Genomic DNA, 62,008 nt, shown 5'->3' with positions numbered 1-62,008 from the left:
AGGTCATCACAGTGCTACAACAGTGCCACAGGGAATGCTTTTCCCTGTGGGAAACCCTGTGAGGATCACAGCACCCACAGCTGCTTTTCCTCCCAGCCCCATCCTGGTAAAATATGTTGCTTTACTATTGATTTACAGGTTAATCCAGTGTCTCCATATGATTTCTTAAATAGGTTACAAGCACTGCCAGGAGAGAGGCAGGGAGGTGGAGGAAGCCATACAGTAGTTCAGCATTGTGGATAAGTGAGCACAAACACCAAGTGTTATAACACTGTCTTGTCCTGCGGGAAAACTGGGGGACAGAGACAGATTCACCCTAGACTGAGCAGACTGTGCAGCACTGGGGTCTCTGAGAACCAGCCACAAGGTCCAGGGTGCCAGTGGGACTCCACCACGAGGGTCTGGCTTGGTGCTCAGGAGTTTCTGCCATTCTGGCTCTCCCAGAGCACCCTGTTGTAAATCAAAGACAACTCTGATGGAGGAGAGAGAGAAGATGCATCTGACTCCTTCATCAGAAGGCTAATGAATTACTAATTAATCACTTTATTATACTATACTCTGAACATTGTATCTAAACTGAATCTGCCATGCACTCGCTCTTGCTCACGACTGCACAGAACTGCACCCAGCTCTGATTCTCTCCTGACTGTCCCAACACACACACACACACACACCCCCTCATTGGCCATGAAAGGCCAAGGGAACAAAACCTCCTCACTTTGGGTGAACAATCTCCATTTTGCATTCTGCTTTAGCACAACACAGGCACAGCAAGCGAGATAAGAATTGTGTTTTCCTTCTTCTCTGCTTGTCTCACAGCTTCTCTCTGTTCAGAGGGTGTGTGAGTACCACAGTGCCCAAGCCTGGGCAGGTTGGGAGGTGCTGGTCAGAGCCCAGCTCACGTTCTGTGCTCAGGGTCACTTACACTGCAGCCATGTGAACAGAGCCACGAGCCTGTGTGTGCCACTTCCGAGTCAAACAAATGATTCCCAGCAAATTTTCTTCATCCACAACATCACAAGGTGTAAAATAAATTTCAAAAACGATTAATTAAAGAATCTATTCTGTTTCTTTACTCCTCCCTACCACCCCAGTAAAGCAGGTGAGAGTCATCAGCCCCTGCACCAACTCCTGGGCATTCCCTGACTTCCCAGCCCTCCCCTTTCCTCCAGAGAGCAATTGGGTGAAAAGGGGGATATTTTGCAGTCATTAAAATTTCATTTTATTTTTAGCCAGACACGCTGCCATTTGAAAAGCTCCCTGGTGAGCAGGGGATTGGCAGTCTGGGGAAGAGAGAGCAGAGGCAGCAGGGGCTGGGGAGGAAGCAGGAGGTGTCGAATGCAGAGGCTGCAGGAGCAGCAGAGATGATGCTGCTCAGGGAAGGCTTGGCTTCTTGCCAGCCTGCTCTGTGCTCTGAGAAATAGCAAAGCTAATAACCTCAATTACAGCCCAGCCTCTCTGGGGGCTGCTGCTGATGCCTTTGTTTATCTGAGTCCCAACGTGAAAGCAAAGATTGTTTTTTGTCTGCAGGGGCACGTGGCGTAGAGACACTGGAGAAGTAAACAGCCCACGTCAGGGAAAGAAAGGTCAGAGAATCACAGGCTGGTTGGGGTTGGGAAGGATCTTTAAGAACCATCTAGCTCCAACCCCCCTGACATGGGCAAGGACAACTTCCACTGGGAGAGTTTGCTCAAAGTGCCATCCTATCTAGCATTGAGCCAGTATTGATCAGCTACACTTCCTTCCAAAATCCACTTTAAACACTGACAGCTTTAATGCTTTAAATTCTGACTATTTTGTGCTTGCAGATATTTTAATTTGGCACCCAGAATGCAAAAAATCACCTGTAAGGTCCCTATCAATATCTCAATCTCAGCTGAAACAGGGATGGGCTTTCACCCCTACCTGCTGTGGCTGTAGCACTGTCCACATTTCCACTGCAACACTCATAACACATTTCCACTCGTAACACTCATAAAAATGGGTCTGCTGGCTTTTTAAAGAATTTTGGAGCTATTCTGTAACAGCAGTTGGGAGCTGATTACCAAAATATTGATTTTATGAGTGTATTAGTTAGAGAGGGATGCCAAGAAGCACCAGGCAAAAAGAAAACCATCCAATGTCTGTTGGATACAATGATGCAAAATTGCTGGACTTTTTGTAATTTTTCTTGCTTGATTCTACTCTATATTCAGGAAATCTGGAAGGATGGGCTAAAAAAACCCTTCATCATGAGATGAGGGAGCTGAAAATGGAGCATGGCAACATCTATGCTGGGTCAAGAGAAATCCAGCCTATGGTAGAGACAAGCTCTGCCTTCCTCACCAGGCAGGATTAACTACAAAAGATTTCACAGAAATGATTGTCACTGCGAAATCCTCCTTGTGTTTGGGGGCTGTTCCTGCTGATGAAATGAGCAGTGCTTTTGTTCATGCATGGCTGCCCTCAGTGTGTCACAGGACCCTGAGCCTGCAGGCTCAGCCACTCTCGGCTCTGCCAGATGGTCCAGATGGATGGGCCCCCACTGCAGCTGCAATGCAGTTTTTGCTGCACTGCAACTTCATTTTCTGTGTAAGAAAAGCCACATCAAGGCTTGTTGGGACCAGCAAAATCTGCTGTTGTCAAGGTCCAGGTTTTCCCTCAGAAGTCCCTCACAGCAATACACCTCCAGGTTGTGTCTGTATAAATTCCAATGAGGGTGAATTTATGCAATGGGAGTTCAATTTTCTCAGTTCCCTGATGAAGCAGAGGCAATCAGCCAGCACTCATAGCCATGCCACGAGTCAACTCTGTGCCCTGTGCACTAACACAAGAAACACAAGACCTCTTCATCTGTGGCAGCATAAATCTGAAAATACATCTAAAAATCCCCAGTCCCCACTCACCAGATACTGGATGCAGAGAAACAAAACATTTCTTCCTGGCAGGAGCCAGTAAAAGTGCAATGCCAGCCTGCAGCTGGATGAGTTGTGGGTAACAGGTTACCAGGGTGTGCTAGACCAGGTTTACACAGGCTGATTAAAGCCAGCACCCCTCACAGGCAGCAGGGCTGGTGGGGCTGTGCTGTTGATATGTTTTGGCTATGAAAAAGCAGGATCTAACAAGCAATGTAACAGCTCAGGGTAGATAACCCTGCCTCAGGCTAGGAGTCAAATCTCTCCTTTGCTAAGAGAGCCTGACAATTTAACCTTTGCCTGATCTCACACATGGCTGGCTCTTAAAAAATTACAGTAGAAGGATTGTGAAAGGGGGAGGGGGAGTTATTTTATCTTTGACCTTGTTTGCTCACATTAAATAACCAAACATGGGAGGGAGGGTGTGACACGGCCGGGCTGAACCTCTCCATGGACGTACACCGGCTTTTCCATCAGCCACAAAGAGCTGTTGGGAAATGCACAGGAACCAGTCATACCAGAGCCACAGAACAAGGCAGGAGTCATTGCCTTGTCCTCACCACCCAAGCCATGCTGGAGCAGTGCTGCACCAGCAGTGACTGGAGCCTTTCCACCCTGCAACCACAGCTGCACCTTCCTCTCCAGACCCCTTTTCCTCCTTTAAGGACAGTAAAGATCACCCAGAACTTAGAGCTGGAGGTTTGCCTTGCTCACATTATGTGATTTTTCAGTAAAATCACAGAAACACCAAGCACATGTTTAAGTTCTTCAGCCAAACCCTCCTTAGATGCCTCCTGAGTGCTCTCCTGCCTTCACACTGCTGCAGGAACACTTTTGCTGCTCCTGCCATGCTTTGGTGCACTGATGACAACTGGGATATTAATGTCACAGGCAATGACAGCCAGAGCAGCAGAAGAAATAGGAGTGGTGAGAGAAATATGTAAAGAAAAAATGAATTTTGTTTATGTGCATTTTTTTTAATGAAATAATCCAAGAAATACCAAGGTCAGAGAACTGGTCAGCTCCAAGATACCTGTGTGGGTGACAGACCAAATCCCAGCTTGGCCTGTCCTCCTGCAGAGGATGCAGATCTCACTAGAGCATCTTTCCTCTTGTCCTTTGCTGAGGAGCAGTTTGTCACACGAGCCCCTTGGCACCTGCTGTGGTGCTGGCTGGGTTCTGTGGGTCAGCAAAGAACACTTGGCACTATCAGAGAGAGGCACCCAGAGGTGACACCAACCAGCCTGGAGCTCCAAGAAAACAAGATTTGCAGCAGATCCCCAAAAATAAAGGGGCTGGAAGCAGGGCTGCAGCACACAGCACCAGTACAAACACTGCCAGAGAGAGACCTGAACTTAGCGTTAAAATCTAAGTGGGCAACATAAAACTCCAAATTCAAATTGCTCTGTTCTTCAAAATAGGGTTCAACTAAATGTAGATGCAGCAGCTCAATAAGCATAATTAATTGTGCTCCAATTTTTAAGCTTAGGAGATTGCAGACAGCAAAGGATGTTCCCCCCTCCAGCAAGATGAGAAGGAAATAAAGAAGAGGGAGCAGTGTAGATGCTGTTGATGTTTCAGGGAGATCTGTGTGCTCGAGGTTGATTAGCAGTTGTCAGTGTCCTTTCTGTGCCAGGAGCAGATAAGCCAGGAGCAGAACACTGCAGGCAGCTGATAGCAGCAATTCCCAGATTGAGGCTTGTGGGGGCTGAGGAGGCAGAGCAGGAAAGATTTCCTGCAGAAAACAACTTGTGATGCTGAATGGTTCTGAAGTTTGTGAAAAGTGCCTTGAGCTTACTAAATACAAACATGTCACTGAAATCTTCTTCTCATCCTAGAGAACAGTTTTGTTTTAAACAGAAAGCAGTACCTCCCAAGTTCAAGCCCAAATTCATTTCAACTGTAATTAAGTTTTCCAAATACAAATCTTCAGCCATTGCTTACAGCATCAACTACTTACAAACATGCAAGTTCATTCTGGAAAACATCACAAATCTTGTGCTGTCACTCCATATATCACCCTCATCAATAAAGGACATCAACTTCATTAAAATAAACAAGAAAAATCCCCAGCTTTAAAGCAAAGCAGTCCCTCATCAGCTCTCTGAGGTTTACATGGGAATGTAGGTGACTGGAAGGACCTATCCATATTTAATTTCTTAAGCCTCTTTAACAACCCCAAAACTAGTTATGCAAAGAACTCCAAACCCTGAGTTGCCAAGGAAAATAGAAAGACAGAATTTCCAAGCCCCAAGCAGAACGAGTGCCCCCAGACAGCTGGGCTGTGGAGGGGCTCTGTCTTTCAGGCAGAGCATCAAACCCATTTCTGGGTAATAGCCCTATAATTTAGATATCAAACCCAGGCCAATGAGGGCCCAGCAGCCACAATCACCATGTTTTTAGCCATCCAACCCAGCACAGAAACCCTCCAGTAGTCCCCTTTCCTAGCACATTATCTTTAATCACAGGCATAATAGGGATTCAATTTGAGCCTTCTGCTGCATTTTCTTCCTTGTTATTCACAGTGCTGTATTTTCCTCAGCAATAAGCAATTTTCCTCCATTTCATTTTGCATTGATCTGCCTCAAAGAGAGTCTTTTAAGGTTTTAATAGCCCTATGTGGAAGCCCCTGGCCAGTAATGAAGACAGAAACTCGGGGTTTTTACCCAGGAAACAGAATTGCACAAAACAACTGCCAAGAGAGCACCCACTTCTGTTTTCTCTTGCAGAAAACATCCCTGGAAGTCTGACAGGTATTTCCAACCATTTGCCAACATTCAAGAGCCCAAATCCCACCATCAAGAGTTGCTCCAGCTCAAGCAGGGGCTGTTCAATCTGATGCTCTCTCAGGGCGCAGTGACCACCCAAATGTTTTGTTACCAGAGGTTTGGGCATCATCTCCTTGCTCTGGAACCTCCTCCAGCCCTTCCTCAACAAGCAACCTCTCTGAGCAGCATCAGTAGTCTCAAATGTTTAAAAAGAAAGTTGCCAAAATCTGAAATGAATCCAGGCTGTGTAAATACACAGCTTCCCCCTAATTGACTCTTTAAAAGCACCTGTGTCAATGCAGGCACCCAGCAATGTGTCAGGGCTGAAAGGTCTGTTCCCCCCCAGAGGCAGCTGGGCTAACATTTCATAAATTACAATCATGTTTTCCTTTTCTGTTAATATTTTCATTCCAAAGGTCATTTACCACACACAAGCACGCTCTCACAAAGCTGGGGAAGGTGAAGGAAGCTGCTCAACTCCCAGGCACAGGAGTCAGTCACTGCATTAATGAAGCAAACCCACATTCTTACTACAAAGATATTTCTATCTGCACCTGGCTGGGAAAGGCTTCATGCTGTGGATCAGCTTGTGTCCAACACCCAGGCTCGGGGAGCAAGTGCAAGACACCTCTCTGCACAATCCTTGGGCTGCTGAGGGTGTCACATCATCCTCAGGGCTTGGAGCAACCTGCTCCAGGGGAAGGTGTCCCTGCCCATGGCAGGGCTTGGGTGGAGATGAACCTTTAGGGTTCCTTCCAACCCAAACCATTCTGGGATCTCTTCTGAAGCTCAGGGCTAAATCTGGGCACCCTCATCCCACACTGAGGCAGCAGGAGCTGCAGCAGCCAGCCTTGCTCAGCAAGGATCAGGATACACAGCAGCCATGGGGCAGCACCAGAGGAGGGACCCCAAAGGTGATGGGAGTGCTGAGCCAGCCTGAGCTGGGGTCCCTCACCAGGGATGCTTGGTCCCAGGAAACCTGGCAGTGTTTGGGTGCAGAAAACAAGGTTTGTACACACAGACCTGAGAGCCTCCCATGGTTAATGCCCTTCCTGAAATTTCTAAGGGACATAATATTTTCTCTGACTATTATCATATTAGCCTGAGAAGGCTTGTGTGCCCTGTGCTAGAGGGTGTCAGGAGCTTAATATTAATTAAATAGCAGATTTAAGGTTATTTCTCATAATCACAGCTGTGATTTGAATTATTGCTTGATGATATTCTACTTTGGCCCGCTTACTGCTTTTGATGAATTATTTGCATTTGCTGCTTTATAACATCCATGCATTGCTTCAGACAGAGGCATCTTTTTTGATTCTAACTGCATTATATTCTCTGGTCAGATGATGGATTGGAGTTCCCAGCATACCATAAAGAGCAGCCTGTCCATGATATGCATCTATATCCCATATTCACTCCTCAGCATATCCTGTATTCAATCATCCTTATATTCATTTCTCCTGATATTATTATTATTATTATTATTGGCCTTAGGGAACTTGTTTTATAGGCTATTTAGTTTGAATTAAGCAAGTATGCCAGTCACTTCTTGTTTCCAGTAGAACACAGATGATAAATGGTAGGATTTATGCCTGGACTCTGCTTTGGACCAGTTCCCATCTTTACTTATATTTAAGTATTATTACTATTAGGAAAACAATTGTCAGGACCTTCCATGCACACATTTCACAAGCTTGTTAGTGGGTTCATGAGGCACAATTGGAAAATGCATTTTCCTTCTATCAACTTTCTGATTTAACCAAGTATGCTCTCAAGACAAGGAGGACTTTTGCCATTTTCCCTCCATTCTGCTACTTCCCAAAACTAAATTCTTTGATTGATCAAGATATTGATTATATTCCAGCATGTTTCATCTTCATATTACATTGTCCACAAATTGAGACTTATTGAAATTTTAATTATTTTTTAAATTAAACACAGTTGGTTATTTAGGAACAATTGAATGTCTAGACTCAGTTGGGATGAGTGTTTGACCATCCTTTCTCTCAGCTCTAAGGAGACCAAGTCAGATAAGCACACACAGCCAAAGGGCCCCGTGTGCAAGTGAAGATGGAATATTCAGCCACGTAATCCAATGTTCCCCCACACTCCGTGCAGCTCCATTAGATTTTAGTGCTTTATCCCCTTCCCACAAGCAGAGCACACTTCAGAAAACACAATGCTCAAATTGTTCCCCCATTATCCCTCCACTTTCTCATCCCACAGGTGACTCACAGAATTGTCCCTGGGGATGTCGGGGTTGGCTGGCATCCCTCGTGACAGGGGAGCATCCCCTGCCTGCAGTGAGTCACCAGCCCCTGCCTTTGGCCCTGCTGCAGTGGGCCAGGCTGCAGAGGGACAGCAGGGGGATGCCACTGCCCTGCTCTGCCCCGGTGACTGCACAGCCACAGGGACTCCTGTGAGTCACAGCTCAGGGCTCTCTCCAGCGTCTGTGTGATGGTTTTGCTTTGTGTTTCCAACTGATGCTAAAAAATCCCTGCACTTACCCCCTTTCTGGAGGCTTTTGCTGCACTGTGACAGCCTCTGGCACAGCAGTGTCACACACCATCAGCCAGAGCTGTACATTAGTCAGCCCTGCTCTCCCAAAATAGAAGGGAGCAGCCTGATGCACGCAAGCGGATTATGAAACTATTTTGTCACATCTGCACTGGGAGATTAAAAGCTGACAAATGATTATCATCATGGAAATGGGTTCTCCAGCAAGGTGAAGATTGGAAACAGCTGGGACGTCACCACCAGAGCTGAAGACAGTCGAGACTGGCAGATTATCTCCTGTCTCCATCACTTTTACATACAATTCCAGCTACCTGATCAGAGATTAGGGCAGGGAAGCCTAAAATAAAGTATGACTCTATTTTTCAGACAGAAGTTTTCCTTCAGTATGCAGCTGACAGGATATTTGGGAAGGAAAATCAAACAAAGAAATATCCCTCCAAACCCAGATAGAAAGCAAATCCTCTGTGAGCCAAAACATGAACAGACAAGAAAAAGAAGGAAAAAGAAGCACCCACAATCTTTGCCTGGAAATATTCCTACGAATTAAGATGATAATTCTCGCTCTCTACAAATCTTGCAAATGTAAGCAGCACATCTGAGCAAAATGAATCCCCAGATGCTGCAGGATGGCTTTAAATCAAGGGAAAACAAAAGCAGCCAAGCAGCAGGCAGCAATGCAGGCTCTGGCCAGCTGATGCAGCAATGCAGGCATCCCTGCTCCCCACACTGAGACACCCTGGCAGCCCCTGTCCCAGCCACCAAGAGATGACTCAGAAATGGCTTTGAGAGCAGAGATATCCTTGAGGGCAGGACTGCAGGAGGATGAGGCATAACACATTCTTCCCACTTAATCCTTGCCAGTGTAAGCACTTTTCTGATGGAAGCTTTAAAAAATCAAGTCCTTGAAGCAGCAGAGGAGGGAAGTGTGACTCTGTGCATCACTCTGCCTCCTGCTGCAGGTGCTCACAGGGCCAGGGCAGAGTGGGGGCACTGAGCAGGGGCAGAGCGGGGAATGGCAGCTCAGGGTTCGTCACATTTCTGCCTCATTACCCTGCCAGCTGCAGCGCTCTCATGGGAGGGATCACACAATCACAGAATGATGAGGCTGGAAGGGATCTCTAAGATCATGGAGTCCAACCTATGCCCGAACACCTCAGCCAGACTATAGCACCAAGTGCCATGTCCAGGCTTTTTTAAACACATCCAGAGATGCTGATTCTACCACCCCCTGAAGAACATTCCAGCACTTTATTATTCTTTTGGTGCAAAATTTCTTCCTAATATCCAACCTACACCATTCCTGACATAGTTTGGACTGTGTCCTCTTGTTCTGTCAGTGCTGCCCAGTGGAGGAGACCAACCCCACCTGTCCATAACCTCCCTTCAGGAGGTTGCAGTTCCTTGCCCAGAGTCCCAACTCACTGGGTCAGAGAGATCAAGGGCTTCAGGGCAGGAGGAGGAAACAGGGGTGGAGACATTTTTATGCCTGACCTTCCTTGGATGTTCAGGAGCTGGGGTTTGCTTCTCTGAATTTCCAGGTCTTGGTCTCACACACAGCCTCACTGAGAGAGGGCTCCTGCTGGAGCTCCTGGCAGGATCCCCCATAGAGAGAGGAGCCTGTGCTGGGGCAGCTCTTGTGATGCCAAGGGGGTTCAGGCTGGAGCAGCCTGTCCCTGGAGGGCTGCACCCATGGGAGACCCACCCTGGAGCAGTGCTTGGAGAGCTGGAAAGGCCAAGGAAAGGCCAGTCCTGGAGAAGCTCAGGGAGAGCTGCCTGCCGTGGCAAGGATCCCCTGATGGAGCAGGGGAGGGCTGTGAGGAGTCACCCCTGAGAAGGAAGGAGCAGCAGGGTCAGTGTGTGATGAACTGAGCACAGCCCCTTTCCCTGCACCACCACGGGGAGGAGGGAAAGGATCCAGGGGTGAGCTGAGCCCAGGAAAAAGTGGGGGTGGAGAGAAGGTATTTTTAGGATTTGTTTGTGTTTTCCTTTACTGTGACCGTGTTCACAGGGGTCCCAGGATGAGGGAAGAGACCAGAAAGTTGACTCCATGTTCAGAAGGCTTGATTTATTATTTTATTATATATATTATATTAAACACTATAGTAAAAGAATAGAAGAAAGGATTTCATCAGAAGGCAGCTAAGAATAGAAAAGGAATGAATAATAAAGGTTCAGACTGACTGAGACAGTCTGGACAGCCGGGCTGTGATTGGCCATTAATTAGAAACACCCACATGAGACCCATCCCAGATCCACCTGTTGCATCCCACAGCAGCAGACAATCATTGCTCACATTTTGTTCCTGAGGCCTCTCAGCTTCTCAGGAGGAAAAAACCTAAGGAAAGGATTTTTCATAAAATATCCTGGCTACACATTACTCCACTCTGATTTTGTTGGTAATAAATTGAACTGATTTCCCCAAGTCTGTTTTGCCTGCAGTGGTGACAGTGAGAGATCTCTCCCTGCCCTGATCTCAATCCCCAAGCCTTTTGCTGTATCTTCTCTCCCCTGTCCAGGAGGAGGAAGAGAGTGATGGAGCAGCTTGAGGGAACATCTGGCACCCAGCCAGGCTCAACCCATTATTCACCTCTGGGGACAGCATCACCTCCAGTGTCATCCTGACCACCACTGAAGCCTCTGTTTCAAATATGAAATTCCACAGGTAAGTCCATCAATAGGCAAAAGAATTGGTGTTGCTCCTCCTGCCAAGCTGGAGAAGGGGAAGGTTGGTGTGGGAAATCTGTTCAGAACAGTTCATCTACCCAGGCCCTGCAGCCTGCGCTTGTGAGATTTATTTAAAGTACCCAGATACAGAAAACATCTCATGAATTCCTAAGGGCTCACAGTGTGAGCTTCTAATGAGTGAGCACTCAGGAGCATTAAGGAAAACGTTAGGACTTTTAAACAAACACTCAGACTGAGCACCTCATTTATAAATATTCTGTTTAACCAAAATAAAAGCAGAAGCAGCTCAGCTCCCTGGCCAGCCACAGCCCAACTTCCAGCTGGGTGGGAATGGCAGAGATAACCTCCCTGCCCAATTACTCACAGAAAGTATCTGTTGAGTTTAATCAAGTTCAATATTTGGATAATTCAGGAAAAATCCCCAACACTTCATGCTTCACATAGAGAAGGGGGTATCTTTATAGCAGGAGTAACCTGAAAGGGTCTGTGACCAACAGAATTCAATTTTCCAATCCCTGTGTACTAAAAACAATCTGTGTATTCCAGCTTTTTGGAGCTTATTTACATTTTGATCCTGCTGCCCTGCACATGGGATATGCAGAAGAAAAGCCCTTCCTGAGCCCAAAGTTCACACAAGCAGAGCAGGACACAGCACAGAGCCTTCAGCTCAGTTCTTCTGCATGTTCCAGGCTTCAAGGGGAGATAATAAAACCTCAAGCCACCAAAACCTCTGCCTGAATATCCAGAGGGAAGCAGAGATAGGTGAATGTTGCTACACATTCCACTTGACCTGCTCAGGGTCCCACGTGGTTTGTAAAAGGTGTTTTCAACAAATACTATTAACTCACTTTGTTTCCTACATGGTACTGATTTCCAATATTTTAACAAGTCACTTGAAACACTCTGTGGTGTTTGTATTTATTGCTTGAGTAGATTGGAGGTCTCAGGTGCAAAAGCCTGCCTGGGGCTATGTGTCTCCTTCCACCAGCGACTTGATTAAAGGCAGAATCCAGACCAGTGCATAGAAGAATAATTTTATTGCTACAAGGAAACAGTTTGGATGAGAGAGGATCAGAATTTTCTCCCTTTTGCCATATATAGCTCCAAAATTTCACTTGCTCTCAATATTTGGTTATAAGAAGAATTTGTTTTTCAAATGAGCCTTTAATTTATCAGACTCAAGAGCCACACTGTTCTCTGTGCTCCTGTCTGAATGTGCTTTTTTCCTTTTAGCTCCCTTCCACACAAAATCTGTCACCCTGCCTTCTTTATTATTGACCCGTCACAGTTTGGAAACACAGTTTAAAATAAATGAGAGCCTGAATGCCATGGCCATGGAGTTATTAAACTGCCTGGCATTGAGGAAATTGCTTTTCATAAACATCCTGAGCTCCTATGCCTTTTTCTTTTTTTTTCCTTAAGTGCTTAATACAATGAGAGCCCAAGTTAATCTGAATCAGTCTTCAAACTGAATTGTTAATAAGAAGGGAAGATGTATTATTGTTCAATATTGAAAGGCTGAAGTCAGAGGACAGAGCAAAGAAAGGAGTTTTCCATGTACAAATAATATTCTTTGGGCTAGCTGTCACTTGATGCTCAAGCTGATCAGTGACAGAAAATGCCTCCACCTTCTCAGCAGGTGAGGCCACACAGAGGATGCTCATTTAATCTCTCCTCCACCCCAGATCCCAGTGCCAGCACCCTCCTGCTGGTACCTGCTCACCCTGGCAATTCAGACAGCAACAGGTGAACAAAGAATAAAACAGGGATTTCCACATTACTGTATGGGGCCACAGAAGCACAATAAATATCTTGTAGTTGTTAATTCCAATGAATCTTCCTAGCTGGGAGCCCTCAGGCATGCCCTGTCTGTTCTAGGCACCAGAGAGGAGTGGACAAGGGGGGTGTGCAAATCCACACAGGTTTTTGGAGAGCCAAGTACATCATCCAGATAGATGGCACATGGAACATGTGAATCCCTCTACCAAAATCTAGACAAACCCATTTGGGACACCCTCATGATATCTGGGCAGACTGATTCGACCCCACTGCTCTTACTGCACAGCTCACACCAAAGCTGAAGTTCAAAAAAGCTCTTTGAGCCCTTTCTGTGTGAAAGAGCCAGAGCTGCAGCAGGACAGGGAGAGCACAGGATGCCCTGCCCTGCCTGCACACTTGGCATTCCCACTCAGAGCTGGGATTGGTTTCTTACTTGCACCATATAATGATGCTGCCCTTCAAAACAGGCCTGGGCAGCTTCTGTCTGCCTCAATCTCAACGTCTCAGGGTGCAGACAAAAGCAGGCTGATGAATCTCCTTCCTCTCCTGACATCCAATGCTCCCTGGCAGCCCCACAGGTATGGCAGGTTTGTGGTTTCTCTGAAGTCTGACCAGTTCTGCAGCCTGGCAGGGAGATGCAGCAGCAGAACCCTGCCCTTCCTGCAGTTTTCTCTGAACAGGGCTCAGAGGGAAGAAGGAGCAGCATCACCCTCCTCACCTGCAGTAACCAAAGTGGTACCAAGAAGGGCTCCCTGGAGATGCCTTTACATCAGGCCTGAAAGAAGCAATGAGATTTCCCATCCTCATCCATTTCAAGCCCCAGCAGGACAAAGGGATGGAAGCCAGCACATGAAAACCCAAACAAAACCCAGATTTTCTCAGGTCCATTTACCTAGTGTGGACCCACATGATGCTAAAACAAGGCCAACACCAGCTGCCATCTCTTCAAGAGATGTTAAACCTAAGTGAATCCTCCATCGGCGGCGAACTCCTCTTTGAAATGCCTCCAAATTGAAGAAAATGAGTGTTTCTTTTGGCGGCCCGGTCCCCCCATCGGGGTTGCTACGCAACCGCCTCCTGCACATGGCTGATAACACTCCCGGCATTATCTCCCCGCCTGACTGCGCCGTCAGAACAAAGCCCGCCTAATGAAGCTTTCAGATGCTCCTGGCTCTGCCTTTGACGGCTCAACACGGGTTTTCCCTGCTCCTGTGCGACAGTCACGGCAGCCACTCGCTGTCCCTCCCAGCCAGGGCTGCTCCCGGATGGAGATGCCCGGTGGGGAGACGTGGGGCAGAGCAGAGCATCCTCAAAATGGGGAGAGCCACAGAACCTGCCAACGACCAGGCAGTGCTGAGCCATCAGCGTTACAGGTCAGGCCCATAAATAACTCCCATTTATTCATGTCAGCCCTCACTGCTGCCTGCAGGTGTGGGGACAGCCAGGATGAGCTCCCTCTGTTCAGAGGCCAGAATGAAAACAACTCCCCAGGTTAAGAAGTTCAGTTCACAGAAGCACTTACAGATTATTTTTTTAACAATCTGCTGTAATCAACGTGGCTGTGATGGTCCCACACAGCATGTGCAGGCAGACCTAGGTGAGTTGGCTCAGCAAGAACAGCCACAGCTGGCAGGAGCAGCAGCTTCATCCTCCTGAGACCCGAGGCTGCCACAGACCCATTTTGTTGAGCTACCTCCACACATCTCATGAGCACTGCCAGGTGATTCCACCCCTTTCATGGGCGACCTGTTCTTTTCTTTCAGCAAAGAAATTTTTCCTATTCTCTAATCTAAATTCTTTAATTTTTTCCCTATTCTCTAATTCTCTATTTTTCCTATTCTTTAATTTCCTCTGCCACAACTTGAGGCCATTTCCTCTCATTTTGTCACTTGTTCCCTGGGAGAATAGACCAGCCCCACCCGGCTATATCCTATCCAGTAGTTGTAAACAGGCATAAGGTCCCTCCTGAACCTTCTTTTCTCCAGGCTGGACAACCCCAGCTCCCTCAGCTGCTCCCCATATTGTGCTCCAGACCCTCTCCAGATGTAGCAGACCTGCTCTCATTTCCCAGCAGGGCAGCACACAGTTAAACAGTGTTCTGTTGGGCCCTGCAGCATCTCACCTTGGCCCATTTCCTTGGCCCTGCAGCATCTCACCTCCTTATTGGGCTCACCCTCAGCCCAGGTGTGGATGTGACACAGTCCTGGCGTGGCCAGGCAGGGAGGATGGGTGACAGCACACACAGTGTCAGCTTACCAGAGTGACAGACACACCACAAGAGGTGTTGGAATCCTGGATGCTGAGAATTTTGAACTTTCTGTGCTGAAAGGCACAGATTCACAACAGAGCACTGAATTTGACCTGAGGCTGAGGAGAAGACTTCCAAAATTGATTGATAGCACTGGGATTGTGGGTGTGGAGTTGGTTACCAGTGTGTAATATCACAGGGTGGAAAACATAGACTTTGGGGTTTCAGAATGTAGAAATAAATATGAAGCAAGATGGAGGTTTTAGGGCAGAGGCAGGTTGTTCTTCTTTATCTTCTTCTTCACCTTCTTCTTCCTTCTTCTTCATGGGTTTGGGTGATGTTTGGTAATTGGACAGAAAACTCCACATTGTGGGCTTCGAGGGATCAGTTATTGGGTTAAAAGGAAAAATAATCTAGGTGTAATTTCTTAATTGGATAGTTTAGCCTTAAAAGACCTTGTAGCAGGAGATTGTTGGCCATTTTATGCCTTTCTAATGAAAAGCTACTGAACTCATGATTGTGAGACTGTTTCACTGATAAGAAATAATAAACACCTGAGTCCAAACATGAACTACCATCTCAAGTGCCTTCAATCCCAACCTCGAGAAACTGATAAAGAGGGACAAATCTCTGTCACCAAATGCTTCTCCTTCCATCATCCAGAGCTGGGGATGAGCCAGCTGGGAGGATTCCCGGAGATTAGGACCCTCAGACACCAAAGCAAGGTGAGGAGCAGCAACTGGGGAGCTGGACATGGTGACATCTGCTCAACTAATGACAGCCGAAGGAACCAATCTTACTCTCAACGCCATAAATTCTGCAAACAACCTGGTAAGAGTCACAAGTGAGCACAGCACCCGGGGAATCCAAGCCAGCCCTGCTGGAGGGGGAGGTTTTAACCCAACAACCCACCTGGCTGCTCACCCGCTGACTCTGCCTGGCTGGGCTGAGCTGAACAAAGTGCAGCGTGGGTGCCTTTTTACCGGAGACAAAATTGCCTAACAAGAGACAATTATGTGACATTACCATTAAAAGCAGTGTGTGACAAAAAAAGCTCTGAGTCTGTGTATCCTGAGGTCTGCAAACCCCTTTCTCTACTTTTGTGCTAAATAGGTCTCATTTAGCCCATTTGTTCTGTCCCAGGCAGGCAAAGCGAAAGTAGGGTTGATCGATTTGTTAATTACAGTAATTTTATCTTAAATAGAGACAGCTGAGTGTTCATCAAGTCACAACTCTGCCTGCTACCGAGAGCCCTACCCCCTGCTCAATAATTAGGGATAATAAGTGGCTCATAATAAATGCAACCCACAACAACAGCTTTGAGAGGGTGATGCAGAATCAGGAGGACTATTAGGGAACCCCCAGGTCTATTTCTCCTTTTGAAGAAAACAATGTAAAATCTTTAATTGTCTCTCTTGAAAGCCTGAGATGGCTCTGCCAGTTTGTTGTAAGTAAAAGGCAATTATTCCACTTTGTGGCTGTGCTTGTGTCCAGAGAAGGCTGAACCTGAGTCACCAGGGCAGGTAAGGGTGGCCCTTTCCTCCTGCTCTGACTGGGCACATGCAGAAAGCTGAGGTGGACGGTGACACCAGTGAGTTATGGACAGCCAAACTCCTTGGGAGTTCTAAAACCCTGGGTAAGGCTTAAAAAATTAAATTTCAATACAAGGCACGAACAGTTTGTGCTCAGCTCAGAGCTTCCATCCTCACACGTGGACAAATAAGGAATATGTTCAGCACTGAGGGCTCACCTCACCCTTCCAGCACAGAAAGAACCTGCTGGCAAAAGCTGAAAGCAAGGGAAAAATCAACCTTTCATCCTCATCCTGCACAGAATAGGGAATTTCTGAAACGGGTTTCAGCCTGCCAGGAGCAAGGTTTGGGATGAGTGAGGAGAGGGCAGCAGAATTCATGTCCATCTGTGTCTCTTCCAAACCATGAAAAGCAGACAAAATGACACACAACCCACAGAGGCAGACCCACACCCTGCATTTCTGTTGGGTTCCTTCCTCCTTTCCTGCTCTATCCCCTGGTGATTACCCCTGCACCTTCACCAGCTAGAAAAGTGCAGGGGGCCAAGCTGGTCACAGAGATGCAAGCATCACCCCTTCCAAGCACTAAGGAGAAAAGGAACTTCCCCCACTCCCATTCTCGGGGTCAGCCCCTGGGCAGAGCTGGAGAGCAGAGCTCAGGGTGGAGGGAAAGGCTCCAAACCCTGAGCTCGGGGGATCCTGGCAGGTCCAGGGGCTGGGGAAGGACCTTGGCAGGGGAGGTCACCACAGCTCGCTGTCCTGGGGAGGGACAGCCAGCACAAAGCTGCTCTGGCAAAGGCTGTCTGCCACCACAAACAGCAAAAAACCCATACAAACCTGAGATTGGAGGAGACTGCTCAGGCCCTTTAAGGCAGTGCAGCTGCACATTTTCCTTTCCATTGACTTAAAACGTTGAACTTCAGCCTCTATTTCCCCCCACAATGAAGACATGTGCAGCCCTCATGTGCAAACAGGATTTGGAGAGAATTTTAGGGTTCCATCCTCTCAGCATGCAAAACCACTGATGTCATTTGTCTTGTTTTCAGCACAGGGGAGTGCATGGGGGTAAAGAAATAGATTTAATCAAATGCAGTTGTATTTTATTTGCAACAATAGTTGCTGTCAATTCCTTTGCTCCAGGAAATGCATTTACTTGTGACATTTCCCTCCAAGAGCTGAAGATTCACTTGTTCCTGTGAAGACTCCATATTTTTGCAAATACTTAAGGCAAACTACATTTTAAAAATCATTATTATTATTATTTTGATATTTCAGTTCCACTTCAACCACAACTACGTTTAACCAACATTTGCAAGATTCTTTTATGCTCTGTCCCTTATCTCAGCACAACATACAGTTGCATTCAGAATAAATCCTGGGCTTCTGTCCTGAGCAGGGGAGAGCTGTGTAATGATCAATCACAAAAGCCCTTGGGGATGGGAGAGATTAGCACTTTGATACTACTGAAGATGAATGGGTGGAGTGAGTTTGATAAACTGGTGTTTTCCTCAGATAATTGCTCAGGAAGCTTTTTGAAGCTGCTTGGACCCTCCTCCCCCTTTTTTTTTTGTGTCTGGGTAGGAGAGCAAGCCCTGCTTTTCCAGCAGCACTGCTGGACAGGCTGCTGCACTGCTGTTAAACCCTTCCCAGGGATTGGTGCCACATTTCATCACTATTGAACACTTTTAGTCGTGGTTTAACCAAAGATCTAGGCTGGATTCCTGCTGTTCTTGGCTGGTCCAGCACCCAAGTCCCTGAGAGTCCCTGAGCACAGCTCAGCTGAGCGGGACTGAGGGGTGGGAAGGGGATTTCTCACAGGACATGGACACATTTCCTCTGAGCAGGACTGAGGGGTGGGAAGGGGATTTCTCACAGGACATGGACACATTTCCTCCAGCTGAAATCTTGAACCGCTGCTCCTCTTCCTTCAGAAGTCACCAATCCTTGGTGCTCACCTTCTGCTCCCACCCACCTTTTCCTGAACTTTTTATACCCAACCCCAACCTCCTCTTCCTCCTCCTGGAGCATCCTTCTGCAGCAATGCCACAGGATCAGCCAGAGAGGAGCTGCTCCTGAAGCTGTAACACAAAACTCATCTTCTTCATTCCTCTCCAGGCACAAGGCAAATCCTGCTGCATTCACAGATGTGGTGCCATTTAACTTGTTCTCCAGCACAAATGAAAATGCAGCCCAGAGGTTTTGCTGTATTTTTATTGTTCCACTGAATAAATGAAATTTAAATACAGAATTTAAAAAATCATAAAAAATAAAAGGTATTAAAAGCCATCCTTCAGGAGTGTGTTGCACATCATTGACTGAAAAATTTACACTTTTTGATACAAAGATAGGAAAAAAATTTTAAAAGCATATCCATCATCTGGAAAGACCTGCTTTATTTTTTTTTTTTTTGCATTTCCTTTCATATTTAAACCTGATACTTGTCTCATGAGAATCTCCCATTAACCTTGTTTTTCACAGCACTGATTCACATTGTTTGGTGTTCAAAAAACCCCCCTCATTTGTAGTTCACAGAAGCAGTGATGCAGTCTTGACCCCTCAATACACATGGACAGAACATTTAATTAACCAGCATATGAGGGGTGGAAAAAATGCAACATTGTGTGATTGGCAGGGTGCAATTCAGCTTGCAAAGGAACTCTGAGCTCACAGGGATACCTTTGGTGCTTCTCAGGGTATCACATCTTTGGCATTTCCTCTTTGCCACCTTTACTCCATCACTGCCACAAAGAATTCCAGAAGGGATGCTGAACAGGTACCTTTGGTTTTTAAAGCCCCAGTTTCAAGCAGCTTGATCTTTCCAGACACATAAATCACTCACTCAGAATCAGGCTCTTTCAGGCACAATTTAAGCCCTATAAAAGAGGCATCTCAAGAATTGTTGACACCTGGGTGAGGGTTGGGAGGTTCTATTACAGGTTCTTAAGAAGACATCTATGAAGGTGATCCAGCCAGTCAATGCATCTGCATCATCTCAACCAAAAAAAGAATAGACAGACTCTCTAATAGATGAATAATTTTAAGATATCTGCACCACTCACACAGAATTCACAAAAAGCTGGAAAGGATATGGACTGTGGCTCACCTGTTCCTCAAGGACCTTAACCACCAAGAGGATCTAACCACACAGAATAATCACAGAGTGAAGAACAGAATCTAGGAGTTTGAGATAATGAATAAGGAAAAAAGCTACACTTCATCCTGGGGACAAAAAAAAAAAAAGAGAGGAGGGAAAATTCAGATTGCAATGGAAACAAACTCCTCTAACAAAAGAAATAATACTGGAGATTGTCACTAGTGCAGCTGGGATTTGGCAAATGAAATACTTTGAGTATACACTTGCAGGGCAGCCCTGCTTCTGCCACATGAATAAATATCCAACCATGTTTACAAAGAGTATTTAGAGAAAGGAGTCCACATTTCCAGACAGTCTGGGTGTTTCACCTCTCACACTGCACTCAGGGGTCCCTCACTTGAGGTATTTCAGCATCACCACGAAGGAAAGGAACATTTTTGCAGCCCCTTCACAGGCATGGTGCTCTTGGAGCTGAGGTTGGATGATGATGATGATGATGAGGATGCAGCAGCAAGGTGTGAGTGTTCTGCTCTGCCCTCACTGCCCAGCCCACTGTGCCCATGCTGTGCTGAGTGCAATGGAAATGTGCAGCCAGAGCAGGGAGGGCTCAGCTCAGCTCAGCTCAGCCAGCTCGCACCTCAGGGCAGGTGTGTTGATTTTGAACAAACATATCCACACAGAATCTTCCACAAAAGTTCAGTTCACATGGCCAGGTCAGATTACCAACCCCACATCAGCTTCAGCCTGTTTCCTGTGTTGTCTGTTGATACATAGGTTGTCCATCCAAATAAATCCATGTTTGACCCTCATCAGTGGCAATCTGGGTGTGCATTACCAGCACAGGACAGGCACCTTCCTGTCACACTGCACATCTAAAGGCTGCTGTCTTTTCCATACCTTTTTTCAAGGAAAGTTATTTTCTTGTGTTGCATATATGTATTTAACTGCAGTCATGAAATACATGACGTGTCGGTGTCACATCCCATCTGGCCTTTTTGGAAACATCCTTTTTTCATGAACATCCTTTTTGGAAACATCCTTTTTTCATGAACATCCTTTTTGGAAACATCCTTTTTTCAAGAACTGAACAGGAGCTTAACAGTGAAGCCCAGGATCATAAACTCTTCTGGTGACATGCCACAGGCAACCATGGACCTTACCCAAGGCATGTCCTCAGTACCACTGCAGCGTTTGGCTGTCTCTCCTCCAAAAGAAAGAGCAAATCCAGGATGCACAAATGCCTTCCACCATATTCAAGATAATCTTTTTCTTCTTCTGTTCCATCTTTGCTGCACAAGCACTGCAGCTTTGCCTTCAGGGTTTGTTTTGGGGGATATTTTGTTTAGGAGCAGCCATTCCCCCTGCACTGTGCTCTCACTGCCAGCTGCCATGGAAGCAGTTAATAAAGGTGCTTTTCCTTCCAAGAAACAAGCAGTGTCTGCTCTGACACTACAACAGGAAAGTCTCTATTTCCACACCTTCCAAAAACTGCAACCAAGTGCTTTGTTCTGCTCGTGTTTTCCTTAGAACATCCGAGGACAAGATGGGTTTTGCTTAATTATCCACTCAGCATGGGGGTTGATGTGGTACAAGTCCAAGAGGTAAGTGTCTGGGTCCAGGCAATGCTCACCTGTTAAAACAAGACATTCAGAATAAAACCATATTTTTAAATAGCCTCAGTCCTTTAGCTGCTAGATTTGGTTTTTGTTTGCTTTTGTCCCCACCTAAAAACTATGATTTGTTCACGTTCATTTCCATATTACAACCTTTCAGAAGCATTTCTACAAATCTGAGGCAATGGCTTTGAGAGGAAAGAGGGAAGATGTACATTAGATATTAGGAGGAAATTCTTCAGTCATGGGGTGGTGAGGCCATGGCACAGTTGCCCAGAGAAATTTTTTCAACCACCTCCTAAAAGAAGCTAAACATAAAAACTGGATATCCTTATTTTCAGCTACCATTTGTACTTACCAATATTGCCTCCCACTTCATACAGGAGCAAGTTTGTGCACTCAGTGGAGTTGTTGCTGCAGAAAGAAAATCACACTGAAGGTTAAATCTCTGCAAAGACAGGTTGGGTAGTTCAGCAATATTCCTTCAAAAGGATTGTTTGTGGTTCAGAGGCCAGCAAGGATGGTACAGAGACCTTGCTGATCCTCCTGCACAGCGCAGGACACTCAAAATGGGAAAAAAAGAAAGCAAGGCAAGCTGTTGGTGAGCTGACCCATATCCAGCCATCTTCCCCTCATCCTCCTTGCCTGGACACCTCCTGGGACACAGGAGAGGCACTGCCACATCAGCCAGCCTGCAGGAGCTGGGACAGAGGGCGCAGGAGCTCCTCTGCTCCTTTTTTGGGTTAGTTCAGCAATTCACCACAGGAGCACAGGAGGGAATTGCAGAGCTTATTTTAGGAAATCCCTACATTAACATAAGCACTCTGGAATTACTACTGCAGGCAGTGATACAGGTGATGCTTTTCTGCAGGAGAGCTGAAGGGGGTTTTGCTTGTCAGGGTCAACGTTGCTGCCTTTTCCCTTCCCTTCAGCAAGGATTCTGGAGTTCACTTGGTGTCCAGCAGCCCAGAGGGCACCACTGACCTCCTGACAGCCTGAGCACTGGGCAGAATCACTCAGAATAAAATGTGCCTTCCCCATCCAGCTCCATTTCCTAAGCTTTAGAACAGAGAACAATCTCTCCCCATGACTTGCTGTGCTTCCACCTCACCTCTCCCTCAAGACAGAAAACAGCAGCTAGACCACTTGCTTCTTTTTTTCTTTTTTAAGCAGAGAAAGAGCCATTTACCACTTGAGGAGGTTGACAGTGTTAACAATATTCCAGCCATTCTGGCACAGGTTCTTCTGAAACTGCCTCAAGACATCAGCAACCCTGGTGGCATTGTTCAAGTGCACCTCCAGAGAGTCCTTCAGGAGGAGTGATGCGTGGACTTTCACAACCTTGGAAGGCTGAACAAGGCAGGCAAAAAAGAAAAAAGTGCTTAAAGAAAGACTCTTATCAGTCAAAACATGAATTTTCAAAATAGATTGGAGAGGGTGAAGAATTAAACCTGTTCAGAGAATTTAGGCTGGTTTCTTACAGTACAGGTTGAAAGCTTATGGAAGTAAGGTGAGCATTGGGAATAAATCATCAATGTTTTGTGTTGTGGCCACGAGAGGAGCCCTGTGCCCTCCATCAGCGTGTGCTGCTGCTCTCTGCTGTTCAAACACAGCACTGACACAAGCTGCGATGAAAACAGGATTTGTCAGAAGAAATTCCGACAAACTGTCCTGCACCAGTGTGAATGACTCTTCTGAAATTCATCGACATTTCTCGGAAAGGAATTTAGAGATCTGGGTTGCAGGCCTCTGAATTTCAGAAAGGTGCTTTCCAAAGAAAGGAAGCACCAAGTGATGTGCCATTTTAACAGATATTATGGAACAAAAAGAAAATTAGGCGATTGCCTGAATTTATGCTTTTAAAAATGAAAATAAGTCTGCCTTTATCGAAGCAGACATATCTGCTCCAACACATGGGACACATAAGAATTCTGCTTAACATGGGGAAAATTTTTGCTCCTGATCTCTTCCCTGCTTTTAATCAAGTGTTTTGCAGCCTGAAATCTATTTAGTGCTCTTGCTGTTGAGATCAGTTTTTGCCACAATCTGGCCAAATGCATCTGGGAAACTGTTCCTCATTAATCTGCTTTTTTTGTCTCTTTTGCTCTTTCCAAGGGCATCACCCCTTCCATCTTTCTGAGCTCTCAGTTAAACATTTGACAGTGCCACACAGGGGTTTGGGTTTTTCCCCAAGCCCTAGCTCACCTCTCCCTGGTTCTTTTCCACCTTGTCTTTATCAGCGTGAATCTTCCGCAGCAGATTTTTAATGCGCTTGTCACAGAACTGGTACCTTTTGCTGTTGCTCTCATTCAGCTTTCTCACCTGAGCCACCAGAAAAGAGGAGACCTGTGCAGGGGAGAAGGGTGAAAACAGGAATTAAATCAAGCAGAGGTAAGGATGTCATTTAGGAACCTGATCATCACTTTAGCTCCTTAAATAGACAAGAAGATCTGTGTACCTTTAGGTAGCCTTGGAATTCAGCCAGAGGTTTTGCTCACAGCTGTGTAATTCCCCTAAAATTTCCAAGGCTATCCCTTCCCTGTCCCAGTTCAAACAAGACCAAGGCACCCCATACCACCTCATTCCTGTGGCACTCACTGTCCAGAGCAGGTCCTGGTAATGGATCATCATCCGCACCACGTCAGCCGCCCCCTCCGCCAGCTGCTTCTCCTTCCCCTCGGGGATCTTGTTTGGCAGCCCCTTGTGCATGAAGAGGTTTGGGGCCATGACTGTGGAAACGTTCCAGAGGTTCATCTTGTTGTTTTTTTCCCTGGCAACCACCTTGCTGAGAAACTCAAGGAGGGCCTGAGAAGAGGGAAAGAGATGCAAGCCATCCGTTACTAGTAACGCTCAAAAAACGACATGGCAATTGTTGGAGAGATCATTAATTAGCATTTTTCTTCATATAGATCAGCAAATCCCATTTCTCTGGTCAGGGAGTGCAGTGACCAATTTCTAATACTAGGATAGCAACTAATAACCACACCAAGAGAGGTTTATCCAGCATTTATGAATCAGGAAAAACAGTCTGTGTGGGAAACAGATGAGTTTTTACTCCTTGGCAGGCATTAATTTACAAATTCTAGCTGTAAAAGTTTCTGAATCCAAAGATGAATCCCCCCTTTCCTTCAGTGTCCCCTCAAAGCCATTCCCAGATGTGGAAAAACAAATCCTTCTGGATTATCCCTTTCACCTCACACTTCCACCAGAGCCATGACAGATCATCTTTGACTGAATTATATATTCCAGTGCTCTAAATGAAGTGTGCAGGGTGCTAAGTCAGTCTTACCTTTAATATCCAGCAGCTGAACTACTCAGGAGGAAAACAAAAAAGGCAGCAACAACCACCACAGCTCTTATACAGCCCAGAAAGGCAGAGGTGGTGGCTATTTAAAAGCCATGTAGCTGTGGCACTTGGGGATATGGCTTAGTGGTTGCCTTGAAGTGCAGGGGGAATGGTTGGACTTAATGATTTTAAGAAGCTTTTTTTTCAATCTAAACAATTCTATGATTCTATGCTTTACCAGCTAAACCAAAAGCAAGCAGTTACCTTCAGTGTGTTTCTGTTGGACTCTGGCAGAATCAGGATCAGGAGGTTGAGAGCTTGCAATCTTTGCTTCAGGTCTGGAATATCTAGGAGAGTAACAACAGGACAGAGGTTCAGGTTTCTGACCCTTCTTTTTGAGCACAGGAATCCTCCAAGGATGAGGACAATTACTTATTGAATGGTTGGTCACCTAGAATTTGAGACCTTGTTGCACAGAAGTAACTCAAACTCATACTGTCCTTAAGAAGGGAACTACCCATGTTTTTGAAGACTGACTCACTTCCTTTGGAGTACACAATCAACCAGCAACCCTCATGCCCTGGAAGGGCAGCAAAAGAACCCATAATTCCCCTTTTTTGGAACAAAGAACTTGTGCACTCAAGATTAACACATCCAAACTTCGAGTCTGCCCTTCGGAATCTTCAATCTTTGAGAGAAACACACACAAGAGGTTCAGCTCAAGCGATCTCTATTAATCCCACTAGTGAGCATTCCCTGCAGGCTATGTGCCCTGGCAGCTCAGTCTGTGTGTCATTACTGATCAATTTGTCCTGCAAAACGCAGCAACCTTGCAGGCTGCAGTGACACAGCACTGAATCCCCCAGGACAGCCCTGCTGCAGAGAGGCGCATTCACCCCAGCACCAGCGACTGCAGCTGGGCTGTGCTCCCACCACCACAGCTCCCAACCTCCTGACAGGGGAGCTCTGCACAGACCGAGCTGGGGCTGGCAGGCAGGGCAGGCACTCACTCTGGACAGCAGCAAAGGCAGGCAGGTACTCTGCTGTCAGCAGCGGGGCCGGCAGCTCGCGGATGAATCTCTTCAGCAGCCCCGACACGTCGTTCTGGTGGACATCATCCCAGCGGAACAGGCCACTGTAGAAGTCCCTTTCCAGCTTCTGCTCCAGGCTCTGTCAGAAAGATGGAATTTATCACGTGCTTTAATGAGCAAAGGTGAGAGAAATTTTATAGCTGAGCAGTGGGAGGGTGAGACATCGAGTGCCTCAGCACACGCTGCAGTATTTCCCAGCAATGGGTGTTTCTGTTTGTGCTGGGAAGGGGATGGGATAATTCAGGTCAAACACTTGCTTCAGCAAATGCTTCCTGATCACCCCTGACACTTCCAAACAATGCTAAAGGGCTCATACCTTAATTCTGGTCTGGGATCCAGAAACTCTCAGGATGCCCTCTGTTTCAAGTCCTCTCTTCTCCAGGCAGGACAGCAGCTGTCAGAGGGGAAAAGAGCTCTTAAGCACAGAGGATGCGCAGTCAGCCTGCCTTATCACAGCCCCCTGACTCTGAGGACCAGAGGTGTGAAGGAAACCACAGCACAGAACTTACTGCCTGGAGTAGCAGAGGGACCTTGGTGTTGGGCAGCAGCTTTTGGTCGTTTTCCAACAGGGTGTTGAGTGGAACTCCAAAGAGTCTTTTCTCTACAACAGAAACAACACTTCCAAGTCTGTATCAGCTCTAATAGAGGTGTAAGGGATGAATCCCCCACTGCAGACTAAGATAGTACTTTTGTAAACACAGATACTGGAGAAAGTTAAACAGGACAAGTGCAGCCAGACATAAATGTGGTAGTAGGTCTTGATGTCATGATCCACTGATTTCCAGGAGAAATCCAAAGAGAACACACCTGTCACAAAGTCTCTTATCAAAGACCCTCTGTTCTAACATTTGACACACAGCTGATGACTGTATGATGAGAAGATGAATGTTAAAAAAAAAAAAAAAAAAGACACAAAAAGGAGTAAAACTAACCTGTTGTTTTCAGTTTTGCTGCTTTGTTTCTCTTCAGCTCAAAGCCCAGGATATCACAGAGAGCTGTTAGTTCAATGAGGGCCAGTGTGGGGATCTTCTTCATGTCCTGAGCTGACAAATCTCCAATCCTGGTCACTCCTAGTCTGCCCTTCGGGATCTTAAATCTCTAAGGGAAACACACACAAGAGGTTCAGCTCAAGTTGTCTCTATTAATCCCACAAGTGAACAACTTTTCCTGTAATATTTTTTTTTTTATCATAACCAGGCATCTGTTCTTCCTGCTGTGTTCAAGACCAGACATATGCCCAAAACTACTCCTACTCTACCACCAGCTGAATAAATATTTTCCCTTTTCAATATTGCTCTTTAATCACTCTAGAGATGCCAGTTTTTCTAAGTTAAAGACAGCCTGTACCCACCCCAATCTACTTGAACTTTGGAAGCAGCCCAGTTCATTTGCAGAGAGGAGAAAACTTTAGAATTATGAGTAAGAAAGTGCAGTTAGTTACTCTCCTCTTTTCAGAGGAAACAACAAGGATGTGTGTCAAAACAGGGAGTTTGGGATTAAAGTCTTTTGATCCTCCTCTACACAGCGTCTATCCTTGCCCAATGTTGCAACGATAACAGCACAACACACCCCAAAACACCACCAAACACAGACCCACTGCCTTGTACCACCCTGACAAGCCAAGACTAATAAATTCTAACAAGAAAAATTCCTCCAGTGCTTACTGTTAGGGCATTTCCATCCTTTAACTTCCTGGGTTCAGACAGGAAGGATCCCTTGAGCAGGACAGCTGCTTGCTCTGAGTAGGCAACATCCATGTTGAACACCTCCTCCTTCCCAGGGTTTCGAACTGTGCAGGAATAATCCTGGGTTTCTGCTGCAGAGGAGAAATTGCCTTGAACTTCTGCAAGCCAGGAAAGCAAATGTGCTAAAAATGCAATTTGAGATAGGTTTGGTGCTGTTGTTTTTAAAAATCCTGCAGTAACACATGAGAAGAGTGTCCCCACAGCAGAGAGTGATCAGGAGGGTAAGAGTCTTCCCTGAAAGGGTGGTCGAGCATTGGAACATGGGAACAAAATTCAAAAATTGTGCAGATGTGCCACCACTGGTTTAGTGGTGAACACACTGGTGTTGAGTTGGTGGTTGGACTTGTGATTTTAGAGATATTTTCCAAGTTTAATGATTCTATGATCAGTGTGAAGTCACAACATTATGGCTAAAATTACCAGGTCATTGGAAAGGCAAAACCACAGCCTTAAATTAAAGGACACACCTATGGTTAACCCCTCTTTACACAACTGCTCATGGCATTTATAAGGTTTCACTGACTTTACTAGACTGATTTTATTTTCATCTTTCAGTTGCTTTATCAAGAACTCACATGATCAGCTTGGGTGACAATTCTAACAACACTGGGACCTGGAAAAGCTTATTAATCCACAGGTGTGAATAATCACATAAAGAAATCCACAGCCCAACACAAACAAGTCTCAGATAATGCATATACTTAAATATATTCCAGTTAAATACTTTCAGTTCCAGCCCTGCTTCAAATCCTACTCTGCATTTAAAAACTTCCTCCTTACTTCTCTGGGTGTTTGAAGTCCGTAGATTGTGCCACAGTGGATCTGGGCTGGACTCCTCTTTCTCTGCTGCTGTGTCCTGAAAAATAAGAAAGAGATTGTTTTAGCCACCACCAAAAGAGCAGTACTGCAGGAAAACAGCTGAAAAGCTGATGGTTACGAATTTTTTATCAAGTTTAAAAAAAGATTTAAAAATCTAAATACACAAACTAACTCTCCCCTCCAAAAAGGCAGCGTTGGTCTTTCTTCAGGATTTCCACCTCTACAAGGTCAGTTTATCAGAACTGAATTTGGGAAATGCTCTTGTTTGGTTGAATGGGGATTTAACACGTCACTGGAACAAAGACAACACAAGAGGGCTCCAAACGATGCCAGTGCTCCACGAGGCACTCTGCAGCAGGAATGTTACTCCAGCCTGGGAAGGCCATGCATCTGCAGGTCTTCCAGTAACTCCTCAACACTGCAACCAGCATTTCTCAATCTCTTGAATTGAAAGGAACCCAAGGCATACCAAGAGCCTGTAGCCACATTTCTCAGAGAAAAGCAAGGCACAATTCTTCCCAAGAATATTTCTGGGATTCACATTCTCTGAACCTCAGAGGAAGGGAAAACACAATTCTTATCACTTGCTGTGCCTGTGTTTGTGCAGAAGTAGAATGCAACATGGAGATTGTTTTCCCAGAGTGATGGGGTTTTGTTTCCTTGGCCTGTCAGGGTGTGTGTGTGTGTGTGTTGGGACTGTTGGGGACAGTCACAGATTCTGGGCAGTGTGAGCAGTGTGTGTGCAGGGTTGAGTGCTTGGCAGAGTCAGTTTTAGATGTACAGAATAGGTGTACAGAATATTATAGTATAATAAAGTAATTAATTAGCCTTCTGATAGCCATGGAGTCAGATGCATCATTCTCTCTCTCTCACCAACATGGGAGTCAGCTTTGATTTGCTATAAGAGCCCTAGATCCAGGAAGCCAAGTCAAGCCCCACTTGCTTGACTTGAAGAGTCAAGAAGTGTAAGAGCCTGAATGGGGGATGTGGGACTCCAGGGGCTCTCCAAAATGCAGTTTATTGTATCCAAGAGTTACAGCAGCCCAGGGTGGTGGGTGACAGAGCTGTGCCCACAGCTGTCAGCTCCAGCTGCAGGCAGGCCTGGAGACCCTTTGGTTTTGTTACAATGCATTATAGACTTTTCTTTGCTGAGCATCTTAATACAGCAGAACCAATCTATACCTTAACTTTTACCTGTAGCCTATTATAACTACTATAATTACCAATTCATGTTAGTGTTCTCCAATCACTAAAAGTCAGTACATTACAGTTTAAGCCAGAAGTTGTTTTTCAGTTTTCTTGCAGTGGAAAATTTAAGACCTTTTTTCTACTTGCAACATTTGCTGACTTGTCTGTCTGTTCTATCTTTCTGCTTGGTAAAAACATCTTGTTTGGGGTGGGTTTATCCTTTGCTCTAAGCCATAAAAACCCCTTCTAACTAACACACCCTTTGCCTCCTTGGTTATCCAGTGAGACTGGCTCAGCATTTCTTTTCTTCTATATCAAAACTTGCTTCCATCTCTGTTCCTTCTTCATATTCTACATTCAAAAATCTTCCTGCTAGGCACACATATCTGTGAGACTTCCTTGTCCAACTTTCATCCTTCCCAACAAGGAAGATCTTTTAGGAGATGCCAACATGTAGGGGTGTAGAATATAAGAAAATAAAGATAGTGTAGAAAGTAATCTTACCCCTAAGTAGTTGCAGCTGGGCCAATTAGCAAAGGTGAGGAACAGGCCTGACTTTAACAGGCACAGCTTTGACCAGTGAGAAGAAGAGTGCTGTGAAAGAGTGGGGTGGCTGGGGGAGAAGGGAACTGGAGTCAGTGCTGTAAAAGAGTGGGGTGGCTGGGGGAGAAGGGAACTGGAGTCAGTGCTGTGAAAGAGTGGGGTGGCTGGGGGAGAAGGGAACTGGAGTCAGTGCTGTAAAAGAGTGGGGTGGCTGGCTGAGAAGGGAACTGGAGTCAGTGCTGTAAAAGAGTGGGGTGGCTGGGGGAGAGGGGAACTGGAGTCAGTGCTGTGAAAGAGTGGGGTGGCTGGGGGAGAAGGGAACTGGAGTCAGTGCTGTAAAAGAGTGGGGTGGCTGGGGGAGAAGGGAACTGGAGTCAGTGCTGTAAAAGAGTGGGGTGGCTGGGGGAGAAGGGAACTGGAGTCAGTTGGCTGCTTTGTGAAGAAGAAAGAGTCAGTGCTCTGAGGAGCTGCCCACGAGAAACACCAAGAAGGTGTGAAACCTTTGTGCTAAGGAGACAACAGCATGGAACCCCTGAGATGAGATGAGATGACAGCACCAACCCACCTGGGAGCCGCCAGCGGCGAAGATGTCGCGCACGTCGCGCACGGGGTGCTTGTTCCTCCTGCGGCGCGAGCGCGAGTAGGTGTCCAGCCGGCGCTGCACGGCCGCCGCCTGCGTCCTGGTCAGCGTGGACAGCAGCACCAGGTTGTCCTTGTCCCCCGCCGGCTCCCCGAGCAGCTCGGCCAGCCCCGCGTCCTGCAGCCACTCGGCCTCGGCTTCTCCCTCTGCCGGGGCACAGCGGGGAGGGAGCAGCGGTTAGTTACTCTCCTCTTTTCAGAGGAAACAACAAGGATGTGTGTCAAAACAGGGAGTTTGGGATTAAAGAGTTGTTTCTTTTGATCCTCCTCTACACAGTGTCTATCCTTGCCCAATGTTGCAAAGATAACAGCACAACACACCCCAAAACACCACCAAACACAGACCCACTGCCTTGTTCCACCCTGACAAGCCAAGACTAATAAATTCTAACAAGAAAAATTCCTCCAGTGCTTACTGTTAGGGCATTTCCATCCTTTAACTTCCTGGGTTCAGACAGGAAGGATCCCTTGAGCAGGACAGCTGCTTGCTCTGAGTAGGCAACATCCATGTTGAACACCTCCTCCTTCTGGGTCTGGGTGGGAGCAGGAGCCTGGGCTGTTCCCTGGCTGGGATTGTCCCATTGTTCCCAGTGGGACACCATGGGAGGGAGGCACAGCTGTGTTCTGAAGGCTGTTCTCAAAATCTCAGCCCTAATCCTAAATGCCCTGCTGAGTGTGGGGTGACACCAGAGTTCACAGCTCTTTGGGAAGGTGTAGCTGCTCACACAGTTCTTCTTGCTCATTCCAGGTGAGGAAAAAGGAGAAGAACTGTGGAGGCAGAGATGCTGCCAGGAGCACAGCTCCCAGAGAAGCTGGGCACCAGTGTGACTCTGGGTGGTATTTAGGTAAGGATTGTGACAGGATATGGGAATGAAATCAGGTGGACTTGATAAATCTGCCTTTCCATGGAGTGCCTGTGCAAAGGGGAGCTCTGGCAGCAGCACAGAGCCACGCCAGAAGGAATGCCAGGGCTTCCCTGGATCCACCTGAACTTTCAACAGCTTTGAGAATGGACAAAAGGTCTGTGAGAAGCCACAGCACACAATACTGCATATTTGGCTTTTGTACTTTTCCAAATCACTTGGTTGCTTCTTTTACTTTTTTGGTTTTTAATCTATATGCATGCCTAGGTGTCAACAATTTTTTTTAAACTATATCCAGATCCTGATCTGGTAGGTTCAAATGTATTTTACTTACTGTACTTGCTGAACTATTTGTGTACATCATCTGCACTCTTTAATTTTTTAAGTGGATTGGTATCCATACACTCAGCTAAAGCAAAAATGTTATTTTTACTCTGTGCATTCATCTTATGCCTGGGCCTATTCAAAATATCACTAAAATTAAAGACCATTCCAGTTCCAGAAGGAAGTGTGAGAAGCCTGGAGACAGTACAGCAGCATTACCCAAACAAGCTCAATTCCACTTCATTCTTCAATACATATCAAGTTGCACTTCAAACACAGAAGACTATTTTTTTTTTTCCTTATGGGCACACTCAAAAGGAAGTGCAAGTGAGAAAGTGCCCTGAGCAAGGCAGCTACTTGAAATTCAAAGATGAAAGAAACAATTTAGCAGGTGACTTCAACTTTAACACAGCAAACACCACAAAGCCTTTATCTTTTCAATTCCATCTACCACATTCATTCACTGCAGGCAGCTCCAGTACAGCCCTACCAAAGGTTATACTGGGAAAAAGAAAAATTACAACTGAACTGACTGGCACAGAGCAGCTCATTCCCACTCTTCCTGTCCTATGTAAACTTCTACTCCTCAGTATCACAGCACCTCAGGCCAAGTTTTATTATTGCTACATCAATAAAAAGCATCCATGAAGCTCTCCTTGAGAGATTAAATAATTTCATTTTTTCTGGAGGAACCTCATGTTGATGCAGCTTGCAAACACATGTCATGACAATTAAAACTCACTCTTCAGAGTGTGGTCTTTGTGATTTTTGGTGTCATAATGAAACAGAAATTTTTTCATCATTACACCACAATAAATAGAGCTGAACTTGAAGTCAAGTCTTTCCCTAAGTGAATCTTCTAGCAAATTGTCTGGTTTTCCTCCACGGCCCTAAGTTCTGGTCTTTTCCCATGTCTGGTTCACAGAAGTTAGCAGGTATCAACATCCCCTGGGCACAGCCAGTCGTGGTCCCACTCACAGCCCCTCACCAACCCCTTCTTGTTCTGCATCCATGGTTTCACAGCAGAACAACACACAAAAAGCCTCTGGTTTATTTTGCCTTTGGGAACTAGAGGAAGTGAAGTGTATTGCTTGCAAATATTGAAAATAGCCAATTCCAGTCATAACAGGAAACTGATCTTGCACACAATCCCACACAGCAGCCCCTCCATCGGACATCCGTGCGAGCCTGCTGCCCCATCTGGTGCCAAAGCAGCAGATTGTAATTCCTCTAGTTTCTATTTTGGCCCAGTTATGTTTGCCAGTAACACAAAAGGAAACCAGCAAAATGGGTTATTTCTGGGGAAAAGGGAAAAATTGGAGAGAAACAGGTCAGAGCAGAGAGATCCACAGAAGATGAGCTGCAGGTTTAAGCCTGGGGAGCTGCTAAGCTTTGCCTTGTGAGTTCCAGGCAAGCAGCATTTCAGGAGGGCAAGGTTAGGAATGATTTTGCAAAACTAAAGAACACCAGTTCCACAAATTTACTTGAAACATAACCTAGTAAAAAATAGCATTCATAGCAAAGTATTCCCTTCCCAAATATTTAAAGGACAGCTAGAGCATCCTACATTTTCAGACTAAACATTAATTGAAGGGGAAGAATCCCCCTTTGCAGACAGTTCTCAGCCACAGTTACATGCTGTAAGGTCACAAACAGGTGTTTTAGTGCCTGTGTCCTCAGCTGGCTGTGCTGTCAGGCCCTGGACAGAGCTGGGCAGACAGTGACAGCAAGGACAGCACAAAGCTGCATTTCAGGAAAAGCTGCTTCCTGCTCTCACCAGCTGTTAGCAAGGCCACGAGTAGGCTCAGCACCCTTCAGCTGCCCCAGACCTGCAGTTACACACTGGCCCCACGCTGCCACCAGGCCACCAGCAGCTCCCCAGGACACCCAGGGCTTGCACAGGAGCGTTCTTCCCAGCTGGGTCAGCATGTTTGCAGTGCCTTATCCCCAGAGCCTCCCCTGTCCCTGTGCCCTGGTTATCACCAGCCATCTCCCAGGCTGAGCCATGCTGTCTGCAGACAGAGCTGCCCAACTCTCAGTTCCCCAGATCTATGCAAAAAGGGATGGTGCCTCTGGCTCTGAGGAGCCCCACGGCCTCTGTGCTCCAAGCAGGAGCTGCAGAGGTGTCAAAGCCAAACCCTGCACCCTGCACACCATCCAAAGCTTCCCCACTCCCAGCACAGAGTTTATTTGCCTAAGCTCCTTCAGAGAAGGCATCAGGAGCCCCAGCCTGCCCCACCTCCTTCCCCAGGCTGCTGGGAAGGCTTTGCTACTTGGAGCATCATTTCAAGCCTGTCTGGTTTCAATGGCCAATTAAGCACTCAGCTCCTGCCTGCTAGATTAATCTACAGCATTAAAAGACTTTTCCTCATATCCCTGCTTGCACACAGTAATCAAATTGCCTGCAGCATATCAGTCTTTGGGATATCCCAGACAGCCTTTCATCTCGTGGGATGGTCTCTTTTCCAGTCTGCTTCCTGGTGCACTCCTTTTCTGAATCCCTTTGCATCTCTTCCACTTCTAAAAATCAAACTAGTTTCCTGTATAAAAAGGGACATTACAGCAGACCTTCATGTTTACCATGGCCTGCCAATGGTGGCAGGCAGGGACAATGATATTCCCACCCTGCTCTCCAGAGCCTCTCTATGTCCCCATGAGAGCAGCTGGCCCTTCCCAAGCCCAGCAGCACTGGGACTGTCACACAAACATTTCCCCAGGACACAGATCATCCTCGATACCAGGCAGCACAGCAGCTGTGCAGGCTGCAAACCTGTGTTCAAAGGGATGCCAACTACCTCAATTTCTTCCAAGTGGACCCAGAGAGGTGTGATCCCCACCTGTGGGATCTCTGGGTGTTTATCAGCACTTTTCAACCCTCCAGCACCCCAGAGTGCTGTACTTCCCATGGGACTGCTCATCAAGAACTGCAGTGACAGGATCAGGAGCAAAGGATTCTCACTGAAAGAGGGGAACATTTTGTTGGCTATTAGGAAGAAATCCTTCCCTGGGTGGGTGCTGAGGGCCTGGCACAGGGTGCCCAGAGCAGCTGTGGCTGCCTCTGGATCTCTGGCAGTGTCCAAGGCCAGGGTGGATGGGGCTTGGAGCAGCCTGGGATAGTGGAAGGTGTCCCTGCCATGGCAGGGGTGGCATTGGATGACCTTTAAAGTCCCTTCCAACCCAAACCATTCTGTGATTCTATAGAAGGAAAACATATCCCAAAAGTTTTGGAATAACTGGCTCAGGTTCCAATTATTCCAAAGCACTGGATAACATCAGTGGTCCAGAAAGAGCATTAGAAACAACCCATACACATTTCTTCCAAAGAAAGAAAAAAAGGATATGCAGGAAAAACCTTGTGTGGATGGAACCAAGGCTTTCTGGATGTTTATTGTGGTTTCTTGAACAGGGAATTAAAGAGGAACAGCCTGCCTTCCACAGAAGCAGCTCCCACAAAAGCCACTGTGATGAATCTCAGAACCATGCACACAAAGAGCCCCAGCTCTGGCAGTGTTTACCATACACCACCTGAACTGGCACTGAGAGCCCCCACCCTTGGTGGGGCTGCTTGAAGATCCTGGAGCCTTGAACACGCTCCTGGGACTGACCTGTGCAGTCAGCTTTGCTCCAGCAGCCGAAACCAGGCCAGGCCAACCCTCCCCTTCTGCAGGGCATTATCCACCACCCAATTAAAATAAGATCTCTATCCCTGATTGACTGATAATATTCCAACCATACTCCAACACGCTTCTGAGTCGTTCAGGTGCATAAGCAAATCTTCTGTTTCAGATGTTCACATTCCTCTCCTCACTCCCAACATTTTTGGCAACCTACCCTCCTGTGTTTTGACATCTGCAAGGCTGCATTCCTCCTGCTCAGCTTCAGTGCTCTGTTTAATGTTCTCCACTTCCAGCCAAAAACTGTCCATTGACAAGTTGTCCAAAGCCTCTCCCCTGGAATTCGTGCTCTCTGACACCGGGGATGCCACAGCACTCTTTGGAGGAAGCTGGTTCATTTTCCAAGGGCAATGTCTGCTGCTGAGAGAGGAAGAGATAAGGAGAGAGAGATTAAGCTCCACGTATCACACACGGCATTCGTGTCCAGCCTCCGCTGATTAATGACTGCAGCAAAGCCAAACAGAGGTAAGTGCTGAACTTCCTTTGCTTAGTGTTTAGCAATACAGACAAGGCTGGGGCCAAATCCCCCAGAGAATGGGGAAAACTGCTGTCCAAACATGTGAGAGGACACAGACCAACAGAGCCTTTTCAGTGCTGTCCCTCCTGTGACCTCCAACACACCACCTACTGCCCCACGCTCACTCCAAGACCTCCCTGCAAGTTTGCACAGAACCCTCTGCATCCACAGCCCCCCAGGATGTTCCAAGCTCGGTGCATGTGTGCTCCAGGAGCCTGGCAGCTCCCACCACAGCAGCCCAAACCCAGCAGGTTTGTGCTCCCTACACAAAACCCAGCCCAGCTCCATCCCCTGCACTTCAGCTCGCACAACAAACAGCTCACAGGGCTGAGACCCCCTTTTCCTGCCTAGACCAGATTTTTCTGCTGTGAAACAACACGAGGTGTCCTGGGAAACCCAAGCATATGGAATTTACTTGCCACCCTGCTGATTCATTCATGTACAGCTGAAGTCTCAGACTGGCCTCATTCAGCTTTCAGCCCTGGTACTGTGAGCTTCTCATCACTTCATAAAACAGTGCCTCTCCTAAAATGAGCTATAATTGTCTTCAAAGAGTTCCAAGCTATTTAAACCCTGCAATTTTTCAAAGACTTACCAAAAAATGGGGTAAGTGGAACATACTTATGAGAACACCTCAATGCTTCCACTGATGAATACAAAAATTAAAGAGGTGGAACACTAACTGTGGGTGGCTCAAGAAACACCCGTGAACAGCCACCCCTACCAAACACAGGCCAAAAATCCTTTATAGTTTCATTAAAAAATAATTTTAAAAATCAAGTCTAAGTCTTACACCTGGAAAACCATGACAACAAAACACCCACAAAATGCTATTTAACCTCCTAGCTCTAGGAGCCAGAAGTCATAGATGGCAAAATATCTGGAAAGTTTTAGCCCCTTTCATTCCAGAAAGCCATTATTAGCAGTTCTGGCACTAACTTGCTTCAGCTGAGGAGCATTTCAAATTTTAAAAAGCTAAATTGAAGATCTAATAACTAAGAGACAAACAGTGTAGGCCACTCTGCACTTGTGTTTACACACGTGCATGCACATCACGCTCACACCTCACTCTAACACACACAGGAAGCCCCTCTCTTCTGGAGGTCAGAACCACAGCAAAAGCATCACTGCAGGAACATCTGGAGACAGCCACAGCATTTAGAAGATGAATTAAAGGGGTTTGCTTGCTTGTTTTACAGGAAGACAAAAGTGAAACACTGACTTGAGGTATTCTGCCACCCAGCAGGCAAGAACAGAGGCAATCTGCTTTCCTATTTCTGGATACCCAAATAACACTCAAGATACCAATTTAGAGCCTGGTGGAGCACTTAAATAGTCTAATTCTTATTTTTTACCTGCACAGTTTGTGTCCAGCTCTCTCAGTTCCATTGCAGCTACTAACTCAATTTATTTTTTCTCTTTTCAACATTTTACTTCTACCTTTACCCATTAAGAGTTAAAAAGTTAGATTGCATCCCTCACCTTAAGTCTTCATCTTTAGTACTCCTCTCCATTTTCTCATATTTGCTGGCAATCATCTCATAAGATTTAAACAAAGACACCTTGCTAGCATCAAAAAAGACTCTTCAACACCTTGCTAGGACTCTATTATGAACCAGTCAACAGAACTCATCACTTGAAACATGAAACTAAGTGGAAGGAGGAATTCAGATTATTTTGAGGGAGTTGGTTCTGGCCGTATGAGGAGCCCTGGTAGACAAACTTGCACTGAAGAAGTCTCTCAGTGCACAACACTCAGGAACCATCTTCTAATTGCTCCAGTACAGGCTTGCAGCAGGCACAAAACAACTCTTCTTGCCTTAAGTTACAGTCCTATATTCCCATGGGATCTAGGTTATACAGATTAAAGCAGCTCTGAAATCCACCTTTCCTTTGTGTTCAGCTTGGTTTGGAGCTGGCTCAAAATGCCCCAGAAATCTCCAGGGATGGACACCAAAACAGAATTGAGGTTTGCAGCTCCAGCAGAACCTGCCCCAGACCTGCCCAGCAGCTTGCACCCAGCAGATGTGCTCTGTGACAAGCCTGTGTCACCCACAGCTGTGACAATTCCTTCCCCGTGTCTGCCTGGAAACACACCACCATTTTAAGCCAACAGAAATAAAATCTTCAGCTCTTTCCAGAGGGTGGCTCTTGACTTAGATCTTCTGCACGACTTACCAGGCTCTGAATGTCAGCTTCATTCCAGGAGATGTTCCTTCAAGGGGAGCATTATTTATGTGAGGCACTAGGCCATATTCCTGCAGCACACCTGACAAGGGTCACAATAAACCCTCACAGCCCAGGTTTCAGGCTATGCCCTTGCCAGCAGCTGCTTTTGGTCTACCTTCAGTCCATATCACAGACTTCTGGTGCAAGGACAGTTTTGCCAAACAGGGAACTGCTGCACCCCATCCCACCCTGACTCAGCTTCTCACCATCCACAGGTACCTGGCTGCCTTCCACAGCTGGAAATGCAGATGTTCTTGGACTGCTTGCACCAAAAGCCCACCGGTCACACAATAAACCTACTCTAGGAAAGCCACAGCTGAGCTACTTGTGTGTCAAACAAAAACCATCCTTTTCCCTCTCAGCTGGCCCATTTACTGATGCACTAGACTTGGTTTCAGAAAATTGCAGGATGCTGATATCCCACAGCAGCTCTACAGAGGGGCAGCAGGACCTAAAGCCCAGCTCTACTAGTGTTAAACTAGAGCTGTTGCTCCTGTCTTGCAGGTAAACAAAAATCAGGCCTTCACATTTAGAAAAGGTTTTATTTTCTGGTCTAAATTCCATTTTTTTTCCCCCCTTGAACTCAGTGCACAGTGCTTTGCAGATCCAGTTGCCCAGGTGGAAGGCTAATTTTAGATTCAGTGCACCTAAAAGATTGTTCTTCCTCATTGCATACCCGAGTCAACCGGAGGGCAGCCTGTGACGTGCAAGCACAGCAACAGCTGAGATTGAAAGCAGAGATTGTTGGCTTAAAATGTTAATGGCTCAGTGCAACTGGGCAAAGAGGAGGTGGAATAATCAAGTTCACTCCATTGCACTGTCAACCTAGCAAAAAGCATCAGATTATGAAGCTTTAAAAATTAACCCAACAAAAAGGAGACTGGCAGAAAGATCTTGTTAAGGACAGCCATACAGGAAGGGCTCTGGGGAAGGACTGAGCATCTTAATCCAACCTTCTCCTCTTGCTAAGAGCACAGCCAGTTTTAACGAGGCTCGAGATTCACCTGGCACCTTCAGCCTAAGCCTGACTTCACAGCATTAATAGCACAGCTGTGAGAAATGAGGCTGGCCCAGACCTTACAGTTTATTTTGTTCCCTCTCCATGTGCCCTCCACGAGGATCCCTGGAAGCCTGGCATGCCTGCTCAGTGCTGGGGGCTCACTGACCCTGGGCTGCAAAACGCAGCCCCAGAGGAGTTTTTGATCTGTTCCCAGATACGGTCAACACACTGCAAATATGTTGCAAACACTCATGTAATTCTTCACCCTCTTGAATACCAAATACAATAAACACTGTTGCTATGTTCGCTCCAGGCTTGAATCACTCCCATGAGAGAGTTTCTCAAAGGACCCGGAGCTGCCTGGGCTTCTTTTCTGCTTGCTCAACATCCCTCCCTCATTGAAATACCTCTCCAGCAGATGAATAAATAAAAAGGTTCCTTCTCAAGCATTTCAAACAGAGCAGGAGGCAACAAGTGCAAGCCAAGAAAATGGAATTCCTTTAAGTTTCTACTTCCAGAAAACTAAGATGAGAAAAAGGCAACAAGAACAGAAGGATTCAGGCAGACAAAGCAGTCCTGCCACACAAGCAGCACCCAGTCTTTAAAGACATTTCCAGAGATCTGGAGCAAGCACAAAGGCACACATGGAACAAAGAAACAGACAGAAAGTCTGAATGAGCCTCAAGAGCAGCTTTGGTGTAGCACACCAAGTCACAGCATCATTCACAACAACCCAGACCATGAGCATGAAACACAAGCATCTTGCAAGGAAAAAAAAGAGAGATTAGTCTATGAACTGGATGCAGTATTTTGACAAATAAAGACCCTTGGTCAGAAAACAAAATTGTATTAATGTCAGACCACGAACACATTGCCTGCTTTCAATTTACTTCAAGGTCAAAAACAACTCCTGAGTACAAAACCAAAAAATTGAAAGAAGCAACCAAAAAGTCCATGCAGGCTCTCCTCACATTGCTTCCAGGTTATTACTCTAAGCAAGCAGTTTAAACCTAAATGATGAAATGTGTAGTTAATTCTGAAGAGGAAAAAAACCACCTAAAGACCAGCACATCACAGTTCATAACATACTCAGTTTTCTTGTTTAAAATCATGCAGTGGGATAAAGGCACCCAGGAATTACAGACAGGAGTATTTGAAAAACTGAGAAAATCCTGAAGCAGTAACTCACATATATACCTTTTTTTTTTTTTCCATAGATGTAGCTGTAGCTTTTTTTCTTATCAGAGGTTTAAACCTCAGTCTATCAAAATTACCAATGCAAATATAAAAACAGGTTCCTGTATGGAAGAAGTCAATCTGCTCATTATCAAAACCTTACAAGAAATACACATGATCACTATTTCATTCAGATACACAGAACTACACAAAACTCTATTCCTACCACAGAGAGCAATTTTATGCAGGAGATGAACAAAAATTCCAAGACTTTTCTGCTAAAGGTCTAAACCAGAAGAAAGCCTTATTGCAAATCTTTAATGCCTGGCTTGGTTATCCCCAAATTTTGTACATGAACACCACTACCAACTCCTCCCTTACCCCAAATTTTGTACATGAACACCACTACCATCTCCTCCCTTACCCCAAATACCCCAAATTTTGTACATGAACACCACAACCAACTCCTCCCTTCTCCCCAATATGCAGGAAAGACCTCCTAAGGCTTACTACTCTTGGGAGAAAATGGAAAGCAGATAGCTGGTTCAGACACCTCAGCCCAGGCCATAAAAGCAAAGAGAGGCTAATTATCAAATTACTGCAGTGGCAATGAACAGTAACTTACCCAACAGACTCTTACCATGCTTTCCTTTCCCTGGCTTAACTCAACCAAAGCATCTAGAGCCAGAATTAAAGCAATTTTAGCAGTAGTCTGCCACTGCTGACGTACCTCTGCACGTCTCTGAGCAGAGATTTGCTCACATATTTAGTAGTTTCACCCAGAGTATCCCTGAGAGAAGTCACAGAGCCTTTAGCCCAGTCTGTTTTATCCAGCACTGCTGCCAACCCCCACTTATGTCCCCATTAAGGCATTTTTTATCAAGGACTCTGCACACGTGGGATGGCACAGTTGAAGGTCTGTCTCTGCAGCACCAGGGAGAACAGCTAAGATGGCAGTGCCACAATTTGCTAATAAGATTACAGCTTGTTTTCAGTAACACAGCAATCAGCTCATCAAGATCTGCCATTATGCAAGCAGCTCAGGGAGCAGCGTCATTTCAGGTTGTTTTGAAGAAGCCTGTTCTGCAAGTGATAAAGAGGACATGCCAGATCCTGCTCTGTGTGTGCAGCAATTCCCAAAGCTGCAGCCTGGCCCCAGTGCAGCAGTGAGAAAGCACAGCCTCACCTCCTGTCCTGGCTTTCTCAGTGAGAGCAGAAAAAGCAAAGAGCAATCCTTTGCCCAGGGCTGTGTGGAGTGGAAGGTGTGAATCCTGAGGCTTGTGCGTTCCCCACTGCTTCAGACTGGCACCTCCAGTGTTTTCTGTGCTGGACAAACTCCAGAGGGTGATGGGGCACTGGCACAGAGAGGCTGTGGATGTCCCATCCCTGGAAGGGTTTGGAGCAACCTGACCTGATCATGGGCATCCCTTCCCATGGATCAGTTTGGAACTTCATGATCTTTAACGTCCCTTCCAACCCAAACCATTGTATGATTCTGTTACCTCCAGCACAGCTTTGGATCTCAACTAAAGCACAGGTTGTAACTTTCCTGACAATAAGTGTCTCTATCAAAGTATTTAAGGGCTAAGTAACTCCATCTCTACTTTCTAGTCTCAGGCCTTCACCTGGAATTGATTTGTCTCTACTCCCTCTAGTAAGGGGCTAAATAAACAAGCTAAGGAGTAGGGAAAGATGCCTTTAATTACAGATCTGCCTAGAGGCATCCCTGGCTGAAACTCAGAGCAGAACAAGAACAGGATTGATAACCCCATGCAGATACAGCCAAATTAAAAATATTCAAAGCCATGTTTAATTTAGACTATTAGCTGTGTGTCTGCCCCACCACGCCAGGGCTTGTTTTGGCCTCAGAAGACACAACCCATCCTCCCTGTGCTTGGCTTTGTGTTTGACTGTAAGGTCACAGTGGACGAGCCTGTTGTTCACTTTCCCCGCATTAGCAGGGTAAGCCAAACAGGAAAGGGCTTCCATCCAAAGGGAAATCCTGCTGGGAGAAAGGGGTACCTGGCCAAAACAAATCTTTTAGTAGTGCTGGGATCTTTAATGTGATTGTGAATTGATGAAGCTGAGCTACAGGATGATTAGATGTCAGTCATTAATTAAAAAGTGGCATTCCTGACCCTATTTTCATTTCCGTTGAATCCATACCCATTTAAACACATCAGCAGCTTTGTCCATATCCTTGTCCACAAGGACCTGCTCTGCCTTTCCAATTCCATCTATCAGTATGGCACCAGGATCCCAAACCCCTCAGCCCAGCTGGCATGGGGCTACAAACCCCACAGCTCCCACATCTTGTGCTCACCCACTCCTCTCTCCCCTACAGAAGCTGCCCCAGGCTGAGCCTGTGCACAGGAATGCCACGAGGAAAGCAGCAGGCAGGGAATCACTGCCCTTTGGTGCCTTTGCTGTCACAGCCCCGAGCACACACTGCCAGGGATCTGCTGAGGCCAATGAGTCAACACCTCCCAGTCCCTGCACACATCCTCCAAACACGCTCCCGTTACACCAGCTGGGGCACCTTTATTGCCATCCCTGCTGGCACTTCAGCCAGGTGCTCAGCCTGTGCACACCTCAGACACTCAGCTGAGGGACCAAGGGCTGAGGGACCACTTGGCTTCCAGAGGAAAGGCTGCCAGCATTTTGAATCCACTGTGGAAAGGCTGTGAACTTATGTCCTGTGTGATCATTCATTAATGCCTTTGCCTTTTACTGAAGCAGGTTCACACATACTAAACACTCGTCCTACAGCTTCTCAAATGTTGAACTTGGAGTAAATCAGGGTGATAGAACTACTCCTTATTTCTCCTTCTAGCCCATTCTACCAGCTGTAGCTGCATTAGAGCATGAATGAGTAACTGCAAGTTGTTGCTCAGCTGCATGAGAACAGCCCAGAGATGCTGGAGAGGTCACAAGAGTGACGTGCTGACCAGCACAGGGAAGGAGGGGCGGAGAGGTGTGCTGGAATCCAGCTATGCTTCACTCACGAGAGCTTCAGGGATGCAGGAAGACAGGGAGGAGTCATCAACTCCTCTCTTGGATTTCCCAGGGCAGAGCTATTACACATAACACAAAGTGCTTGGCTGTTACCCTGCCATGAAAAGCCCTTGGCTGGGATTTATAACCAATTCTGTTACTAGAGTGTCACCAGGCAGCCCAGGGCCACCAGCCCTGCCCGTGAGCTGCCCCAGGTCCCACGAGCTTTACAACACCGAGAGGAAGAGGAGGAGAGAGGCAGACCTGCCTCAGCACTTTTGCTCAGTGTTGTTTTGGAGCCATGACAGCACCACCAGCCCCTTGCAAGCCAGCAGGAATCTTCCTGGGAACTCAACAAGCGCGTCAGAGTTGCTGACCAAAAATAAGCCCTGATTACGGTCAACTAATTAGAAGCAGGCTGGCATCTGCTTGCCCTATTGGACAGGTAAGTTTTAGGTCAATCCTGGGCAAGAGGCTTAGCTACACATAAACACACAGACACCTCAGCTGTGCTGAGTCCTGAGTGAGCAGGTGGGAAGCGCCGCTTGGCTGGAGTTCAATGTTTTGGGCAAAGTTGGTGAGCAAGTTTGAGGTTCCTGCTGTAGCACCTCCTCAGAGCTGACCACAGAGGTGTTCTGGCACCAGCACAGACACTGGAACTCAACTAACTCGTTTGGCAAAAGCCTTAAGTTGTTAACAAATATTTTGATTTTTATCAAAGAAAGCCTGCAACACTGAAGGTTTTAATCTTGCTCTCTTCCACGTGGGTAATTTTAAAGTAATTTACCATATCATTTCTGTGTCAGTCCCCCTACAATTATTAGTAATTTTTTTTCTCCACATGTCAAATTTCGCCTGGGGTCTTCTAAAGAGTTTCTGTCTTGCTTTGAATGCTCAGTGACATCAAATTGTACTGGAAAAAATGAGAACTCAGACGCATGAAAATGTGAGCTGTGATTAGAAGTAAAATCACAGTCAGCACGTTCACCCAAAATCAACAGATTCTCACCACTACAGAAATATTCTAAAAGTCAGTGCAAACTTCTTAACTGATGCCAATGCACCTTAGATGAATTCTTAACTCATATAATATCCAGTCAGCACACAAGCAGAACAGCGTTTGTCAAGCAAAGCAGTTCAAATTTCAGTTCTATCCTCCACCAATTGCATGAGAAATCATCAGTTCTTACATCCACAAAGCCCTGAAGAGCTGGCAGACCCCAAGGCAGGTCACACTGGGTGACAAAGAAGCATTTCAGCCCCTCAGGTCCCACTTCCCCAGCTTGCTGCACTCAGCCCAGAGTGAGCACAGAGAAAAGAACGGGGATTTTCGGCTTTGTATGAAAAGAGGAAAAAAGGGAATTTCCATGGGTTTCATTTCAGGATCAGGGCACTCAAAGCACTATTTTAAGAGCACACAATAGCCTGCTCACCTCTAGAAATTCACCTTGCTTCCACCTACCCCGTCCCAGGCGCTGCCTTGGCCCCGCGCCCCGCTTTAGGGAGCGGAGCAGCCGGGAGCGCCCGGGTGCAGGGAACGCTCCGTACCTGCTGAGCAGCTGGGCACAGCTGGCTGCCCGGACAGGTGCCAGCACCGCCCGGGGCCTGGCCGTGTCCCCCCTGGCCATCCTGGAGCCACACGTGCCGCGCTTGTCCATGTCCAGCCGGGAGGAGGGTGGCGGTCAGTCCATCCGTGCTGAGCGCACGCTGAGCTGCTCCTCGTCAGCCGCGAGGTGACAATGGAGCATCCTCTGCTCCCTGCCTGCGTCCCCCCGCCCCGGCAGGAGTGACGGTAAATCCAGCTGAACCCTCGGGCAGCGCTGCCCGAGGCGGAGCCACCCACGCTGGGACACGGGGGACAGCGCACAGGCAGCAGCCGAGAGCAGAAAATAGCAGCGAGCTCTTCCCGAGGCTGGGCTGCAGCTCGGGCTTGCTAAACATTAACGTGAGCCTCAGCCCACGCGAAAAAGGAACTCCCAAACGCAGCCCGGGGAGGAGGAGTCAAAGGCTGTTCGCTCCTTGGTGTTGTTCTTGAAGAGAACATCAAGAAAAGAACAAAATATCTGCCCGGGGACGTGGGGAGGGCAGGGAAAAAAAAAAATCGGAGTGCCTATTAAAGAAGCAATTCAGCGTTTCTTGCCATAGTTGAGCAGTGAGTAAAGCCCAGCTGGATGTGTTGAAAGAGCAGTGTAAACTCATAACACCCACAGAGAATATTTTGCAAGATCCAGATTATTCTTTAAAAATCTCATCAACAAGCAGTGCACAAGCGAGCAAAGGGTTAAAGCAAGTTGATGTCCTGTAGCCGTTCCTGACAGGTTTTGCTCTTTCCTTTTTATTCTCTGTACAGTGTTTCAGTAACTCTCCTTTCTTCTAACATTTTTTATTCAGAATCCAGAAGTTAAAGGGATGAGTAATTTATTCAAGTTTTTTAGTGAAGGCACACAAAGCTCATTCAGCACAAGCAGCAATCCCACTCTGAGTTTGCCATATTCCCAGTAAAGCTGGGTCTACAGCTCAGCCTGCTTTGCCTCCAACAGCAGCTATTTCAGAGAAAATCCCTCATCATAGAAGAGCCCATCTTGGTTTTGTTCCTACTGACACAGCTATTTTCCCAACCATTCCCAGAGCTCACCCTGCTGCTGAAGAACACTGCCTCACTGCCCAGCTTCAGACCCAGGGCTGGCACTGGCAAGGTGCTGGGTCTGGGACATTTACAACTCCCCACATTAACTATGCAAAAGGATTCATGGGAATTTACTCTCTTTCCCTCCTTACCCACAATTCCTGTAAAATTTATTCCTCCACCCATAATTCAAAACTCAGGTTTATCCACATAGCTCCTCCTACACCAGCCCCAAAGATCAAGGACACAAAGTGCCAGCTTGTGAAGTTCAGTTCTAACCAAAACCCAGAGACCACAGGTTTTACAGCAGCACAGACTCACACACAGAATGGTTTGGAAGTGACATTCAGGACCACCCAGTGCCACCCCTGCCATGGGCAGGGACACCTTCCACTGTCCCAGGGTGTTCCAAGCCCTGTCCAACCTGGCCTTGGACCCTTCCAGGGATCCAGGGGCAGCCACAGCTGCTCTGGGCACCCTGTGCCAGGGCCTCAGCACCCTCCCAGGGAAGGATTCCTTCCTACTATCCATCATAAAAATTCACCCATGAATGAAAACTGTAGGAACACACAGAAAGCAAATGAAAGATTTTTCATCCTTTTTTGCAGCTACGCAGACTGCAGTTGCTGCAGAAGCGTCACCATCATGTGTGACCATGCACACTGCTCAGGATGTGAGACATGGGAGGGGAGAGCAAGGAGGGATGGCAACAAAAACATCTGCAAGAGAATATGTGGCTGTTCTTTGCTTTCTGCTTTTACAAAATTTGAAAAGCGTTTTGTTCTCCCAGGGAGCTCTCAGCCTTTCCAAACCACTCCCCACCCAGCACACCTTGCCCTGAAACGAGGGGTTGGGTTTCAGGCCATCCCTTCTCCTGGACATAAAATCACCTCTAACCTGCCAGCACTGCAAATAGATGGGCACCACAGCCCATAACTTTATTTCTTTTGTCCCTCAGTGGTGTCCCTTGTCATTAAATGTCTTTTAATAACTCCAGCAGCCAGCTGATCATCCTTTTTAATGGGCCAATTTACAGACAGAGCCTGCCAGACACTCGTAGCAGGCAGTTTCATCCTCAGGTTTCTCATGCAGTTACAATAACTCAGCCAGGCTTGTTGCACAACTGAGCAAATTTAAAGCATCCAGATGAAGACAGAATTCTTTAAGAGTACATTCAGCTTTGATTACTCACACAAAGAGTACACAGCACTGCTGAAAGTTTCTGATCTCTGTGGATAATAACAGCTGCACTACAGCCTTTCACATCTCCACTCCTGTCTGCCCTTCAGTTATTCATGGCATTTGAGAGGAGTAATCAGTAAGTTTATCTCCTAGATTGTGCTTGTGAGAAAAAAGGTGGAGGAATAGAGGCCAGCTGAGTCTGCTTTTTCAGAGTGAATCAGGATAAATATTCCAGCTCTGTTTTTGAGCTCTCCAGCATGTTTCATGCTCCAAGACAGTCTTCCTGGCATCATCAGAGATGAGACAAGCTCACTAGGATAAGATTATCTGGATCACAGGAGCTGAATCTTACTCAAATATGGAGACAAAGAGACATATGATGCTCTCAGCAGCCAATTAGTTCAAATGAATCACGGGAACAGACCCAGCGCTGTAACCGTCACCACTTCAGTGCACAAGTTATTTCTGAAGGTATCCACACATCCTGCCAAGCTGACATGACTTGGCCTGACTTTTTCAGGATCAAAAGGAGGTGGAAAAACATCCAACATGCTTTTGGATAGTCAGGAATTTCAGCAGACCTAAAGACTGGAGGAACTCTCTGCAGTTCGGGAGAGGTGCCTGGCAGAGCCGGACATCAGAGCCTTCAGGTCAGCTGGAATAAAACATCCAGGGGCTGCATTGCAAGATCTTATGGCAGCTTTACATTTTTCAGTTTGTTACCCTGAAAAATGAATGCAAGTGACACACTGCAATGTGGAGTGGGGAAACTACTTCTTCAATTACTTTTTTCTCAGGTTTGTTTTGAGGGTACGTAGCATTAGGAAAACCTGAAAATCATTTATCCCCCGTCAATCCACCACATAAGGAAATCCTCAAGTGGTGCTACCTATCCATCACACAGACTCAGGGAGATTAAGAGATTATTCCAGTTTCTGGAGTCACTAAATCAGTGAGATTATCCAAGCCCCAGCTTGCTGCCAGTCTGGCAGGGAGCAGCAGCCAGGCTGTGGCCTGGGGCACTGAGTGAGCTGCAGTTAGGTCTGGATAAAGCAGCAGCTCCCAGCAGCTGCCTGCCACACATCTGGTTCTGCTCTGCCTGAGCTGGGAGAGAAAACCAGCACCTCACAGGAAAAGAGCTGCCAAGAGACAGCCCCAGCAACACTCAGGCCCTACAAAGTGTTTTCACTCATGACTTTATTGTGTGAGACAAGAGCTAATCTGTCACCCTGCTGGGAGGATGCCCAGGGAGCTGGAGGATCAATAATCAATATCAATAAATATCAGTATCTCCAGCTGCCCACCCAGTTTGAAATGTCCTGCCTTGGGAGAATGAAGGAGGTGGGGTAGGGGGGGAAAAAAAGTCATACTCTCCTTAGACACAGATGTATATTCAGATAAGTCAACTGTAAAGTTGCTTACACCTAATTACTACTGTAAATGTAATTTAAATCACCCAAAACATTTCCACTGCTCAAGGAAGAGCTGTAACAATAGAAGGAAGCACTAAGACAGGAGCTATTCTTAACACTCAAAAACATTTATTCTGATGAATAACCCAGACTTACTTATTAATGTAAATTGAATATGCCTCTGCCTCCTGGGCACCGAAGGCTGTGTAAAATTAGAAGCCTTAGCGGGTTTCAGAGGATGACCTCGTTTACATCCCTCACACACGTGCCTGGTACCTACAGGGGGCTGTGCCTGGCAGGAAAATCTCTCTCTTGGTGGACACTGAGGGCAGAAAGCAGTCACAGGCACCAGAGTAATGACCAGCAAGCTGCTTGTTCACTTCCTCCAAGCACAGGGAGCTGTTATCCCTGCAGCCAGGTGACAGAGGGCCACACATCACTCTGGAGGAGAGGCAGGCAGGACCAGGGAGCAGCAGGCAGTCCCCTCTCCACTGCAGTGAGTGACCAGCACCTCGTGCCAGGGATGCTCTGACTCCACTCTGCACAGCTCATCCCCAGCACCACCTCCACAGAGCACTTGGAACATCCTTCATTTTCACAGAAGAGGAATATGCAAATCTCCAGCTCCCAAGCTCACGCCCTGGCTGATTTCACAAACCACATTTTGATTTTTGCACGTTGGATTTTCTGTTCCCTTCTGGGAAAGGAATGGGGCAATGGGGCAACAAATAGAAAGAGTGGCAGAAAGGGACTTTCTTACTGGGGTGCCCCAGTTCTCAGGCCAAAGATGTGATCGATTAGGCTGTCATCTTGTTTATTTCCTGCAGCATAATCACAGCAGGGGATGGGCTCTCTGGGCTGAGCTCACCGTGAGTCAGTTTGTGGCATCCCGCAGGAGCTGCTGCCCAAAGAATGCCAAACATCCACTCCTGGGAGAAGTCATGCCCGTGACACAGCCCCACAATCAGTGCAGCTACCAAGGTTATGAGACAGCTCAACAATAGCTACTGATAAGCTCGGGTTTCAGCAAGGATGGTAAGACAGGGGAGGAGAAAAGGAGGAGTGACCTGATCATAATTCCACTACCAAGCTATTTGTTAAGATTAAAAGTGAAACACCTGAGCATGGACTAAATGCAAATACAGTTTTCAATGCAAAGTTTCATTTAGGAGGTTTTCTTTCTTGTTTCCTTGTTTTGACAGATTTTAGCATATTATGGCTTTTATAATGGCCTCATAAAGTAGTTTAGCTGAAACTACTTCAGAAATTAGGCTGGACATCCCCCTCCCTCCCCCCCTTACTGAAGATTATCTTGTTGAATGATTACATTAAAACCTAAACCCACTCACCCAAATACTCCAAGATTCAGAGAAAAATAACTGCCAAATAGGTCCCCACACACATTGTTATAGGGAGTTCACTTGGGAATGAAATGCCACTGTGCCCATTTGTGGATAGATCCACCAGGCTCCGAGCAGGGGAACAGAAGGACACTCCCTCTCCAGGGGAGCTGCATTTTCCCAGATCCTGATTGCCCCATCAGTTATTTCCAAAACAAAAAGAAGATTTAATACAGTCAAGTAGCAGAAGCTCTTATTTAGCAGCCAGGCAATTTTAAGTGCCAATTACTCCACTCATAAGAAACAGTTTTGTTGTACTCCACAGTGCCATCACTTATCCTAACAGGCTTCTGTTCCACTTTGTCATCTCTTCAGCTGTAACAGGTCTGTCAGGAAGAATTCAAACTTCTCTGTGTGGAGAGAGATTACAAGTGGCCTGTAATTTATATTTATGGGCATTCTCCTCATTTGTCCTCGAGAAGAGAGCTGGACTGCTGTTTAAAAGCTCAGAAGTGAAAAAAAAAGTCAGCATCCACTATTTTTGCTCTGCTGGCGCCTGGCTCTGAAGTCACCCCTCAGAGCTTGTCTGTACTGGTTTAGTCTTTAAACGATGCAACAGCTGGAACAAAACTGGTTGAGATGCTGGACCTGATTGCACAATTCAGCTCACAGCTCTCACAGAGCTATTTGTAGTCAAGAGGCTGTTAACTCATTAGGAGAGGGCTTGTTCTTCCAAAATTTTAATGATGAAGTTTAATTACACGAGTCTTTATGAAAACCAGGACTGGGAGATGTCAGACATGATCCAGGTTTGGCCAGTGAAGGGATGGAGGAGCCTGCTACAGGCAGCACCAAACAGCTTGGTGGTGCAGGATTTGCAGGAAGAACCGAGGGCAGCTGAGGCTAGTGGTGTAAAATCATCTCAAAGGTCAGTCAGGGATTAGAGCAGTGTCTCTAAATCCCCACGTGCTGTTTGCTGTGTAAATCCCTCTGCCCCAACTGGAGGGCCACAGAGGAGATGGGACACAAAGTCTCAGGCATCAGTGTCAAGTGATGCAAGACGGATTTTTATTGTTCAGTTTACACCTGGTGTGCAAGGTCAGACTGAGAAATGCTCAGTGCCAAGGCCAAAAGAAGATTTTACATAGATCAGCCATGGGAAAGCCACAGTCAAAACCAACAAGTGAAAGAAGCAGAAATTCAACCTGGACTCATAAGTGAACTGAAAAATATGAAGATTTCATAAAAATAAACCTAAAAATACACAAGAAAGGAACTAAACCAATTGTGTTTTACCTCTCAGCTCTAGTAATTTTGATGAATAAACACTTGAACCCAACTAAGATTCAGAAACACACATTTGCTGGTATAAGCAACCAAACATTTGTACATTTTCTGACACAGGCATCACCTGGCTGTGGTTGCTGTCCTGACTCCAACTCCTGTTTTGGCCCCAAAAATGCAGATACAGCTCAGCCTGATCTGTGCTGGGAGTAACCACTGGGCTGAAACAAGAGCTACATATATGGTAGAGACAAAGGAGAGGAGGCTCTGCAAAAGCAGCTCTTGGGCAGTTTCTGATATAACAAACTCTTCAGAAATAACTGGAAGAACCCATAGGAATGGTAGAAATGAAGCTTCCATGGTGGAAGCTGTAAATACATCACCAAAATGCTTTCAATCAGCACTGCTGAGGCTGCCAGGCTGCCTGCTGTGATATTGTACCATGCTGGAGGAGGAGGAGGAGGGAGGAGCATCCTCACCATCAGATGGGAAACTGGCTTCCTCATAAGCATGGGAGCTAGGGACTTTGTCAATTAACCAATTAATTAGAGAATTAACAAGCTACCATCCCACTGAGGGGGGACTGAGCCCTTGTTTGAATTTTTTACCTGATGAGCTCACGTAATGAAGCTGGCTTCACAGTGTACATCCTCCTGGAACTCTGAGATCCAAATGGGTCATGATGCCTGACTTAGAGCCAGTGTCAGAAAAAGAACTTTTATGGGGTTAAATAATATTTATAGACCTTCAGCTAGCAGCTTCTTGACCTTTACAAAAACTGTTTTTTCTTTGCCATCTGCTTTGTTAACAATGAGGTGATGCTAATCCTTTACAAAACTGCACAGACCACATTAGCAGAATTCACAGGAATGCCTTAAAACAGCAATTCTTTGATCTTATTTACCAATTCCACTCCCCAGTTAAGTTTCCTTCCATCTAACACATTATTACAGCAAGAATGAGCCTTGCAAAAAGCCATTCTCCAAAAGAGCTTTTTCCAGGGTGAGTGCTGATATTTCACCAAGCCTTGGATTCTCCCAGGGGAGCTGGCAGCTCTGTGCTTGCTCCAAACCCTTCCTGCCCTGCAAACATCCTGCAGCCTCGTGCCTGCAGTGCTCCAGCCAAGGCAGCGTAGGAAGCACGGAGTGAATGAACTCCAAATCCCTTGGACGAGGGACACGGCTGCTCCCAGGAGAGATCCTTCCTCTCCCGTTACTCAAAGGAAACACTGCAGCTAAATACAGCTGTTACCTTTATCTCCTTTTACCCTGCTTGTGCACAGGCTGGAGGGAGGCCAGGCCTGAGGAATGTTTGCCCCAAACAAGAGGCTGGGAGATCAGCTGCAGGGATGTATACACTGCCCTGCATGCCTCACCTTCCGCTGGGGGACACACAGGGATTTCCTTCCACTGTGTCAGCCCCGCTGCTTTCAAACAGGAACATTGTCCCAGCTTTACCTTGACTGAGAAAAACAACTTTCATCAGCAAAGCTGTATTTATTTGTTGCCTAAAGAGGATATCCTTCCAGTTCCATTATATATTGGCCACCTGCTATGGGCTTCGCAAGAGTTCCAGGCTTATGTTCACTCAAGGGTTTACACACAAGAAATTCCACCTTCGTTTCCAGTGTTCACCACTTGAAATCTAATTCAGAAAGGAGAGCCTCCAAAGAGAAAAGTGCAGAGGCAAGGGATTGACGAGTTCTCCAGATTTGTGCCTCTCCAATGTTTCTCAGTTACAATGATGCTTCTCTCATGCTTCCCTAGGCGACCCAAGCAGAGATAAATGAGGAATATAAAATAACTCTTGGCCAGCAGCCTCCTGTCAGTGCTTCATCCATGCCCAGGCTGCCCAGTTTGCTACTGTTGACCCACCAGTGTGCAGTGGCCAAGCAGGCTATTGTCACTTCACTGTGTGATGGGAATGTGTATGTTCATGAGGACATCTCAGATCAGAAGCCATAACCTTCAACTGAAGTTATCACAGATGGCCAAAAATTCCATATTATCTAAGAACTAAACTTTCAAAGAACTAGTGAATTCATAATGGGCTCACCAGACATTATGCAGGAAGACTCAAGGGTCCTGAAACTTTTCCCTCTAAAAATTTGAAAGTACAGGAAAGAAATACCAGAATATTGTTTGTTCTAAAAGGTCCCCAGTGGGGGGTGCCCTATTATTTTTCTGTATGATGAGAGCAAAGTTCCCTTTGCACACAGCTGGCACAGAATATTTAGTGAGAAAGATCCTCATTTTTACAAGAGACACAGATTTTAATAGCTCAGCAGTCCAGGCACTGGCAGCCCTGGGGGCTGATGGAATAAGCCATGCAGATGGAAACAATTATTTAGGAAGGGAAGGACTCCTGCATGCACAGAGCAACATCTCACTAAAACTGAAGCCTCCCACCAACACATTCCAGACTCTTGGAGTAATTTGCTTTGGGGAGTATGCTTTAAGCTACATCAGCTTTTGTATTTCTTTCTCCAATCTTAATTGCAATCACAAAACATACTCCCCTGCAAACTGACCCAACGGTCTGACCAAACAGCAACAAATACCAGGAAATATTGCAAACATCTGAAGCTCAAACCAATTTAGAGACCCAACTCTTCAAGCAACAAGTTCTGATTTCAGACAAGCTTTCCACTACACAACACACCTGGAAGGACTTACCCACCCAATCAATAACTCTGTAGTGGATGACTTACACCTAAAGTCTGTGGAATAAATAATGACTAAATCACACAGGCTGTACTTCATATGTAGCTTATAAAACTTAAGTGCTTTACATAGATCAAAATCATGAGTCTTGGAAAGGAACGGAATTTCCAAAAGCACTAATTGATTAGAAATATCTAATTAAGGCTGGTCCTTTCAAGCCAGCTGCAAAAAGAATATTTCATATAATATGTTGCAGGAGAAAAGTAACTCCAGCAGGTTTCAATTAAGCCTCGTTGCCATATGGATTTTGCATCCGCAGCAGGAAGGCTCAAACATCATGTCACAACTAAGATATTTTTATGTCTCCAACTGAAAGCATTTAAACTGTTTGGAATAGAAGCATATGGGCCATAACATTCCCAATTAAGAAAATATTTTGCTGAACTGGGAGCCTAAAAGGATATGAAGCTAAAATGCATGATATTGTTGGTCAGGTAGGGTAGTTTCTAACTTTTAAAGGATGTAAAAAGCTAAGAGTGTATTGCATGTGTGGCCCAGTGACCTCCTTGTCCAAAAGAGAAGATCCCAGTGCCAGTCCCACAGTGATTTTTAAGGAGGCCCTGAAGGGTGGGAACTCCTTGGCTGTGCAGACAGGGAAGGGCACTGCTCCTGGAGCAGTTAGCACCATCACAAGCAGTGAGGGGCTCCTCAGGTCAGCACCTCAGCCAACCTCCTGCTTAAATCAGGGTCAAACACAGCCACAGCAGGGTTCTGAAAGCTTTGGGCAGCTGGGTCATGTAAAGAACTGAGGTGCCAGCACCTCTTTGGGCTCCCATCTCAGCACTCCAGTGAGTGATATTTTCCTTAAGGCAAGCTGGACACTCACCCATTGCAGTTTATAAAGCTTTGACAAGTAACACAACTCTCTATCCAACTAATCAAAGATGCTGAGAAGTGGGAAACAACAGTTATGGCTTTTTTCTTTCCATATTTTAAAAAAAATCACTTCAAAAATGTGTTTTGATTAACCCAAGAGCTCGGCTGCTGTTGCTGCTGCGCCCTCTTGGGATCTTGAGCCAAACATTCAGTGTTATTTTTCTTCATACAGCTTGGACCCAAGAACCCAAATTCCTCTTTACTGGAAACAGATGTCAACCAAGTTAAATCATCCCATGACTCCTGCAGGAGAAGGATGTAAACAGCCACAGCTCACCCAGCTGTTACTCAGAGAGGTCCTGCTGACAAGTTAGGGATCCCCAGATGCTGCAGGACCTTAGAAATGCTTTGACATAGTGATTTGAGATATGTTTATCACTTAAATCCACCAAAACACATTAGGTCACTTCAGTTTACACTAGATTAGAGTTTGGGTCTTTTTACCAACATCTTCCAGAGTTTTGAGCCCAGAGGAGAAAGAAATTGTTATCTGTGTTTTTATACATACAATGCTTCCCAACAGAGTCTTAATGTTTAACAGACCCCACCCCTGCAAAGTAAAGGCTTTACAAACAAGAAGGAGGGGGGAAAAAAGAGAGATTAAGTGATGTGCAAAAGGTCACAAAAGACATACAGTACAGTTTGGCACACAGAAATGCACCCTCCACCTCCCAGGGGGCTTAACTTCAGCAAAAAGGAACAACAAAATGACAACTCTCACTAAGGCTGAGCTCCAAAGTGTTCAATCCAGGTTTTGCTATCTTTAAAGCTGAGAAAAATACCTGCTTGCTGCAGCATGGAAGAGCTCTGGGACAGAGGCTGCTGGATGCATATGAGAAATGATGCACCAGGTGAACAAGAGACCCTCAGGTGAATTAAATCCAAAACTATTTGTGGTCAGTGTAAACAACCACACTCCACTACAGCATCCAAGGCTGCAAACTCTCTTGCTGATGCCCAGGAAGCAGCTTTTGCACACAACAGCAAAAGGAAATCAAAGCACAAACTCATGGATGCTATTGAAGCACTTGCAAACTGAAAGGCAGCTGCAAGGTCATGCTACATTCATGCTGAGAGCTCCAAATGCCCAGCAAAGACAGACACAGGCATTACAGCCAGATTCAGGGAAAGGAAATGTTTTAAGAAATGTGGATCACAATAAAAAGTCAACAGGGTTCAAGCTGAGACCCCTCATCTGTAGGTCTGTGTCCATTCTACAGGCCAGGTTCACATACCACCAACCTCTTGTAAGAGGCATTGACCCACACCAGAACCAAAATGCCCTTTCTATCCTACTTTTAGCTTAATTCACACACAAAAGTCCTATTCCTAGCAGCCAAATATTTATTTGTGCATTATTTTTCATAGCTCAAAGACAGGAAAACCAGGTTTAAACCACTAGTGCCATCAGCATAGCTGTGGTACTGGGGAACTCTGCAGGAACTAGGAGTCCTCAAAGTAGCTTTCTCAAGCAGGTTTTTGCAAGCTGGCACCAAACTCCCTGCTATTACAGTGACACTGCCAGGGACAGCCAGCCCAGCCAAGCTAAAGCTATTCTGAGAGTATTTACTCAGACTAAAAACTACACAAAGCACACACTTTGGTAGCACCAGGCTTTAGAACATCACCATGTAGTACAAGAGGCAATATTCTCCTAGGCCTTTAGATTGTTTATTTACCCACCTCAGTTCATCTACTTTTTTGCAGAGATGGTCCCAGTATAACATTTTTAACTTAAACTGTGGCATTCTGGCAACTACCTCAAGATTTCTTTTTGAGCAGAGGCTAGCATAGTCTAAAAGACTCAAGTAGCCTAAACAAGTGAAATCCCATAGAGACAGGAGGTGTCATCCCCAGGGCTTCAGCTGCAATATTAGAGGCATCCCCAACAATGCAGCTGCCAGATAAAGCCTTTCTTGCCAACACGTTTTAAGTGCACATCGTGGAAAAGGTGAAGAGAACAACCTTGACACTACCAGCAAACGTCCTTCTCTCTGGCTCAGGGGAGACAGCTTTAAGATGTCAGTACAGCCGAGACAATAAGCCCATTCCCCACCGGGGCAGAAGCCAAATTCTGAGGGAGGAAAAGCGACAATTCAGGACTGCCCAACCACGGCATCCAGACCCGGGGGCTGCGGGGCACGGCCGGAGCCCCCGAGCAGCGCCGAGCATCGACCTACCTGGGGCGGTCAGTGCCCACCTGGGGCGGTCAGTGCCCACCTGGGGCGGTCAGCGCTGCAGAGCACGGCCGGAGAGGAGGAGGTGGACAGCGGGGGGTTCTCCCAAGCCGCATCTCAGCTGTCCGGAGCCGCCCAGGGCCGGGCGCGGAGCTCGGCGGAGGCGAGAGCAGGAGAGGAGACCCTTCTTCCCTCCGCCCCCGTCCCGCCCCGCTCCCCGCCCGCTCCCTCCGCATCTGCCCGGAGCATCCAACCCTTCCCGCTCGCCGCTGGCAGGCGGGGGAAGAAAAGGGGGATCCCCGCTGGAGAAGAACCCCGAGGCTCCCTCCAGGGAGAGGGGGACGTCCTGGGCAAACAGCTTTTCTTTTTCTTTTGTGTTTTCCTTTCTAAAGAAAGGAGCGGCGAAAATGAAGATGCGGGCAAACAAGTTTTATTTAAGAGCGTGGGCGAATATTTAGCCACGCGGGGCTCAGGGGATGGGGTGGGAAAAGCAAACACAAGCGGGGCAGGTTTCATCATTTTTGCGGGCTGGTGTTGCACAGCGTGCCCGTGTACGGCTCTGGAGAGACAGGCACCGCACACGGGCAGCAGAAACAATGATTCCCACAAACGGCAGCGCGCTCATTGAATTACTTTGTAATTCAGATCCTCTTGAAGACAAAAGAGCGTGTTGGACGTGTGCACCAACAGAAGAGCGCACAGCTGTTCTGTTCAAAACCCAGCACCTCGATAAACCCTTAGGCTACAAAACGATGGCTCATCTCAGGCTCCTCGCCCTACTTGTGGTTCCAATAACTGGTTAAATCGAGCTGTTGTGAGTGCCTCTCTAGGCTGTAATCTACCTTACATCAGCCTGCCAGCTGTGCTGAAAAACAAAGCCTGAATGGAAATCAGGGACATGCATGCTCAGGATCTGCTGAGGGCTTAATTATTTCTTGTTAATTGGAGGTAGGTCTGCTTCATTTCTTAGACCTGAGTGTTGAAAAGCCATTTCCTACTTTGAGACATGACAAGATGCAGATGAGAAAAGTGTTAATTGGACTATGAGTATAATAATCCTATGGCTGTATTGCATTTAAAATCCAGTAAGAACTACTACAGAGAGAGATTGCCTTGCCTTGAGACCTTATTTATTTGAAATCAAAGACTAGTGTTGGTGAGCAGAAACTGTCACTGGTGCTGGTGGAGTGCTGGGTCCTTGTAAAAAAAAGGAGCTTATCCCTCAAGAAATTGGCAGCTGTCATCCATTTCACATTTAGGCAGTCAACACTCTGAAAGCAGCTGTGGTGAGCTGAGTAGGTGCTTAGTCTGGAGTGGGTTTCTTTTTCAGATAACTCCCCTCCCTCTGCCATGCTGCACTGGTTGTCACCAATGCTGACCTGGATTGCCATGGGACTCCCTGCTTTGTTCTCACCCTCAGGTGGTTCTCTGAGCTTGGCTCAGCTGCAGCTTCCTCCCCAGGACTGAAAGCAGCAGTCCTCTGCTCTCCAGACTCAGGGAGCCCAGGATTTTCCCAGCTCTTTCACCCAGCAAAGTGGACAGCTGAGCCATGTAGGTAACCAGGTAGGATGGCAGCAGCAGAGTCCTCAGGATGTTAAAGGTCTGGAGCAACAGGCAGACAAAATTCCAGGTGAGAGAAGAAAGGTAGGAGCACAGCAGCTGGGGAAGAAAAGAAAGAACTGAATTGTCACTGCAATGATGTCTTTGGAAGAGGTTCCATTTTCAGCAGGATTTTGCAATTACCAGTGCTAGTTCTCTTCCCTCACCCACCCAACAAATGCTATGTCCTACAAAATACAAGTTCAAGCTGCTGTGTTCAAGTCAATAGTTGTACACGAGGAATTCTAGGAGAACCAAATGCTACCCTAGACAAGACCAAGCTCATTGTTAGCTTTTGAAAAACTAGGAAATTACTGAATGTTAAATAAATTGTTCCTACACTGATTTGGTATCAACTTGGTGGTGTTAATGGTTATTAAAATGCTTTCAACTGAGGTATTGCTGATGGCATGTTAAAGCTCAGCTTTTGGGTGTGTTAGCCAAATAGCTGCAGCAGGTTAAGGTGATTCCAGTGCTTGGCCAGTCCAGCCTAAGCAAGGTGTGCACTCCAGCAGAACTGGTGGAAGGAAACGTGAGTGAGTACCTCAGTTGCTGCAATTCAAAACTCCCAGCAATGTAACTGAGCAGACAGGACTGGGAATAGTGACAGTGGAGGCACAGAGCAGCTGTCCCTTGTGAGCCCCTTCTGCAAAGGAACAGACAGTCAAGGCACAGGGAAATAGAAGACACGCAAGATATGAAGCTCTTCCACTGCTTGAAATTTATCTTTTGGGATTTGTGTAAAGCCTAAAAGGATTAGGGCTGCTGTGTTTGCAAAGGGACTTCTGGCCTCAGTTCTTATTGAGCAAGTGAAATACATCTTATTTTCAGTCACATGCTCCACTGTAAGAAATCTGAAGCAACTTTTTAAGGTACATAGTACCAACCATAAATACCAGGAGAGTTTTTACACACGGTTGAGTTAAACTTCTTATCTTAGAGGAATAAGTAGCAAAATTTGCCATTTTAAATGCACTTCTCAAGGACTTTTAAAATATTCATATGTACCTTTAAATATGCACACACACACACACATATTCATGATAGTCATTCTGCACAATTTTGTGTTGCCTTTACCTCATCTACAGCAGGAGTCACCACAAATAGGGAAGGCAGAAAATAAAACCAACCTCCTGTTAGTTATTAACCAGGCAGAAACCTGGTTGAAATCTTGGAGCTTTGTCTTACCCAAGAGGCCCCTGAGTCAGGCAGAGGTGAAAAAAGTCAGAGCTGAGGCACAAAAGCAGTAGATATGCAAGGAGGCAGCCTGGTCCCACTACTCACCATCAGGATGTTATAGAAAATGCTCTTTTCAGCACGGGAATACCTTATCTTCTGCCTCTGGGACCAGCTGTTTGAGGTCACAGCAAGAAGACTTTGGCTTTTAGGATTTGAGCTCAGATAAGCAGGCTTGGGCCTCAGTCTTCCCACAGCTCCACTGGATTGTGACTCCTCTTGCATCTCTGTACTGGATGCATCACTCTGGTTTTCTTCCTCTGTTAGCTCATCTTCAGAGTCAGATTCAGGCTCATCAGGAGATTCTTTCTCAATCTTTTCTGTGCTGGGCATCTGTGCTAGAAGTAGGTTTGAAGAGAACATGTAAAACACCTGTATGTGACTTTTTTCCCCATGGCTGCAAGACTTGCACATTCCATCTAGGAGCTGGACAATGTTCCTCTGAACTTTTTCCAGCTGAAATAAAGGATTTTCAAACCAAACTAGACAATAAAAGGCCTTTGCCAGTGTTTAATTTTAACTAATTAGCTCTTAATCAGCAATTTTATTAAAGGAGAAGCTGATTCACTACCTTTTTAATTGTGCTTGTTGTAAACAAGCATAGAGGAAGTGGACATGACTGAATTAGTTAGGAAGTTATTAAAAAAAGTACTTTTATTTTTATAACTGAGAAAAGCTTTAATGTTCTTATTCTGTAAATATGCTGGTATGTAAAAATTTAGTGATGTGTCTAGTCTTACTGGTTAAAATGCAATTTAGAGCATTTGTGGAAACAGTTGCAGGCCTGGTGTGCTAAGAACAGTCACTACAGGCCAGAAATTGTGAATGTAAATGTAGCAAGAATAACCTGAAAAACCCCCTTCAAAACATGGAGAGAATTACTCTGTCCAGACCAAATCCAGAACACTCAACTGCGGTGTAAGGATGTGGCACAGCTATGTAAAACAGATATTTTGTCACTGATTTTGAACTTCCTCAGCTGGGATTAGATATTTTTTTTCTCCAGCATTAGAGCAGAGTAGCAAGGCTTTATCCTCACAAGTGCAACAACAAGCTTACTATTAGTCTAAACCAAAGCCTGTTATTGGTTGCTGACACATTAAAAGAAAAAATTAGGGATGGATTGGAAAAACAAACTGGAAAAATAAATAAATGAAAATGTATGTCTTGCTCCCTTCAAAACTATCAGCCTCAGCATAAAGGAATTCCTTACCAGGTCCCCCAGTAAAACCTTCCATGCCTTTCTAAATAGGAGAGGTGCAAGAGAACCGTGAGGCCAGAATTTAAAGTGTACAGATTTAGAGGATTAGGCTTGCTTTCAGGGAGATTTTTGAAACAGAAACCTGTAAAAATTATTTGTCCTTTGTCCTTCTTAAATCAAATTACCACTGAGGACAAAGGGAGAGTGTAAGAAGGGTAAGTAGCCATTTGGTTGTCTTATAAGCATTTCTAGCAGAAAAGCATAATAATTTGTTTGTTTTTTCTATATGCTACCACCAGCACTAACAAACCTTTAGCTGACTCCTGTGACAAGTGGCACGGTCTAAAAATAGCCAGCAGAGTGCTTTAAAGAGGAAGTCAACTTTATGCAGCAGCATTTTACCTGATCAACGGCCCAACTTACCTTCATTAAGCAGCAGCTGTAGCCAGATAATGGCAATGATCAGCAGCATTACAAAGGGCAAGCAGAACCAGAAGAAAAGCAGAGGAAAGGTCAGCTCGTTCACCAGAGGAACCAGGGGATACCTCATGGCTTGCTTCAGGCTACTCTAAGTTTAGAACAGCCCAACTGCTCCCCTTTTTAACCACCTCTTGGTAACTCTCATTGCAGCGCCGGTGGTCACAAGAAAGGAGTGGTAAATCAGCAAAGGGGACAGCCCCGTGCTGGGGAGGGAGCAGCAGGGATTAATCGGGGATAAGAACAACTGAGAAAGGCCAATCAAGTCAGATGTTTTCTTCAGCTGCTATTTACAGGATAAATACAGGTTAGGAAGCTTTCCAGGCTTATGTTAAAACTGTAGTTAGAGTTCTTGTCATTGGATATAGGGGAGGTAACCAAGTGCTTTGGCCACTTTGAGACTGAGTAGCCAAGGTTGCTCTTGAGAATAAAACAGATTCAACCCTCCAGAGAGGTGCAGAGGATGAGCAGCTACAAGATTCTTCTCCTGGGCTCTTATTCAATGTAGAGCACAAGTATGTCCCATATAGACTCTATTTTTAGCCTACTCTGTATATCCTCATCTATTAGTTAATCCTTTAGGGAAATAAACCTTTATATTTTAATTGCCTTTCTGCCTCCCTTCCCTCCAAGCACATTTTATGGGATGTGTGTCTAT

At 46.2% G+C, this 62,008-nt stretch overlaps 1 protein-coding gene across 1 annotated transcript; it reads right to left on the bottom strand.

The window, feature by feature from the left end:
* Positions 1 to 21,039: 21,039 nt before the first annotated feature.
* Positions 21,040 to 44,895, bottom strand: ARHGAP40 (Rho GTPase activating protein 40; the record flags this gene model as incomplete). Its single annotated transcript, XM_084217852.1, has 15 exons — positions 44,766 to 44,895; positions 35,459 to 35,661; positions 30,367 to 30,587; positions 28,032 to 28,107; positions 27,171 to 27,322; positions 26,439 to 26,604; positions 26,016 to 26,107; positions 25,823 to 25,900; positions 25,426 to 25,585; positions 24,680 to 24,762; positions 23,728 to 23,934; positions 23,335 to 23,475; positions 22,319 to 22,479; positions 21,488 to 21,543; positions 21,040 to 21,146 (listed from the first exon to the last, which is right to left on the bottom strand). Exons 1-15 carry the CDS (start codon positions 44,873 to 44,875, stop codon positions 21,040 to 21,042), a joined length of 2,013 nt encoding a protein of 670 aa, XP_084073978.1. The 5' UTR covers positions 44,876 to 44,895.
* Positions 44,896 to 62,008: the final 17,113 nt, after the last annotated feature.

Source organism: Fringilla coelebs (assembly GCF_963513975.1).
Source record: "Fringilla coelebs genome assembly, chromosome: 18".
Classification (NCBI taxonomy): Eukaryota; Metazoa; Chordata; class Aves; order Passeriformes; family Fringillidae; genus Fringilla; species Fringilla coelebs.
This window is presented reverse-complemented; position numbering and strand designations above follow the sequence as displayed.